This window comes from Elgaria multicarinata, chromosome 11 (genome assembly GCF_023053635.1).
Source record: "Elgaria multicarinata webbii isolate HBS135686 ecotype San Diego chromosome 11, rElgMul1.1.pri, whole genome shotgun sequence".
NCBI classification, from domain to species: Eukaryota; Metazoa; Chordata; class Lepidosauria; order Squamata; family Anguidae; genus Elgaria; species Elgaria multicarinata.
Genome location: NC_086181.1, coordinates 44,346,183 through 44,417,642, shown reverse-complemented (window position 1 = coordinate 44,417,642; position 71,460 = coordinate 44,346,183). Strand labels below are relative to the sequence as shown.

Below are 71,460 nucleotides of genomic sequence, written 5' to 3'. Positions count from 1 at the left end.
TCACTGTGAAGAATACTAAGAATGGCATTCTTGCGTAAAACTACATGTGAGCACAGTTGTGGTCTTGATCACTCTTGATTCCTCTACTGAGGATGTGCTCAGGGATGCCCGATTCCTAAATTCTTAGTGTAACTCTATTGACATCCTATTGGAAATCCCACGAGCCCTTAAAGGACTGGATTTCCTGATAACGCACATCCCTAGCCAGGAAGTGTACATCTAACAAGGGGATGTACGGCTGGGTCCAGGCATTTGAAAATGCCTGAGAGAAGGGTGGGTCACACTTGGGTCGACCTGTGCCAGGAGGAGGACAGAGGACCTGCAAGCCCGTGGGCTCCCTTGGACCTCTCATGCCACCCTTCTGGGAAGGCTGCCTTGAGTCGGGATGTGAAGCCATTATTGCGATGGTCCCGCTCCTGCCGAGAATCCTGAAGGTGGTGGTGTTCGGGGATGATGGGTCTGTCCTGCGGCAGTCTTACTACAGGGTGCCTCAGGGCTTGAGTTGACCCCCAAGCTTCTCAACATCTACAAGAAGCCGCCTGGGAGACGTTTACCAGGGGTGCGGGCTGAGGCATCACCCATGACACCCAGCTTCACCTCCCCTTCTCAGCTAACAGAGGTGGGGCAGTTGGAGCTCTGAACCAGCGTGCGGGCAGGAGAATGGACTGGATGAGGACCCAATAAACTGAGATACAATCCAGACGAGACAGACATACTGTTTGCGGGTGGTTCATCATTCCAGTTTAGTGACATTCACCCTGTTCTGGCGGGGGGTTACAGACTTCCCATTCGGTGACGTTTGTAGTTTGGGGATGGTCATGGATCCGTCATTGCCCGTAGAGGCACAGGCTCCCTCCGTGGCTCAGAGTAGCTTTCCATCAGCTTAGGCCAGGGAGGAACAGCTGCAGTTGTTTTGGCCTAAAACTCCCATGATCCCCTGCCATCAGTGACGCTGGCTGGAACTGATGGGTGTTGTAGTCCAAAACAACTGAGGTCAACGTTTTTTTAATTTCCATTTGTATTTTAGTTGTGTTTTACTTTACTTTAGTTCTTTTTTTTTCTTTACTGCACCCAATCCCGAAGTTCTTCAAGCATTTAAAATAATAAAAAATTAATACAGAATAAAACTAGCCAAGATTCAAACCATAGAAATAAATATACTAAACTGAAAACCAGCAGGATAGAAAATCACTAAAATCACTGAGTGTCTAATATTTAAAATAACTAAAAAGAAGAACTAAAACATCCCCTTAACAGGAGGTACTCTCAGCCCCCGAGGGAGCCTGTGCCTCTACAGACGATGACGGATCCATCGTCATCCCCAACCTGCAGACCTCACCCTTTAGGAAGTCTGTAACCCCCTTCCAGAACAGGGTGACTGACACTTAACCGGATAGATGAGCCACCCACAAACAGTATTTCTGTCTTGTCTCGGTTGAATCTCAGTTTATTGGGCCCTCATCCAGCCCACTCCTCTGCCCCTGCGCTGGTTCAGAGCTTCAACTGCCCCACCTCTGTTTAGCTGAGAAGGAGAGGTGGAGCTAGGTGCCATGGGTCATGCCTCAGCCCACACCCCTGGTTAACGTCTCCTGGTGGTTTCATGTAGATGTTGAAAAGCATGGGGGTCAACTACAGCCCTGAGGCACCCTGTAGCAAGACCGCCATAGGACAGACCCATTATCCCCTGCCACCACCTTCTCCAAGGAGCATTCTAGGCAGGAGCAGAACGGTTGCAATACGCGACTTCACATCCCAACCCAAGGCAGCCTCCCCAGAAGGATAGCCTAAGAGGTCCAAGAGAGTCCATGAGGTTGCAGGTCCTTCTCACAGCAAAGGATGCAAGCAACAAGCAGACAGCAGACTTACACATCCCTCACCTGGCACAGGTCAACCTAATTGTTTCATAGCCTAGTCATGTTTTATTGGGTTGTGCCAGGTGGCACAATTTTGGGGATTGCTTCTGGCAGCAAAATACCTCGGGCCAGACCTGGACTTAGAACTGTGTTACACACAGCCAGGATTCCCTTCATGGGATGTCTGAGGTTAGCCAAGGTGCCCTTCCAAGTGCAAGCACTTAGCTGACTGCTTTGCCCCCTCTTTATGAGGATGGTTGACTTAGAGGGCTGTGTTTCACACAGCCAGCGTCCCCTTTATGGGAATGCCTCAGGTCATCGAACTTGCCCTAGAAAGTATGGCCAGCTCCGCCTTCATGCATTTTGTGGTTTTAACTGTTAAGAATTGCCCAAAGTGCTTTCCTGTAAAGAGTTGGTTTGTGCCCTTTTTTAGGGTTTATCACACAACCCTACGTGTGTTTAATTAGAAGTACATCCCAGTGTGTTTAACGGTGAAATGGAAGGGCACCAGGTTGGAGAAGAGTGGTTTAGAGGAGCAACGGTTGGCAGTGATAGGGTTAACCACTGCTTAACAAGATTCCTTCCTAGCTTCCTGGCTTGCAGATTTTGAGGACCAGGCCCGCTCCCATCAGTCCTGACCAGGTAAGACATGGTGAGTCCTCTTGCTTCTTTACTAGTAATTGTTTCAATATCTAGTCATGCTTTATTGGGTTGTGTGGGGTGGCATATGTCAGCCCGGTGCCCTTCCAAGCCCGGCCAGCCCCTCCTTTATGGAGAACGTTGCTTTCTAAGTGGAGGAAGTTAGCGGACGTCTTTGCCCCCTCTTCATGAGGACGGCTGACTTAGAGGGCTGTATTACACAGAGCCAGCATCCCCTTTATGGGAATGCCTCAGGTCAGTGAAGGTGCCCTAGCAAACATGGCCAGCTCTTCCTTCATGCATTATGAGGGTTTTAAATGATGACTCACTGTGAAGAATACTAAGAATGGCATTCTTGCATAAAACTACATGTGAGCACAGTTGTGGTCTTGATCACTCTTGATTCCTCTACTGAGGATGTGCTCAGGGATGCCCGATTCCTAAATTCTTAGTGTAACTCTATTGACATCCTATTGGAAATCCCACGAGCCCTTAAAGGCCTGGATTTCCTGATAATGCACATCCCTAGCCAGGAAGCGTACATCTAACAAGGGGATGTACGGCTGGGTCCAGGCATTTGAAAATGCCTGAGAGAAGGGTGGGTCACACTTGGGTCGACCTGTGCCAGGAGGAGGACAGAGGACCTGCAACCCCGTGGGCTCCCTTGGACCTCTCATGCCACCCTTCTGGGAAGGCTGCCTTGAGTCGGGATGTGAAGCCATTATTGCGATGGTCCCGCTCCTGCCGAGAATCCTGAAGGTGGTGGTGTTCGGGGATGATGGGTCTGTCCTACGGCAGTCTTACTACAGGGTGCCTCAGGGCTTGAGTTGACCCCCAAGCTTCTCAACATCTACAAGAAGCCGCCTGGGAGACGTTTACCAGGGGTGCGGGCTGAGGCATCACCCATGACACCCAGCTTCACCTCCCCTTCTCAGCTAACAGAGGTGGGGCAGTTGGAGCTCTGAACCAGCGTGCGGGCAGGAGAATGGACTGGATGAGGACCCAATAAACTGAGATACAATCCAGACGAGACAGACATACTGTTTGCGGGTGGTTCATCATTCCAGTTTAGTGACATTCACCCTGTTCTGGCGGGGGGTTACAGACTTCCCATTCGGTGACGTTTGTAGTTTGGGGATGGTCATGGATCCGTCATTGCCCGTAGAGGCACAGGCTCCCTCCGTGGCTCAGAGTAGCTTTCCATCAGCTTAGGCCAGGGAGGAACAGCTGCAGTTGTTTTGGCCTAAAACTCCCATGATCCCCTGCCATCAGTGACGCTGGCTGGAACTGATGGGTGTTGTAGTCCAAAACAACTGAGGTCAACTTTTTTTTAATTTCCATTTGTATTTTAGTTGTGTTTTGTTTTACTTTAGTTCATTATTTTTCTTTATTGCACCCAATCCCAAAGTTCTTCAAGCATTTAAAATAATAAAAAATTAATACAGAATAAAACTAGCCAAGATTCAAGCCATAGAAATAAATATACTAAACTGAAAACCAGCAGGATAGAAAATCACTAAAATCACTGAGTCTCTAATAATATTTAAAGTAACTAAAAAGAAGAACTAAAACATCCCTTTAACAGGAGGTGCTCTCAGCCCCCGAGGGAGCCTGTGTCTCTACGGACGATGACGGATCCATCATCATCCCCAACCTGCAGACCTCACCCTTTAGGAAGTCTGTAACCCCCTTCCAGAACAGGGTGACTGACACTTAACCGGATAGATGAGCCACCCACAAACAGTATTTCTGTCTTGTCTCGGTTGAATCTCAGTTTATTGGGCCCTCATCCAGCCCACTCCTCTGCCCCTGCGCTGGTTCAGAGCTCCCACTGCCTCACCTCTGTTTAGCTGAGAAAGAGAGGTGGAGCTAGGTGCCATGGGTCATGCCTCAGCCCACGCTCCTGGTTAACATCTCTCGGCAGTTTCCTGCAGATGTTGAGAAGCTTGGGGGTCAACTACAGCCCTGAGGCACCCTGTAGCAAGACCGCCATAGGACAGACCCATTATCCCCTGCCACCACCTTCTCTAAGGAACATTCTAGGCCGGAGTGGAACGGTTGCAATACGCGACTTCACATCTCAACCCAAGGCAGCCTTCCCAGAAGGATAGCCTAAGAGGTCCAAGAGAGTCCACGGGGTTGCAGGTCCTTCTCCCAGCAAAGGACACAAGCAACAAGCAGGCTTGCACGTCCCTCACCTGGCACAAGTCAACCTAATTGTTTCATAGCCTAGTCATGTTTTATTGGGTTGTGCCAGGTGGCACAATTTTGGGGATTGCTTCAGGCAGCAAAACACCTTGGGCCAGACCTGGATTTAGAACTGTGTTACACACAGCCTGCATCCCCTTTATGGGATACCTCAGGTTAGCCATGGTGCCCTTCCAAGCACGGGCGGTCCCTCCTTTATGGAGAACGTTATGGTCTAAGTGCTGTAACTTAGCGGACTTCTTTGCCTCCTCTTCACGAGGACCGCTGACTTGGGACTGTGTTACACACAGGCAGCGTTCCCTTCATCGGAATGTCTCAGGTTGGTGAAGATGCCCTAGCAGGCATGGCCAGCTCCTACTTCATGGAGAATGCTACACTTGAAGTTCAGGGATTTAGCTGTCTGGCCTACCCCTTCATGGGGATTGCTGACTTAACTGACAGGCATGTTCACAAACATGTTATTTGGAATTAACAGTACACAGGCTTCTAATATGGAAGGCTGAGTTCAGAATGTATTTAAATAGTTCTCACAGAAAAGAGACATTTGCACAGAGATTGTTTACTTGGCGGTATAAAAAGGCTGCGGTAACTGTTCTCTGGGCCTTCCCTCTCCTGTTGGGGTCCAGCCCACCGCTGTGCTAACTCTCTTTTGCTGTGGGAAATAATTCTGTTGCTAGTGTCTCACTGGTCTCTTTGTCCATGTCTTTCAAATCCACAATACCTGGGGGAGCCTTGTCTGGGATTTGACAGCGCTTGTCAGAACCACACCGGCAGAAGCTCTCTGGGGACCACCATTCCAGCACGCACCCAAGGTAAGAGACCTTTTGAAATCCCTATTGGCTTAGCCTCCTGTTTCAGGTGACAGCGTGGGTCTGGACACCACTGGACTCCCAGCCCAAGACTTCTGTGAGACCCAGCAAAACAGACTTAGAAAAGTGGGCCTGGTCCATTGGAGGGGCAGATGAGGTTTGACATGGCTGGGCCCAGCGCAAAAGACAGGTCAGTAAAACAAGTACCTGAGGAAGCAAGTGAGCAGAGCTGTTGCTGACACCCATAGTGTATATGTACAAAACTTATGGGCCAGGACCTGCAAATTCCAGAATGTTTAAAATGTTCAGATTCTGTTTAAGATAACTAGGAAGAAGTTGAATGATTTGTGGCTTAGAGACAGGTAGAAGAAGAGTTTAAATCTGGCACATAGCAAAAGGTGTTGTGGAGCCTAGAGACAAGAACTGCGAAAGAAAGGGGAAGGAGTTTTCTCCTGCCAAAGAAAGAATTTTTAGGATGTTGTATATTTAAGCTTCCAACATGATTATTTTTAATGCATCACTAGTATTGCATTGTAGAAGGAGTAGAAATGTCCGTCTCTGAAGAGTTAAATTGCATTTAAAGTTCAAGCAATTAAGAAAGAATCTCATTTTTTAAAAAGCCCACAAAGCAATAACAATGCAGAATCCATGGTAGATTCAAGGGCAGAGGCAATGGATGAGAACATGGTGTGAGCAAAAAGCAAAATCACCCTAGAATATGCCACTATTGTGGTCAAATTGGTCACTAGAAAATGAGTGTCCTAATAAGCCTGGCCAGCTTATGCAGACACCTCATAAAGCTAGCTGATCTAGACTAAAGTTTCAAGATTTTCTTACAGCTACACTGTCTGCTAAAAAAATTACAACTGTTGTAGGCATGTTTCTTAACTAACTGCCTCACTATCCAGACCAACATGCTTTGGTTAAGTCCTTCCTCTTTAAGCAGAAAGCTATTTGTAATAAAGATTTACTCACCACATGAAGCATTTCTTGATGCCCTAAATACGTTGTGACCTTGCTGCAAAGCATGGTGTGTGTGTTCTCCTGATTCCTCTTCATGAAATCCAAACTTCCAGCCTGATCACCTGGGGGTCTTGGAATTTGATGAAATCCCTTTTTTGCAATTAAGAAAAGGGAGTATCAAGGATATCAGGGCACACCATGTTTCCAAGGAAGGGCAAGCTCATACCTTGTGTATGGTCTGAGCTATATGCAGTTGATAATGCATAATTACTCTAGTTGGCAATCTTCAAGATGTGTGGCCAGCCTCTGGCACTTATGAACAAGAGTTTAGTCCTTATGGAACCCTCACGGGTAAACCAGTGACTCTCCCCTTAATAAAATTCAGGCCACCAAACTCCAACTAACAGATGATCAAGTGTTAAGACTATGGTCGTGCATTAATGCGGTAGTTTATTTATTATTTATTTATTTATCATATTTATACCCCGCTCCTCAGCCAAAAAAGGCTCTCAGAGCGGCTTACACTTAGCAAAAAAGACAGTCCCTGCCCTCAGGCTTACAGTCTAATAAAAACATGGCACATAAGGAACAGGAGTTCAGGAGGGAGGAGAGAGAGAGAGAGAGAGAGAGTCCAACAGGAGCAGGCCATGATGTTTCTTCAGTTTAAGGTTCTCATTCACAGATTAAAGACACCCAGACGAGCCCTGCCGCGACCACCGGCCGAAGTCTGCATCTGCATCAAGGTTCTTCAGTGGACAAGAGGACCCTGGCGCCCAGGTGGAAAGGTCCCTTCCAGATCTTCCCGGATCCACACATCACGCTGCAAGAGGGCCGTTGACCCAGACTTCGCCAGTCAAGGGCAGACAGCAACCGAGGCGGCGCTCTCAAGGACAACGCAGGCGATTTCTCCCCGAAGCCGCCAACAGCAGGTGTTGACTGCTTCTCCCAAGACCCAGCGGATCATGCCCCTCTACAAATATTTAAGGGCCATAATAATGCCTAGCCACTCACCAAAAACCAAAACGGTTTCATCCTACTGGTAGAGTTGGCAAAAGTCCAGCAAGAGCCAAATGCCAGCTGCACGAAGACAGACTTAGCCAGGCAGCCAATGATGACTGAGATGGCCGCCCTGTTCCAGTACGGTGGTCTTGTTCTTTTTGAGCTGTGCTCTATGGGAAATAAAGGAGGGTATAGTACAACTAAGTTTAACTGTAGCAGAAATAGATAAACTTACCAAACTGTTAGATATGTGCTTTAATTGTTTTAAACGTTAGCTGTTTTTATGCTGCACCCCCAGAACTCACCCCTTGCACCCCTGTTACACCTCTGCAACCCTAACACACACCCATTCTGGCCCCAGAACCTGTTTTCAACCCCAGTAAACGTGTGGTGTAGAAGTAATGATGAGAGTGCCTCTGAGCGTCTGCAGAGTGCTTTCAACACCCGCCCTGTATACGCTTGGGAAGCGGCATTCTTCGGCGGACTTCACTTCTCAGTACCTTTGCAGGGGACTGAGCGGCTCCCTTCCTCAACTATAGGCAGCCTTAGCTCAGCTGCAGAGCATAACCTTTGTCCGCACAAGATCCCAAGTTCGATTCCTGTCCGGTCCAATTCAAAGGGTCTAGTAGCAAGCCAGAGGAAAGATGAGAACTTGCCAGTCAAAACAGATGGCACTGTACTAAAGTGGATGGACTAAAAAGGCGGTTTCATATGCCTGCATGTTCATTTATTTAGGGTGACCATCTGAAAAGGAGGACAGGGCTCCTGTAGCTTTAACAGCTGTATTGAAAAGGAAATTTCAGCAGGTGTCATTTGTATGTATGGGGAACCTGGAGAAATTCCCTCTTCATCACAACAGTTAAAGCTGCAGGTGCCCTGCCTGCTTTTAAATCTAGTATAGCTCCTGCACCTTTAACTGTGGTGATGAAGAGGGAATCTCACCAGGTCCTCCTTTTCATATGGTCACCCTAAAATAGTACATAATCATAGAATCATAGAATAGCAGAGTTGGAAGGGGCCTACAAGGCCATCGAGTCCAACCCCCCCTGCTCAATGCAGGAATCCACCCTAAAGCATCCCTGACAGAGGGTTGTCCAGCTGGTTATTTTAGGGTGACCACATGCTACGGGGTTTGGCAGTGCTAAATGATATTACCCCCATATCCCTGGGTTAAGCCAGGAAATGGGTCACTTTATGAATCCTAAACAAGGCATTATTAAAAGAAAACCTTTTACATTATTATGGACAAAAGAACAGTGGAAAAAATCGGGTTCACTTTGAATACAACAGCAATGGTTGAGTTAGTTGGTTGTAGGGTTATACTGCTGGTTGATAACTTATATTTTTACATTATTGTAATTATTAGTTTACCTTTATTGTTACATTGTCAGTGTTTTTATTTATTGAGATATCAAGATGTATTCTATTCAAATAATGTGACCAGGCCCCAGTGAAAACTGTTCTAATCTCACCACTAAGGCCATATTGTGGGTGCTCTCCAAATAGTGTACACATAAAAATCTGCAAACGGCTATGCCCGGAGTAAGACCTTCAATAGAAATTGACTTGTGAAAATCTAGTTTTATTTATTTATTTATTGCATTTCTATACCGCCCAATAGCCGAAGCTCTCTGGGCGGTTTACAAATTTAAGGCAATTCAAAACAAAACAATAGTATAAAACCATAATATAAAATACAATATAAAAGCACAACCAAGATAAAAACAGCAGCAATGCAAAAATACAAATTTAAAAGAGCAAAGTTAAAATTAATTTATAGACTTGTTAAAATACCGGTAGAATAAAGAGGTCTTCACCTGGCACCTAAAAGAATATAATGTAGGTGCCAAGCGAACCTCCTTAGGGAGCTCATTCCACAGCCGGGGTGCCACAGCAGAGAAGGCCCTGCTCCTGGTAGCCACCTTATATTACATCTCAAGTGTTACAATGTTTTAAAGAGAGCTGCATTTTCTTGCTTAATATTAAATCACACTGAATAGGCCTGAGAAAAGATTGCTTCAATAACCCAATCATTCCTCTCTTCTTTCTCCACCCTTACCTGGGAGTAACTCCTATTATTAAAAGATGCCTTTTTTAATGGTCCCTCCTCCTCCTTCCCAATCCCCTTTCCTTTTGTGTCGTGTCTTTTAGATTGTAAGCCTGTGGGCAGGGACTGTCAAGAAATACTTCTGTAAGCCGCCATGAGAGCCTTTTTTTGGCTGACTGGCCGCATAAAAATGCTTAAATAAATAAATAATGGTGTGCTGCTTTTAATGATGTACTAGTTTTAAATGTTTGAATTAGTTGAATGTATTTTAATGGTGTTTTTATTTGTGTGGTGCTCCTCCTCGATCCAGAAGGAGAGGCGGGATAATAATAATAATAATAATAATAATAATAATAATAATAATAATAATAATAATAATCATCATCATCATCATCATCATCATCATCTCAGTGAGGCTTGCTTCTGGTTAGGGCACGATCCTATGCTGGCAGTTGTAGGACTTTTTTCTGGCTAGAGAATTGCACCTTTTGCCTCTCTGTCTAATCTTTCTTTACTGCATGTTTCCCATTTTCTGCTTAGTCTAGCACTAAACATTTGGATAGGAGTATTTCCCCTCCTATCCACAGTGTTCTTTAGCTATTTGTTTTAACTGTGTATATATTTATTGTTTTATACTGTATGTTTTTATCTGTACGCCACCCTGACATCTTAGTGATATAGGGCGGAATATAAATATTTTAAATAAATAAATAAATAATAAAATATTTCTTTTTCTATTCCAGGACCTTTTCCTTTTAAAACAATGGAAAAATAATAATTGTCTTTTCTAATGATCTTGTATGAGGACAGCAAAAAGAACTACCATAAAGAAATTTGTACAGCAACTAAAAATACATGTTGATTTCAGATATATTGAATGTCTCACTTGTTCTTTATTTCAGCGATTTTAACATTAATGTATTTTGTAGAACAGGTTGGTGTTACTTGTGAGCTGTAGAACCAGACATGTGACCAAGGCCATGCCCCCTTGGGGGGCAGATGGGCCCACCCCTTTGGGGGCGGGGTATGGTGTTGGGGTGGGCAGGTCTACTTGAGAGCAGCTGTATCGTCCTCCTTTTTGGTTTCCAAAATATGGTCAGCCTAATCCAGGGTTCGCCCCTGCCTGAGCACTGGATCCCCTGTGTGTCACTTAGATGAACAGGTTTGATCCCTGGATGATCCAGGGATCAACCTGAGGTCTAGCTATGGCCATAGAATCATATAATAGCAGAGTTGGAAGGGGCCTACAAGGCCATCGAGTCCAACCCCCTGCTCAATGCAGCAATCCACCCTAAAGCATCCCTGACAGATGGTTGTCCAGCTGCCTCTTGAAGGCCTCTAGGGTGGGAGAGCCCACAACCTCCCTAGGTAACTGATTCCATTGTCATACTGCTCTAACAGTCAGGAAGTTTTTCCTGATGTCCAGCTGGAATCTGGCTTCCTTTAACTTGAGCCCGTTATTCCGTGTCCTGCACTCTGGGAGGATCGAGAAGAGATCCTGGCCCTCCTCTGTGTGACAACCTTTTAAGTATTTGAAGAGTGCTATCATGTCTCCCCTCCATCTTCTCTTCTCCAGGCTAAACATGCCCAGTTCTTTCAGTCTCTCTTCATAGGGCTTTGTTTCCAGACCCCTGATCATCCTGGTTGCCCTCCTCTGAACACGCAGAGGAGTCTTTAACTTTAACCTGATTCTCCCCACCACCACCAGAGCCTTCTGTATGATTTGCAGAGTTTGTTAAACCGGCATGCATCATTCTAGTCAAACAACTGAGCTTGAAGATTCTGACTTCCAAGCTGCTGAAAAGAGAAGTGGCTGTGTGATCCCTTTTTCTACTGCCCTTGCGTTTAAGAATTAAGAACGGCCAGAACAGCTTCTGCAGAGCAGCTCAGTGCTGCAAAGCATGCTGGGGACACTTGTGGCCTTTCTGGTGGTCATCATCACACCCATGATGCACGTCTGTGACGATCACTGTCACCACTAGCTCCCTGTACTTCCTCCCCACGTGGTTGGAAAGAAACAAGAGGCTTGCAGCAGCTCAAGGCTGGTATCACTGCTTTTCAACTCAGCCTCTGAAGCATGGAGCAACTTGGCTGCCTTCCTGTGCTCCTGGGTAAGGCTCCATCCTTCTTCCCCCACCCCCGGCTCTCTTCCTCCTTCTGCAGCCTCCTTGTCTACCCTCTTCTTCCCTCTTTTGCACTTGCCTGTCTGCATTCGCTCTGCAGACAGACAAGGGCTTTCCAAAGATTTGAAGCTGGCATTTTGCACCTCTTGTCATTCGTTTCCTTTTAAAATTCCGCCCGTGGTCCCTGGTCAGAGCACTTTAATCTTTTGTTAACAAGGACTTGCTATGATGTCCAAAAGGATTACCTTCCAATACTGGAAGTCCCCTATTTGTCTCTTGGTCAACCTGCAAGTTAGCGATAGGCATGTGGGCATCTGCTCATAGATAGGGTGACCCTATGAAAAGGAGGACAGGGCTCCTGTATCTTTAACAGTTGCATAGAAAAGGGAATTTCAGCAGGTGTCATTTGTATATATGGGGAACCTGGTGAAATTCCCTCTTCATCACAGCAGTTAAAGGTGCAGGAGCTATACTAGAGTGACCAGATTTAAAAGAGGGCAGGGCACCTGCAGCTTTAATGGTTCTGATGAAGAGGGAATTTCACCAGGTTCCCCATATATACAAATGACACCTGCTGAAATTCCCTTTTCAATACAACTGTTAAAGATACAGGAGCCCTGTCGTCCTTTTCATAGGGTCACCATACTCAAGTCTGTACATTGTTGGTGCAATATTAATAATAATAATAATAATAATAATAATAATAATAATAATAATAATGAGCCATTGGGGAGCAGATCCTCGTAAGCAAAGAAGGAGTAGAAGCAGCAGCATGGAGCCAGGCTCCTCCATGCCAAAGTAGCTCCATTCCGAGAGCGGCAACAGCATCTTGTGCTGCCCATGAGCTATCTGCTATCGGACAATATGGAAACGAGGACAGGGCTCCTGTACCTTTGTTGCATTAAAAATGGAATTTCAGAAGGCGTCATTTGTAGGCATGCAGCACCTGGTGAAATCCCCTCTTCATCACAACAGTTAAAGCTGCAGGAGCCCTGCCCTCTTGACCAGATACAAAAGGAAGCAGGACTCCTGCAGCTTTAACTGTTGTGATGAAGAGAGGATTTCACCAGGTGCTGCATGCCTACAAATGATGCCTTCTGAAATTCCCTTTTCAAGACAAGTGTTAAAAGATACGGGAGCCCTGTCCTCCTTTCCATACGGTCACGCTACCCACCAGTGGAGGTCGGTAAATTAAACCTTTGGCTCGGGGTTCGGGATTGCATCAAGCTCAACTGAGGGTGGCTGCAAAGCAAATGGTAGACTGTGGACAGGAAGAGGCAGTGAGACCAGTTTTCTTGCAGTCCCAGCGAGGCAGCACCATGATATTTATTTATTTATTTATTTAATTAATTACATTTATATACCGCCCCACAGCCGAAGCTCTCTGGGCGGTTTACAACATTTAAAAATAGTAAACATTAAAAGTATACAATTTAAGTATACAATTTAAAAACACACACACACACACACACACACACACACACACATAAAAACAGTATAAAAACAACAGTATCCATTTAAAAACAACAATACCTAAATGATGTTAGGTTGGGTGGCCCTATGGAAAGGAGGACTGGGCTTCTGTACCTTTAACAGTTGTATTGAAAAGGGAATTTCAGCCAGTGTCATTTGTATGCATGCAGCACCTGGTGAAATCCCCTCTTCATCACAACAGTGAAAGCTGCAGGAGCCCTGCCCTCTTGACCAGATACAAAAGAGGGCAGTTGCCCTAGATGATTTCAGGAGACAAATTTTTTGCTAAAGGAAATTCTGCAGACACAAGCTTCTAGCAACCCCCTGAGGAAGGCCTTTGAATAAAATACAGGCCGAAACGTGTCGGGTTTTGTGAAAATAAACATTTTTCATCCTGAGAACCCATTTCTCACTTTTTCTGACCTATGTCGGATGCTTTCCTTCTTTTGCATTTGTTTGTTTTCTTCTGCTTTTTCTACATATATGCTTTTCTTATTTTGTAATATATCTCTACATACTGTACATCTTACTACATATCTTAATTGCGACAAAGATAGGCCATGTCTACACATAGAAGTCAGGCAGATCTGTTTCTTCTGGGAGCCTACAGATTTGCGTGTGTTTCTGCACTTTCGTTCTGTTGGGTGAGCTGAGGTGAAGAGGAGGTGGAGCCGGGGAGGTTATGTGGTCCATTGCTGTTTCTATCTGACAGACTTATTAAAAATAGAAACAAATGAAAATAATAATTTAAAAAGACCATTAATCATGACCAACAGAGCTGCTGCAATAGCCCTGTGCTCATTTTTTCTGTGAATATAATGGGCAGCAGTTGGAACGCCTCTAGCAAGCAACGGTTCCCCATTGAAGTCAACTTGACGAAAGCTACTTAAGGTGTTGTTTGATCCATCTCTCATATCTATTTTAAAGCCTTTAGAATTAATCGGAGCAGTTCAAGTTGGGTGTTTGTGCGGGGGGGGGGGAGAACTTCCCCCCACCCAAAAGACACACCCACCTACATTTATATTTCTCCAATTAACAAGCCAGTCTTGGGGGCTGTCTTGACGAGGGCGTATTGGCACCTCGAGCCAAAACCCCACACTTGCGCCCCTGTGGGTTGTCCCCATGCTAAGGAGCGAATGCAGGGCTTGCCTGGAAGGAGGAGTGGCTGTCTGGTGCACCAGCGCCTCTGCACAGCCCTATATATATATATCTTTCTCCCTGCCAAGCTCCACCATCCCTGTTTGTCCATTGTTGGGGACATGGAAGCCCTCCCACTCCTCCTTGTCCCAGCCAATGGCGACCAATCAGGGTTCGCCATTGGCTGGGACAAGCCTACACTGTGACACCGGAGCAAGGCAACAGACGGCAAATGTGCGTCGGCACCTGGCTTACAAGAAAAAGTCCCCGACTGTTTTAAACCAGAGCTTCAGGGGAACGGTCTGGGACAGTTCTGCAATAGCTGCTACATCATATAAATGACCTAGCGCCACTGCGGTGCCAGCCCGGGCTTTCCCCTCATCAAGACTTTGTCCAGCGGGGATAAAGAAGAAGTTACTCCTAGGTTTTTGCAGCAGTAATGGCCTATGCAGACGACTTGTGACATTTTTCTCTGCATTTCAGGCTTTCCTATTCAGCTTGTCAATTTCTCACTGCTTCATGTCTTCCTTTCCTTCACTTTTCTTTTCAATTGGCACTTCCTTCTATGTGTTCATTGTTCATTTTCCTTCTCAAAATGTCTTTCCCTCTTTGCTTTGTCTTCCTTCCTTCCCTCCTTGTCTCAGCGCGCAGGAAATTTAGGAGAACAGATTATGAGACTTGAAACTGGATGGTCCAAGTTTTACACCTGTCAGATTTGAGACTGCTATTTATCTTTTCTCTTTCAGCCTCATTCTCGATTCTCTCCTGGCCGGTCACCCTTGCAGGTAACAAAGATAACTAATTAATCTAATCCCAGGCAGGCACTGAGGAGGGAGACAGTGGCCATGTTCACACAACGCCCCCAGTTGACACAAGGCCCCCGTCTTGATGGCGACGCTTTGGCACGGCAAGGTCTCCGGCTCCCACAGTTGCATTCCTTCCCAGCATCTGCATGGGAAGGATCGCAAGTGTGGAATTTCTGCTGCAGCTATTGCTATGCTGAGCACCGGGAGAATGAGGAAAGGGATGCAGGATGCCCGAACCACCACTTCTCCCTCTGACCTCCCTTTGGCTGCCCTTTCCTTCCCCCACCTATTATTATTATTGTTATTGTTATTGTTATTTGTATCTGCACAGCTTTGCAGATACAGATAAAAAAATTGGGGGAGAAATGGGCCCATTCCTCTCTGTCCATCCCCTTTTATTTATTTTTATTTACAGAGGAATGGGGCCCATTCCTCTCCTCCTCCCCCCATTTGTATTTAACATTGGGCTCTCCTGAGCTCCTACAGGTTCGCCCCCTTCCCTGTCCAGCTGATGGCAACCAATCAGGGGGCGCCATCGGCTGTGACACGCCTCCGCAGACAAAAAAGTTGGGGTAAGTGCCCAACTTTTTTTCAGCAGAGTTTAAGAGGTTTGCCCCTGGATGGCTTCACAACGGCGTCTACGTCATGTTGATGACCTGGCTCCACTCCGTATCCACCCTGAGGCCAACCCTTTGTCGAAACAAGCCTAAGGAAGTGAAATATTATAGAGGCTGGTGTGTTCTTCACTTCAGAGGGGTGTCTCTACTTCCCCTTGTCTTTTTGAGCCTGGATGGCCAATTCCTTATTTTGAAGTCTGGGAGTGGAAGGCTCTGAGGGCCCTGGTGAAAGATGCTGTTATCTAACAGTAGACCAATATTAAAAGAAGAGTTCCAGAAAAGAAGGGGGAGAGAGAGTTTTATTTAATCCAACTGAGAGATGGGCAGAAGAAAGACAGCTGTCTTGGGTCTGCAAAAGATAGCCCCACTGCCAGAAACAAAGTCCAGACCAATATTACAATATTGCAGGAGGTTGAATGAGAAAAAACAAATAGATTCCATACCCACTGCAAAATGTGGGTTCCTGACGGAGATTATGGGGAAATGGCATTCTTACTGCATCCTCTTCCCTTTCTCAGATTCCCAGGTGACTTCTGTAGTTCCACCTCCTTCAGAACCCAGGCTGTTTGTTTGGCCTCCACACAGCATCTTTACTCAAAGAGAAAAGATTTCATTGATCTGCTCCCTCCCAAAAGGACAGAGGGCAACGGGGTTCCATTTCCATGAAAAGAAGGCAGAAGGCAGATGGGCCCTGTATACGCAACAGGCAGAAAATACCTTGGAGCTCTTCACAACAAGCCTGGGGACAAAGCAAGCCGTTGCCTGCTCGTACTGGGGGGTCAAGAGTGCAGGAGAACCGTTTCTATCTCCACTAAGTAATGAGGTTGTGATCTCCATCACTGGTGAGAAACTGAGGAGTCTCAATGCATGGATGAGATGGTGGTGCAGAGAGGAGGGGTTCAGATTTGTTAGGCACCAGGGAACATTTTGGGACAAACAAGGCCTGTACGAGAGGGATGGGCTGCGCTTGGAACAAAATGGAACCATATTGCTGGCGCTAAAAAAAGGTGGCAGAATAGGGTGACCATGTGCAAAGGAGGACAGGGCTCCTGTATCTTTAACAGTTGCATAGAAAAGGGAATTTCAACAGGTGTCATTTGTATAGATGGAGAACCTGGTGAAATTCCCTCTTCAACACAACAGTTAAAGCTGCAGGAGCTATTATAGAGTGGCCAGATTAAAAAGAGGGCAGGGCACCTGCAGCTTTAACTGTTGTGATGAAGAGGGAATTTCACCAGGTTCTTCATAGATACAAATGACACCTGCAGAAATTCCCTTTTCAATACAATTGTTAAAGATACAGGAGCCCCGTCCTCCTTTTCATATGGTCACCCTACCTCTATTCTACCCACAATATGCCTCTGTATACAACTGCTGGGGAACATGGGCAGGAGGGTATTGTTTAACTCATGTCCTGCTTGTGGGTTTTCGGTCACCAGCTGGTCAACCACTGTGTGAACAGAATGCTGGACCCTTGGTCTGATCCAGCATGGCTCTTCTTATGTTTTTATGTTAACATAAAATTCAACAACAGAACAAACCTCACAGCACCCTGAAATTAAACACTCAATTTTTAAAAGAGTCTGAAGACCATAAGGAAAGAAAGGAAAGGAACCTCTCGTGCAAGCACTGAGTCATTACTGACTCTTGGAGGGACGCCAACTTTCGCTTTCTTGGCAGGCCTTATAGCGGGGTGGTTTGCCGTTGCCTTCCCCGGCCATGATTACCTTTCCCCCAGCTAACTGGGTACTCATTTTACCGACCTCGGGAGGATGGAAGGCTGAGTCGGGGATTGAACTCAGGCCGTGGGGAGAGTTTCAGCAGCAGAAACTGCTGCTTTACCACTCTGCACCACACGAGGCTCTTGAAGACCATAAGAACTGGCTAAATGGCTGTTTTGTTCCTTGCACCTTTTTCACTTTCTCAGATCCTCAGGCAACTCCTGCAGTTCGACTTCCACCAGCTCCCAGGCTGTCCATGACCACTTCTGGTACCATCCAAGGAGCATGGAACTGGCTGATATGCCACGTCCCAGAAGGACAGAAAGAAACAGGATTCCTTTTCCATGAAAAGAAGGCAGAAGGCGGATGGACCCTGTACACACATCAGGCAGAAAATACTTTGGCGTTCTCCGGAACACACCTGGAAACACGGCAAACCTTTGCCTGCTCATACTGGGAGGAAAATAGTGCAGGAGCGTTAGTTCAGTCTTCACTGAGTAACGAGGTTGTGATCTCCATCACTGGTGAGAAGTGCACTCTTGGTGAATGCATTACACACACAAGGCCTTCCTCATCTTCACGTTAAGACCCCTGCCGGGTGCAAGGAGACTTACCGCCTAGAAAGTGTGCCTAGCATGCAGGCTTCTTTCTATTGATTTTCATTAATTTTGTTAATCCTGCAAATGCGCTTTTGTAAACCAACAGAAACAGAGGGGTTGGAAATTCAATGAAAAAATAGTTGTAGCACTGTGCTGCTGCACACTACCAAGAATGAAGAAAAAACTCTGTTTGAAGTTAATGCTATGGGTGCTGTGCTCCAAGCCAGATTCCAGCTGGACATCAGGAAAAACTTCCTGACTGTTAGAGCAGTACGACAATGGAACCAGTTACCTAGGGAGGTTGTGGGCTCTCCCACACTAGAGGCCTTCAAGAGGCAGCTGGACAAGCATCTGTCGGGGATGCTTTAGGGTGGATTCCAGCATTGAGCAGGGGGTTGGACTCGATGGCCTTGTAGGCCCCTTCCAACTCTGCTATTCTATGATTCTATGTTCTGTTTTATACAAATGTTGTAAGAAAGTAACTGATAAGGGCTCATCTACACCAAGCAGGATATTCCACTATGAAAGCAGTATATAAAAGGCAGGAGCCACACGACTGCTTTATAGCAGTATTGAAGTGCATTGACAACTGCTGGAGCCCATGATATACACAAAGCAGGATATAACACTACGAAAGTGGTATATGGAATAATAATAATAATAATAATAATAATAATAATAATAATAATAATATATTCTTACCCGCCTCTCCACTTGGATCAAGGTGAGGAACAACAGTGAATATAAAACACATTAAAAACTAATTAAAAACATAGCATACATGTTTAAAACATCCTTAAAACATCCTAAAAACATTCTAAAATTTCACTGGATAGTGAAATGGGCCAGCAATTGGCAGTGCACTTCAATACTGCTATAAAGCAGTCGTGTGGCTCCTGCCTTTTATATACTGCTTTCATAGTGGAATATCCTGCTTGGTGTAGATGAGCCCTTATCGGTTACTTTCTTACAACATTTGTATAAAACAGAACATAGAATCATAGAATCATAGAATAGCAGAGTTGGAAGGGGCCTACAAGGCCATCTAGTCCAACCCCCTGCTCAATGCAGGAATCCACCCTAAAGCATCCCTGACAGATGGTTGTCCAGCTGCCTCTTGAATGCCTCTAGTGTGGGAGAGCCCACCACCTCCCTAGGGAACTGATTCCACCGTCGCACTGCTCTAACAGTCAGGAAGTTTTTCCTGATGTCCAGCCGGAATCTGGCTTCCTGTCACTTGAGCCCGTTATTCCGTGTCCTGCACTCTGGGAGGATCGAGAAGACATCCTGGCCCTCCTCTGCTACATAAAAGTAATGTAGCACCCCAAAATTAGACACACGGATTTTAAAACATAGAGGACCTCAATGTGCAGAGAATAAGAAAGTGGCTAAGCGGCTTTTCCTTTCATTGCACTTCTTTCCCTTTCTCAGATTCTCAGACACCGTCTGTAGGTCCACTCCCACCAGCTCCCAGGCTGTTCTTGACCCCTTCAGGAAGCACCTTTATCCGAGGAGAACGGGTCTGCCTGATATGCCACCTCCCAGAAGGACGGAGGGCAACGGACTTCCTTTTCTACGAAATGAACGCCGATGGCGGATGGACGTCATATAAACAGCAGAAGAAGAATACCCTGGAATTCTCCACAGAACATCTCATGCCAGTGAAATCATTTGCCTGCTCTTACAATGAAGAACCACATCAACAGTCTGCACAGAGTAACACAGTTGAGTTTTCTGTCACTGGTGAGAAAAGTTCTGCTTGTAAATTGATGAGGGGGTTGGATTTGATGGTGTTATAGCCCCCTTCCAACTCTACTATTCTGTGATTCTAAATTAATTGCACACATACGCACACTGTCATCCTTATCTAAAGAGTTAAAACAAGTATGAAAAGGATATGGAACTCACTATCACAGGATGTAGTGATGTAGGGTGACCATGTGAAAAGGAGGACAGGGCTCCTGTATCTTTAACAGTTGCATAGAAAAGGGAATTTCAGCAGGGGTCATTTGTATATATGGAGAACCTGGTGAAATTCCCTCTTCATCACAACAGTTAAAGCTGCAGGTGCCGTGCCCTCTTTTAAATCTGGTCACTCTAGTATAGCTCCTGCACCTTTAACTGTTGTGATGAAGAGGGAATTTCACGAGGTTCTCCATATTTACAAATGACACCTAATGAAATTCCCTTTCCTATGCAACTGTTAAAGATATAGAAGCCCTGTCCGCCTTTTCATAGGGTTACCCTAAGTGATGGCCACCCATTTGGATGGCTTTAAAAGGGGGGTGGATAAATTCCTGCAGGTGAAGGCGATCAATGGCTACTAGCTATGATGATTGTGTGCTACTTCCAGTATCTGAGGCAGTAAGCCAGTGTGGATCAGTTGCTGGGGAACATGGGTGGGAGGGTGCTGTTGCACCATGTCCTGCTTTGTTGGCCCCTGGTTGACAGCTGTTTGGCCAATGTGTGAACAGAGTGCAGGACTCGATGGAACTTCTTATGTTCTTATGAGCCAGACATTCCAGAGATGTGTGGTATTTATTTATTTATTTATTACATTTCTATACCGCCCAATAGCTGAAGCTCTCTGGGCGGTTCACAAAAATTAAAACCATAGTAAGACAACCAACAGGTTAAAAGCACAAAGTTTTCAACGAAGTTTATAGCTTTTTAAAAAAAAAATTCCTCTGAAATTTGAGAATCAGGATGACTGAGTTCTGTGCTCAGTTCTCTTCTGTTTTAAGTATGATTTCTGTCCTACTGTACTGTTCTAAACCTGAACCAGTTTTATTGCTATCATTTTCTCACAAGGGAAGCATGACAGTTACATGCTATACTAGAGTGACCAGATTCAAAAGAGGGCAGGGCTCCTGCAGTTTTAACTGTTGTGATGAAGAGGGGATTCCACCAGGTGCTGCATGCATACAAATGACACCAGCTGACATTCCCTTTTCTATACAACTATTAAAGATACAGGCGTCCTGTCCTCCTTTCCATATGGTCACCCTAACTGAAATCCAAGTGCTGTTAACTCCAAACAGAAGAGCACTAATAGAAACACTGTTAATGTTCTAACACACGTATTTCATCGTTTTCTTATGGTCTCGCAACGTTTTCCTTCTTCGGAGTTCTGCTGGCAACCATTAAGCTGAACCGCAGTTCCAAAAGAGGTTCTGACAATTTCCCGTTGAGAACCAGTAGTTGGATGGTCAGTGACTGGGCCGGAGAAACCGGGCCTTCTCTGTAGTGGCACCTGGACTGTAAAATTCCCTCCCTCCCTGGCTCCCTCTTCACTTGCATTTACAGAATCAAAGAATCATATACTTGAAAGGTTGTCACACAGAGGAGGGTCAGGATCTCTTCTCGATCCTCCCAGAGTGCAGGACACGGAATAACGGGCTCAAGTGACAGACAAGTGGACAACCATCTGTCAGGGATGCTTTAGGGTGGATTCCTGCATTGAGCAGGGGGTTGGACTCGATGGCCTTGTAGGCCCCTTCCAACTCTGCTATTCTATGATTCTATGATTCTATGACAGGAAGCCAGATTCCGGCTGGACATCAGGAAAAACTTCCTGACTGTTAGAGCAGTATGACAATGGAACCAGTTACATAGGGAGGTGGTGGGCTCTCCCACACTGGGTGCCTTCAAGTGGCAGCTGGACAGCCATCTGCCAGAGATCCTTTAAGGTGGAATCCTGCACTGAGCAGGGGGTTGGACTAGATGGCCTTATAGACCCCTTCAAACTCTTCTATGATTCTATGAATTCACATCTATTAAAGAAGTTTAATGTTCCACAGTAAACTTACGTGTCATTTTTTTAAGAAAAAAAAAAGAAACAGTATTCATAGAATCATAGAATCATAGAATAGCAGAGTTGGAAGGGGCCTACAAGGCCATCTAGTCCAACCCCCTGCTCAATGCAGAAGTCCAGGAGGGAATAAAGGAGGGAAATGAAACATTTCTCTTTGCAAAACCGTTCAGGATAATTGCATTATTTTATACGTAATGTCTTTTTTCCTGAATTGTACACCGTGCCTTGTAAACATGGTTTTGGGGTTTATTCCCTATGTGATTGGATTCTTCTCTCCCTCTTCTTGCTTTGGATTTCCAGAGTTCCCACTTGCAACCCTTTCAGTGGTTCCCTGGAAGCCAATTTATATCCAAGGAGAACCGGTAACACTGGAATGTTCAGCTCCTCAGAGCCTCGACGTGGCAGGATACAAATTCTACAAGAAGAGACAAGGCCAGGGCTTCAAGAAGCTGCCCAGTAAAGGGACGAGGCAGTATGAACTATTGAGAGTGGCCCAAAACACTGCTGGGCAGTACAGCTGCCTGTATTGGATGCTGTTATCAGGGCAAGAGATCCAGTCACCACGAAGCAGCCCCGTCTCTGTAGCCATGACAGGTGAGTCAGTCCCCATGCGCTCCTGGAGGGTGTCACTGATTGCATGGGGAGCATAGAGGACGGCAGGCTGGTTATTTTAGAGCAGCGTTCCTCAACCTGGGGCGCTCCAGATGTGTTGGACTGCATCTCCCAGAATGCCCCAGCCAGCTGGCTGGGACATTCTGGGAGTTGTAGTCCAACACATCTGGAGTGCCCCAGGTTGAGGAAGGCTGTTTTAGAGATTGGAAACCAACAGCTTACTGACTAAAAGAAGAGGTGTCAGAGGGAGTCACAGCTAGGGTGACCCTGTGAAAAGGAGGACCGGGCTCCTGTATCTTTAACAGTTGCATAGAAAAGGGAATTTCAGCTGGTGTCATTCGTATGCATGCAGCACCTGGTGGAATTCCCTCTTCATCACAATTTATTTATTTATTTATTTATTTATTACATTTTTACACCGCCCAATAGCCGAAGCTCTCTGGGCGGTTCACAAAAATTAAAACCACAATAAAACAGCCAACAGGTTAAAAGCACAATTACAAAATACAGTATAAAAAGCACAACCAGGATAAAACCACGCAGCAAAATTGATATGAGATTAAAATACAGAGTTAAAACAGTAAAATTTAAGTTAAAATTAAGTGTTAAAATACTGAGAGAATAAAAAGGTCTTCAGCTGGCGACGAAAGCAGTACTGTGTAGGCACCAGGCGGACCTCTCTGGGGAGCTCATTCCACAACCGGGGTGCCACAGCGGAGAAGGCCCTGCTCCTAGTAGCCACCTGCCTCACTTCCTTTGGCAGGGGCTCATGGAGAAGGGCCCCTGTAGATGATCTTAAGGTCCGGGCAGGTAGATGGAAAATTGCCCGTGCCCTATCAGCCATGTAAGCTTATGTCACTTTGATACTACCTTAACTGTCATGGTTTCCCACAAGAAACTGGGAAATGTAGTTTGCTGAGATGTCGGGAATGACAGATCCCAGGATTTCCAGAGAAGAGTGAATATTGTTCCTACAATGTAAATCCGTAATATGGGTGTGCTCAAAGTTTCTGGGGGATGGATGTGCTGGCGCTAGCCAACAAAAATGTATATTCCTTTCTCTATGCCCCTTGTTTCTCAGATCGTCCTCGTCCTCCGCTTGTCTCCATGTTCCCTCAGCAAAAAGTCTACGAAAGAGGGGAATCTGTAAACCTCACGTGTTCGCCTCCTCCTGGAAACCATCGCTTCTCAAGGGTCCAGTTTTTCAAAGATGGAGGGCAATTACATCTCATCACGCCATCACCTTCTTCAGTCATCTTCACACACTCCCTGCGCCTACTTCCGCAAGATGGTGGACAGTATTCCTGCGTGTACCATGTTATGAAATCCGGAAGGGAGATCCCATCTCAGGAAAGCAACCCCATTAGGATTTCAGTGATGGGTGAGGCCTCCTTTCTCGATGCACGTCTCTTGGCAGGGCAGGTGGGAGGCTGAGCTGAGTTTGGGTCATTTGGCCAGAGAACGAGCAGGGCGAGAATATGCCAACAGAATTCAAATATGTACGGAAAAGCAACGTTTGTCGTCTGCAGTTTCAGATAAGAAGTAGCCTTTCCAAATTCCTATTTTCTTTTGTTATTGGATTGTTTCTTTAGCACCGTCAAAATATATGGCACCTTCCAGAACAACCTATTATAGTCACTGCACCAAGGAGCAAAGGAGGCACATTTTAACTATAAGGAAGAGGACAAAGTTAGAAAGAAGGGAAAGAAGCGTGAGGTGTACGGGTAGCACAAGGCGATTGTGAGCTAATGTACTTGCACAGGGCCGGTGCCAGACTATATTGCACCCTAGGCAGGCACGTTCTGAAGCCTCCACCCTGCCCCGCTCGCCCGCTCACCGCCCCCCTCGCTCACCCGCTCACCCCTCGCTCGCCCGCTCATTGCCCGCTCCCTCCCGCTCCCAGCTTTGAAGCCAGGACGCTGGGGTTGGGGGCGGGGCGGAGGCTTCGAAGCGGCGCGCCCGGAAGTGGCTTCCAGGTGCGCTATACTGAAGCCTTCGCCCCGCCCCCTCCACGCCCGCTCCTGGCTTTGAAGCCAGGATGCTGGGGTTGGGGCGTGGGGCAGAGGCTTTGAAGCGGCGCGCCTGGAAGTGGCTTCTTGGCGCGTCGTACTGAAGCCTCCGCCTGCAACCCTAGCGTCCTGGCTTTGAAGGAGCCAGGACGCTGGGGTTGGGCGGCAGCTTTGGAACAGCGCGCCCGGAAGCTGCTCTAGGAGAGTAGCTTCCGGGTGCGCTGTTCAGCGCCCTTGTTTGCTTGGCGCTCTAGGCCGCCGCCTGAGTTGCCTCTATGGCAGCGCCAGGCCTGTACTTGCACGTATAAGTGCTTTTCACCCTCAAGCCCTGTGGTGGGGAGTGCAGTTGGCAATATTGTCACACTCCGCCCCACAGGGCTTGAGGGTGACTCTTTACCATTCTGATCCTTTCATTTGACTTACCTAAAGCTTAAAGGTGTTGGTCATGATGTTTAAAGCCCTAAACGGCTTGGGACCTCGATACTTGAGAGAGCGCCTCTCCTTATATATGCCTGCCCGAGGCCTTAGACCTGTCGGAGGAGCCCTTCTCCGCATCCCACCAATGCAACGTATATGTTATGATGGGACAATGGAGAGGGCTTTCTCTGTGGTGGCACCCCGACTGTGGAATGCCCTCCCCTTGGAGGCCCGATTGGTGCCAACATTGACTGCATTTTGACGCCAAGTAAAAACATGGCTTTTTAACAAAGCCTTTGATGGTTAAACTCACTGGCACATTGCTTTAACTGTTTTAACTGCTCTTATTGCTTTTAAATTATATATTGTTTTAACTTGGATCATGGTTTAATTTGTTTTTAACTGTGTATATTTATTGTTTTATACCATATGTTTTTATCTGTATGCCGCTCTGAGATCTTAATGATATAGGGCAGGATATAAATGTTTTAAATAAATTAATTAAAGGGGTGGGATCGATTTAACAAAATGTGACAGGGAGAGAAGAATCAAGAGGATCATAGAGGATATGGAAGGGATTGTGTCAATCAGGCCCTACAGACTCCTCTCCATGTTATCATCACAACAACAACCCTGTGAGGTAGGTTGGGCTGAGAGTCTTATTAATATTATTATTATTATTATTATTATTATTATTATTATTATTATTAATAATAATAATAATAATAATAATAATAATATAGCACCATCAATGTACATGGTGCTGTACAGAGTCTGTGACTGAGAGTCACCCAAGTGGGTTTCCATGGCTGAGTGGAGACTAGAACCCAGATCTCCCAACTCCCAGTCAAGCACTTTAGCCACTACACCACACTGTTAGAGCAGTACGACAATGGAACCAGTTACCTAGGGAGGTTGTGGGCTCTCCCACACTAGAGTCCTTCAAGAGGCAGCTGGACAACCATTGAAGTCCCCTTCCAACTCTGCTATTCTATGATTCTATGATGCTCATGAAGTGAACGGTGAGGGATGTCCACAGATGAGATCTTTTCTAGCCCTGAAATAATTCTATGATTCTCACTGCAGCCAGCTACCCCTTTACTACATGGCCAACGTTCTCCAACGCTGCCCAGGCTCCTCTCGGTACTGCAGTCACAAAGGGAGCTACCGACACCTCTACAAGGCCAACCTCAGAAGCTTCGCTACCCAGCTCTTCCCAGCCTGCTGCCATCAACACCACCAAAACATACCCAGAACGACACATTGAGCCTCCTGGATCAACTACCGCCAGCTCTCCCCAGTCCAGTTTGCATCACAGCGCCGCAAGCAGCCCTCCTCCTCAGGAAGCCACAAAGTCATCCACCAGCTGTAACGCCACGAACAGCCCTTATTCCAGATTGCAAACCAGCCCTTCCTCAAAGCCAACACAAGGTACCCACCCTCCAGTGGTCTTGACGTAATTAATGCATTGGAAATAATTATCGGTCTGCTACCCAGGCCACTTCACCGCGCCCTATTTTATGACAGTTTCCCAGCTTTGAAGCCGTTGCATAGGAGTAAGCGTCACCTAGATTGCATAATGGGCCACGGAATTATCTAGTGGTTTTCTGCATTCCATGCAAAATGTGATATTTTGAACAGCATGGAATTTTTAATTTCTGGTTTCACTTTGCATAGCGTGACCCTATGAAAAGGAGGACAGGGCTCCTATATCTTTAACTAGGGTGACCCTATGAAGAGGAGGACAGGGCTCCTGTATCTTTAAGTAGGGTGACCCTATGAAAAGGAAGACAGGGCTCCTGTATCTTTAAGTAGGGTGACCCTATGAAAAGGAGGACAGGGCTCCTGCATCTTTTACTGGGGTGACCCTATGAAAAGGAGGACAGGGCTCCTGTATCTTTAACTAGGGTGACCTTATGAAAAGGAGGACAGGGCTCCTGTATCTTTAACAGTTATATTGAAAAGGAAATTTCCTCTTCATCACAACAGTTAAAGCTGCAGGTGCCCTGCCCTCTTTTAAATCCGGTCACTCTAATATAGCTCCTGCAGCTTTAACTGTTGTGGTGAAGAGGGAATTTCACCAGGTTCTCCATATATACAAATGACACTTGCTGAAATTCTCTTTTCTATGCAACTGTTAAAGATACAGGAACCCTGTCCTTTTCATAGGGTCACCCTAATTTAACAGTTGTATAGAAAAGCGTATTTCAGCAGGGGTCCTTTGTATGCATGCAGCACCTGCTGAAATCCCCTCTTCATCACAGCAGTTAAAGCTGCAGGAGCTATACTAGATTGACCAGACACAAAGGAGGGCAGGGCTCCTGCAGATTTAACTGTTGTGATGAAGAGGGAATTTCACCAGGTGCTGCATGCCTACAAATGATCCCTGCTGAAATTCCCTTTTCCATGCATCTGTTAAGGATACAGGGACCCTGTCCTCCTTTCCATATGGCCACCCTGCCCTTGGAGACCCTGGGGACTGTAGGCCAAGGAGAGAAGGCAAGCAAGTGAATGCCAGAACTGGGAAGGCATGTGAAGCAGAGGACACCAAATTCCCCAAAACCTGTCTTTTGTTTTTACAGTAATTAATCGGTTCTGTCATTAATCTCAGCTCTCTTGTGCAGGTTCATCGTCTCTTTTTCTCTGGCTGGCAAGTGGATGTGGTGCTGGAGGAGGCCTTTTGCTCCTGGCTTTCCTGGTAGCCGTTTGTAGGAGGAAGTACAAAGGTATTTGGGGGAAGAGAGATACTGGGCAGTGGGGGGGGGGCATGGCAGAGGGGAGCTCCCCACCCCACCCCACCAGCATAGATAGGGTGACCCTATGAAAAGGAGGACAGGGCTCCTGTATCTTTAACAGTTGCATAGAAAAGGGAATTGCAGCAGGTGTCATTTGTATGCATGCAGCACCTGGTGAAATTCCCTCTTCAGCACAACAGTTAAAGCTGCAGGAGCTATACTAGAGTGACCAAATTTAAAAGAGGACAGGGCTCCTGCAGTTTTAACTGTTGTGATGAAGAGGAAATTTCACCAGGTTCCCCATATATACAAATGACCCCTTTCTGAACTTCCCTTTTCAATACAACTGTTAAAGATACAGGAGCCCTGTCCTCCTTTTCATAGGGTCACCCTAGCATAGACACGCAGTGCTTTCTGCCACTTGGCTTGGAGGGAACCAGTGCAACATGAAAAGCAGTGGGAAACAGAGTGCCTTGCTCAGGAGAAGATGCCGGCAGCAGTGACCTTTCCTGGGAAGGGCCCCTCACTTTTATTTTTCTTAAAACGGCTCAGAAAAGGGCTTCCGCAATGCATTGCTGAGTAGCAGAAAACAAAGCAGGGAGCGTGTGTGCCTGTGCGCGCATGCGCAAGCATTCATAATGCACCTCTTGCAGGCCCCTGTAAGGAAGGATGCCATGAGCGACACGTCTAGTCTGGCCCCATGTTAAGGCCACAGTTTATTTTATTTATTACACTTATATACCGCCCCCATAGTCAGAGCTCTCTGGGCGGTTTACAGAAATTCTAAAATTGAGATAAAAACAAGTATACAAAATTTAAAATTTTAAAACACAGAACATACACACATAAAGCATTAAAAACCGTTAAAAAAATAATAAACATGTGGGTGATTAAGATGTGCTGCCATATGCCTGGGCAAAGAGGAAAGTCTTAACCTGGTGCCGGAAAGATAGCAGCGTTGGCGCCAGGCTAGCCTCGTCAGGGAGATTGTTCCATAGTCTGGGGGCCACCACCAAAAAGGCCCTGTCCCTCGTTGCCACACTCCGAGCCTCTCTCGGAGTAGGCACCCGGAGGAGGACCTTAGATGTTGAACGTAGTGACTGGTTATATTCACGTCGGGAGAGGCGTTCTGTCAGGTATTGTGGTCCCAAGCCTTGGTCTTCTAAGAGCATCATCAGACAAACATTTTATCGCATGCTCGCTACTGCCCACTTACGGATGTTCGCACGTCCTTTAGATGACGACGTCCGCCTCCTGCTCCTTCCACTTGTTTTTCCATTGCAAAATATACCCCTTTTAATCTTTTTTTTTTTCAAAAAAAAAGAGGTGCCACCATTTCCAGCTGTGTGCAGGGAAAGCGGCACAATAAAAACGCCCCCTAAATTGGCCACGTGGTCATTGCTGCTTCCTCTTTCTCTCCCCGCATAAAGAGACTGTTGCTATTGTGGGACAGCAGCAGGAGGCCATAGTGACGGTGGGGAAATGCAAAATCCACCCATCTGATGACACTCTAAGTGTTGGACTGGGACTCGTGAGAGCTGGGTTCTAATCCCCACTTGGCCATGAAGCTCAGTGGGTGACTTTGGGCCAGCCACTGATTCTCAGCCTAACCCACCTCACAAGGTTGTTGTGAGGATAAAATGGAGCTGAGGAGGACCATGCAAGCTAGCTTGGGGTCCTTGCAACAAGAAAAAAAAAGGCAGGCTATAAATGTAATAAATATATAAGTAAAACCAAGCCCTCCATCACAAACTTTTTTTCCTCTTCTCTTCCCAGAGAACAGACAGACCTCAACCAGGTGAGTGAGAGTACAAACCATGAGCTAGTAATAGCCTACTGGTATTAAAAGCAGGTTCCTCTAAGTCATCCTTTGTCAGCTTGGTGCCCTCCGGATCTGTTAGACTACAATTCCCAGTATGCCTGGCTGAGGCATGATAGTAGTTGTAGTCCAAAACATCTGGAAAGCACCAAGCCAGGGAAAGCTGCTCTCTGTTGCATATGACAGCATGGCTAGTGTGACCCAGTGCAATGCAATGCGAAGCAAGGCCCCTGTGCCCATCAAAGCAGAAGAGGGGATTTGCACGGACAGAGCTTTTCACATCAGAGGGCTGCACAGGTGGGAGAAGCGGTAGCTGCCAAAATTCCCTTTTAATAACGTAAAAACAGCTCTGTTGGATCAGACTAAGAGGCTCCGTCCAGCCCAACCAGATTTATTTATTTAGAATATTTATATACCGCTCGCCATTGAAAAATTTCGGAGCGGTGTACAAGGTAAAATGAAAATAGAAACAGAATAAAACAGTTAAAACAAAATTTAAAAGAAGCAAAAACAGAAATCCAAGGCTGCATGTTAAAGAAAGGCTTCTTGGAATAAAGATGTTTTCAGGAGGCGCCGAAAGGAGTACAAGGTTGGCACCTGCCTGACCTCCAGAGGCAGGGAATTCCATAGGAGGGGGGCCACCACGCTGAAGGCTCTTCCCCTGGTGGACTCCAATTGGAGGATGGATCTAGGTGGAACCACCAGGAGCGGGCCCTCGGATGACCTCAGTGACCAGGCAGGTTGGTAAGGGAGAAGGCGCTCTCTCAGGTATCCTGGTCCCAAGTTGTTTAGGGCTTTGTACACAAGTACAAGAACCTTAAACCTGGCCCGGTAGCTAATAGGCAGCCAGTGCAGCTCCCTCAGCAGAGGAGTTACATGCTGGAAAGGGGCAGCTCCAGACAACAGCCGAGCTGCAGCATTCTGCACTAGCTCCAGCTTCTGGAGCAGCTTCAAGGGCAGCCCCACATAGAGCGCGTTGCAGTAATCCAATCTTGAGGTTACCAATGCCTGTACCACCGTGGCCAAGCTATCCCTGTCCAAGACAGGCCGTAGTTGGCGAACCAACCGAAGATGGTAAAAGGCACTCCGAGCCGTGGCAGCTACTTGAGCCTCCAACGACAGAAATGGGTCTAAGAGTACCCCCAAACTACGAACCTGTTCTTTCAGAGGCAGAGCAACCCCATCCAGAACAGGCAATGAGCCTGTCTCCCGTACTCGGGAACCACTCACCCACAGGGCTTCCGTCTTGCCAGGATTCAGTTTATTGGCCCTCATCCAGCCCATTACTGAGTCTAGGCACTGGTCCAGGACCTGCACAGCCAAACCTGATTCAGTTGTCACAGGGAAATAGAGCTGCGTGTCATCAGCATATTGATGGCATTTAGCTCCAAATCCCCTAATGACCGCTCCCAACAGCTTCATATAGATGCCCCCTGAGAAGCTCAGGAGCGGAGCACGAAAAGCCCACAGCCCTTCCTCAGCTTGCTCCACAACAACTGGTAGACACAGGCAGACTGAGTCTGAAAATATCATTCAAAAATTCATTATATCAGGAAAAGTGTCTGCTAAGAATGTGTATATTGGGGGGGGGGGGGGAATGGTCTATATTTAGAAAAATGTGCACAAAAATGCTTATAAATTTTCGTGTAAACTTTTTTTAAAAAAAGCTCAAAGTTTGGGACAAACCAAACATAAGATTGGAAAAATCAGAAACTGAGAAAATGAAGTAGACATAGTTGTCCATCCCTATCTGCTGCTAAGCTATGGCCTCTTCCCAAATTTTTTGCTTCTAGGAAAGACCATATATTAGGGTGACCCTATGAAAGGGAGGACAGGGCTCCTGTATCTTTAACAGTTGCATAGAAAAAAGAATTTCAGCAGGTGTTGTTTGTATATATGGAGAACCTGGTGGAATTTCCTCTTCATCACAATAGATAAAGCTGCAGGAGCTATACTAGAGTGACCAGATTTAAAAGAGGGCAGGGCGCCTGCAGCTTTAACTGTTGTGATGAAGAGGGAATTTCACCAGGTTCTCCATATATACAAATGACACCTGCTGAAATTTCCTTTTCAATACAACTGTTAAAGATACAGGAGCCCTGTCCTCCTTTTCATATGGTCACCCTACCATATACGCCAAGATTATTCTTCTGCTGCTAGCTTTTCTGTGCTTCACTGCTTCCTCTCCAAATTCCTTCCCAGGAACCACTGGAGATCACTGAATTTCCAAACGTCAGTTAAGAGGAGACGGTAAGGAGGCTTGAGTGTGCCTTTTTTGCAAGCCCCTTTTGTAAGCCAACCCCACCTCCAGGGAAAATGAAATAGGGGCTATTACTAGCAAAGCAACCCTTTTTGCAGCTTTCGGCTAACTGGGGCTCAGTTCAGAGTAGGCTGACCCTATGGAAAGGAGGACGGGGCTCCTGTATCTTTAACAGTTGTATTGAAAAGGGAATTGCAGCAGAAGTCAGTTGTATATATGGAGAACATGGTGAAATTCCCTCTTCACCACAACCGTTAAAGGTGCAGGAGCTATACTAGAGTGGCCAGATTTAAAAGAGGGCAGGGCATCTGCAGCTTTAACTGGTGTGATGAAGAGGGAATTTCATCAGGTTCTCCAAATATACAAATGAAACTTGCTGAAATTCCCTTTTCAATACAACTGTTAAAGATACAGGAGCCCTGTCCTCCTTTTCATAGGGTCATCCTAGTTAAAGATACAGGAGTCCCGTCCTCCTTTTCATAGGGTCACCCTAGTTAAAGATACAGGAGCCCCGTCCTCCTTTTCATAGGGTCACCCTAGTTAAAGATACAAAAGCCCTGTCCTCCTTTTCATAGGGTCACCCTAGTTCAGAGAAGACATTTCTCAACAGTGGTTTTAGAACTCCACAGCGGAGTTTTTACACCACCGTTGAGAAATGTGTTGTCTGGCGAGAAAACGTTGCAAGGTGGCAACCCCTAGAGCAGGGGTCCCCATGTACTGGTCCATGGCCTGTTAGGAACTGGGCCGCGCAGGTGAGCTGCTTTCACCCACCCACACCCACCCCAGTGTACCTGGGCGCGGGGCGCCATCTCGCCCACCCAGCCGAAGCGAAGCCAGGATGCTGGAGTGGGGGGGACGGGCATGGCTTCCCAAAACCATCCCCTCAGCCCCCCCCCCCGGGTCCGTGGAAAAATTGTCTTCCATGAAACCGGTCCCTGGTGCCAAAAAGGTTGGGGACCGCTGCCCTAGAGGATCTGAAGGACTGCCCACTAGTTGCAGGCAAAGCTAACATACTTATAGGGTCAGTTCCCCTTAGAGACAATGGCAGAACCTTCCCACCAATCATAATACAGTTTTGCAATACAATAACCAATGATAAACAAGACATTTATGCATGCGCAGAGTGCAGATAATCCTAGGAGTAGAAAAACAATACATAGATGGGTATTGCAATCAATTAGGCAACCAAACCTCCTACCTGTTTCCTTTCTGCGGTTAGCTTGCTTTGAAAGTACCTCACTCTACACTCTAACTGCTGTGGTTCAGACGCAGTCCTGTGACATGGATTTCAATATAGACTGTTAGTTGTGAAAGCGGTTGCAGTCTTAAGATATTTTAGTTACGCTGAAAGCATCCATCTTATGATTTATAATGAAAAGGCCAAAGCATTTTATTTTCTTATACCTGTGACCATAGGTAAACAGACCACCTGTCTTGATTTCCTCCACACATGCATAGGATTTGTAGCCTCAGTCTAGGAACTAAAATTACCTAGCTGCACCACTGTTTCTTCCAGCTTTCCTTCTCTGCCCTCTGCTCCCATCAACTGCTAATAGCTTTGTTCTCTCTTTCAGTTGCAATGAGGACCCCATTGGAGTCTTTATAAGTAAGTAAGAAGTTGGACTCTCCCTTTCCCATTATGGCACCAGAGGCTAGGGGGGCACTGGGGTTCAGCACCTTGCAGATCTCCTTTAGAGTTCTGACTGGTTCTCACCAAAACCCAGAGTGGATTCACTGCCCCACTGACATCGGAGCCACCAGCCTCCACTGCTGCCAGCAGTTAACCTTTGGCAGCTTGAAGTGTTGTTGTTATTGTTATTATCATTATCGTCTATTTATAAAGTGCCATAACTGTACATGTACAGAGAGCAAAACAATAAAACAACGCCCTGCCCAAATGGCTTACAATCTAGAAATGTCAACATAAAATTTTAATACAATTTTAAAAGGTAATAATTGAGACATACCCTGCTTGGTGTGCCCTGACACGCCGGCTGCAAAACAGAGGAGTTTGCTCTCTTTTCCCTTCCTCCCTCAACAAGCCTGTGGCGGGTGCTTCCCATTTAAAGAGGCCACACGTAGCACAGCCCCTTTTTCATTCTCAGCTCAGCTTCTCCGCCCGGCTGCCACTGTCGCTGCTCAGCCTGGGCACCCAGACCAGCAGGATCAAGATCCCTTTAAATGGGAAGCACCCGCCCCAGGCTTGCCGAGGGAGGGAGGGAAAAGAGAGCGAATGAATCTGTTTGCAGCCGGCATGGCAGGGCACACCAATCAGCATATGTCTCTTTATTAGTGTTTTGGTGCTTTTCAAACATTTCAATTCACCGTTAAAAGGACTTTTCTTAAACGGTATTAATACATGTGTGGATTGAGGAGGGGGCACTGGGCATGAGTTTGTGGAACCAAGGGGGTGGTTACCTGAAAAAGTTTGGGAACCACTGGTCTAGTGACTAGAATGGAAATACACCATTGATGTTACCCGAGGTTGTTCTGCCATTAGATCTCCAAGAAGGGAGCCAGAATGGGCAGTTGCAGCCCATGAGCCGAGACTGGGGCATTCTACCCAAAACTAAATCCCCAGCACCAAAACGTGAGAATCCATACCAGGAGAAGAAGAGAAATGAGGACACCGATTCCGGAGCTGATGTCAGATTCCCTGTGAGTTTCAAATCCACAGCGTGCTCAGACTCAGTGGGTGTCTAACCCCGGTCCCCGATTACCGTTTCACTGTCTTATTTTTTTTCTCCCCCAGGACATCGATCCAACTTACACGCTTCTTGGCTTCTCGTGCTCCACGTTCTTCCAGGAAAGAAATGACGGAAGCACAGAAAGGACACACATCCGTGGAGAACCTTTCATTTAGTTGTCCCACATTCGCCTTTCTTCCTATCCCCGCAGAGATAAGAGGGACATCAGACACCTTTCCTGTACACTGTACGCCCTTCCTCTCTCTGAGATCGGATTCTAAAAACCAAAGCAGCAAGGCACAAAATGAGGCAGCAAATGTTAGCTGTCCATAAGGATGGGAAAGTGGGCCTATAACCCGGGGGGGGGGGGGAAGCCAGCCTATGGGCTGAATGTGCCCTCAAAGACCCCACAGGACCCCTGCCTCCAAAAATGCAGCAGTACAAGGGCCAGAAGGGGGGAACCTAAAAAAAAAACACTCAAATGCACTTACCAAATGCAAAATAGCCTAAGTAGAGAGCAATTTTGGATAGGATGTAAAAAGTGGGATAAAATGAAAGAATGCATAAAGTGTAAATAAAGTGGTGGGAGAGTGAACCAAATAGAATCATGGAGTTAAAAAGGGGCCATTGAGGCCATCGAGTCCAACCCCCTGCTCAGTGCAGGAATCCATTTTAAAGCATCCATGACAGATGGTTGGAATACCTCCAGAGATGGAGAGCTCACCGCCTCCCCTGGCAAATGGTTCCATTGAGCTTCTTTAAACGAGCGATTTATAGCACACTCATTACTGGCTACTCACGGATGTTTGCGGGTCCTTTTGATGACGCAGTCAGCCTCCTGCACGTCTCCCGCTCCTTTTCTCAATTTCAGTGTGACAAAATAAACCTCAGAAAACCTGACTCTTCTGAGCTTGCTCTATAAAATGTCCACTAGCGGGCGCTGTCCCATTGAAACGTACAGCTCACATGGTCGCCGCTCTCTTCTCTGTGTAATTGTGCTCGTTTCAAACACGGAAGAGAGCAATGATAGGGAAATGTGATCTCCCCCCTCCCCCCAGTCTGAAGAGAGCCATTGTCTGACTACGCTGACCGCTAGGAGGCTTTTTCCTGATGTTCCAGTAGATTGAGCTGCAATGGCCCAGAGCTCTGGATTGGGCCTCCATAAATTTAATCTGATACAAAGAAGGGGAATAGAAGATTGGAAGAAATGCATCAACTATGCATGTGCACGTATGTGTGTAATGCATGCATACATGTGCAGCCCCATGGCCTTGAGTCCAAAAGTATCATCCTCCCCTAGCCTATAGAGATATGCTGGACCAATCCAATGGAATAATGCATTCCCTTTTTGCATTCCGTATTAGTCATGACGTCCACCAGGAATACTAGTTTCTTAGGGACAAACAATAAGGAAAGACTGTTTCCTTCATATCATACTTAGAATCATAGAATAGCAGAGTTGGAAGGGGCCTATAAGGCCATCAAGTCCAACCCCCCACTCAATGCAGGAATCCACCCTAAAGCATCCCTGACAGATGGTTGTCCAGCTGCCTCTTTTCGGCTGGTTTGGCCACTGTTGGAAACAGTATACTGGACTAGTGAGCCACTGGACTGATCCAGTAGGTCTCTTTATATGTTTGTATGACTTACAATGTGATCCTACGCATGTCTACTCAGGAGTGTGTTCAATGGGACTTACTCCCAAATAAGTGTGCATAGGATTACAGCCTTAGTCAATGAGGAGGAAAAGGCACTCCTCACATGCTCAGAAGGTTTCCTCCACCCCTCCTACAAGGGTTTTTGGTGGTAGAGTTTCAGCTAATATACAATACGGAATATATAAGCCTAATGTAAAAGGGAAACTAGGGTACTGGAATTGAACTAGGCAGTTTGGTATTTCCTAGAGATATAGGAAGCTGCCTTTTACCCTAGTCAGACCCTTGGTCTATGTAGCCCAGTATTGTTGACAGTGGGCCCATTCAGAAGTCACCTTAAACCATGGCTTTAACTGCGGTGGTTAAGCCAGAAAGCCAGGCTGTGTTCAGAAGGCACCTTAAACCACAGCATTAACCATGGTGAATAAAGCAAAAAGCCTTATTCACTGTGGTTAAAGCGTCTTCTAAACACGGCCTGGCTTTCTGGCTTAACCACCATGGTTATGGCCATGGTTTAAGGTGACTTCTGAACAGGCCCACTGACTGGCAGCGATTCTCCAGGATTTCTGACAGAAGTTTTTTCACCCTCCCTGGAAACACCAGGGACTTTCTGCAAGCAAAGCAGCGGTTTCTACCACCGAGCTACACGTAGTGTGATCATATGGAAAAGAGGACCGGGCTCCTGAATCTTTAACAGTTGTATTGAAAAGGGAATTTCAGCAGGTGTCCTTTGTACGCACGCAGCACCTGGCGAAATTCCCTCTTCATCACAACAGTTAAATCTGTAAGAACCCTGTCCTTTTGTATCTGGTCACTAGTATAGCTCCTGCAGCGTTAACTGTTGTGATGAAGAGGGAATTTCACCAGGTGCTGCATGCATAAAAAGGACACCTGCTGAAATTCTCTTTTCAATACAACTGTTAAAAATACAGGAGCCCGGTCCTCCTTTTCATCCTAGCTACAGCCCTTCCAGTATGGCTCCATATTTATGAACCTTATTTATGAGCTGCACTATAACTGTAAGAGACAAGTTTTAAATTGACACATTACAAGGACGATATATTTCAAGAAACACTGTTAATGTTCCAGCACACGTATTTCATCGTTTTCTTATGGTCTCGCAACGTTTTCCTTCTTCAGAGTTCCACTGGCAACCTTTAAGCTGAACCCCAGTTCCAAAAGAGTTTCGGACAATTTCCCGTTGAGAACCAGTAGTTGGATGGTCAGTGACCGGGCCGGAGAAACCAGGCCTTCTCTGTAGTGGCACCTGGACTGTAAAATGCCCTCTGTCCCTGTCTCCCTCTTTACCTGCATTTGAATGCATCATCCAGACATTTTTGTTCCAGCAGGCCTCCCATGTGCCCTCTAAATTGGCAAACATTAATGCTGACCGATGACTGTCTCATACCGTCCTGCTGCTGTGATTTTGTTTCAATGTTATTGTGGCCTTTTACTCCTTATCTTAAATGACATTTGATGCATTCTGTAGATTTTACTGAACCGTTTTGGCAATAATGTTATTAAAAAAAAGTAGGCTATAACATAATAAAAGTGCAAAAAGGGGAGAAACGAGTTCTCAAGACGCTGAACTTTTTATTTACTTTATATTAGGTTGAAAACCCTGACACATTTTGGCCTGTATTTTTGCTAGGCCTTCCTCAAGGGGCTATAAGCAATTAAAATGCATATTGTAAATACATATTATAAAACATGAAAGGAACAGCACATAGTAAAAATATATTCTTATTGTAAAATTAACGTATGGCCACAGGGGGGCTCTGTACATATGAAATAAGTTTAAAACATTTTTAAATTTAATAAATGAGGACAAAGCACTCTATATTTCAATATGTACATACACAACTTATTTTAACAAAAGAATATATGGTTACCTTACTTGTACTCCTCCCGTTTTTGCTTTTTATAACATATGGTAATAAACGTAGTAAATAATCACAATTTCTTTTCATTCCTAATATACAAGCTTCTTGAGCTCTTGCAATACATATGTGCGTGCCTGTCATCTGATGAAAGAAACCCTGCATGCAGTAGGGTGGATAAAAATCAATGGTTTTTTTTAAAAAAAAAAAGATTTTTTTTAAATTTAAAGTGGATTTTTTTAATTTAAATTGGATATTTTTAATAAAATTATTTTGAGGAAAATCTATGTAAAGATAGTTTTCTAATTATTATTATTATTATTATTATTATTATTATTATTATTATTATTATTTCTTACCCGCTTCTCCCTTTGGATCGAGGCAGGGAACAACATTAGTACAGGAATCAATACATCATAAAAATTATTGATTTTACATTAATCTGGGTAGACCTGCCGGAAAAGGCTAGTCTTCAAAGCTGCCTTAAAATCACAGAGAGAGTTAACTTTACAAATCTCCTCCGGCAGGCTGTTCCATAATCCAGGGGCGACAGAAGAAAAGGTCCTTAATGTATTTAAGATACGTTGTAGCCCAAAGGTTATTCATCATGAAATAAGGATTAGTTTTTAATTATGTAGCATGAGGCTGTATATTCGTGCAATGTTTGAATTTTTTGGTAAATGAATTCCATTAATCCATTTATTTATTTATTTATTACATTTATATACCGCCCCACAGCCGAAGCTCTCTGGGCGGTTCACAAAAGTTAAAAATAGTAAATGTGATGGTCTTCCACAGGCTTCTGTAAGATTATTGGGCAATTTTTCTGTCTAGAAGATACTATCACAGCTGCTTGGTTTTACAGTTCTCAAAACTGTGAATTTGTGTCTGCAGAGATCACAATCCCATTGTTCCTTTGCAAATCTATGTACACAGAAAGCCTCTTAGGTGCTTTCAAAAAACTCAATGAATTTAGAATGCACTTTTGAGGGGCGAGTCACATGATTAAATCGAGTCTTTTTAGTAGTGATTTAAATCGTGATTTAAATCAAATCTGCCCTGCGGTAAGCCGGAAAGTTCAGCCGACAGCCCCTAAGTTACCCACACCGTTATCTGGCCCTGCCTCCAACTCCTCACCTTGGAATTTGCCCCCTAACACCCCCCACCCTATGACTCCTTGCGCATGAGCTGTACAGTCCAGAGTCCAGGTAGACAAAACAATCCAGGTTGCCCCTTTACAACTGAGCTAAAGGAACCGAAGGAGGAAGAAAGAAAGAGAATCCTCTTCAGGGAAGAACCTACCAGTTCCTCCCTTGACACCATGGAGTACATAAATGCCTTGGCACCATCGACTTTGCTAAAGTGAGTACTGGAGGTGGGGGGGGGGCTGTGGAGAGGGACAGGCCGTAGGGGCTGGCTAGAGGCTTCTGGATACCTCCTGGGCACAAGGGATCACCTACCCACGTTTCCCACTCCTTGGCAGCCCTTTAGCAAAACCCACTTGCCTTCTCTTAACCATTAACTCACTCCCTCTAATAGCGAACACAGCTAGTGAGTGCCAACAAGATCAGTGGAGGCTGGTGGCTCCGATGTCAGTGGGGTGGTAAATCCGCTCCAGGTTTCAGACAGAATTCTAAAGGAGGTATCCGAGGTGTGAAGCATGATGCCGTGCTTCTGCACCTTGGATTTCCTTTGGAATTTTGACTGGTTCTGACTGAAACCCGGAGCGGATTCACTGCCCCGCGGACATCGGAGCCACCAGCCTTCACTGGACAGGATTATAACCAATATGGGGATACCAGGAAACAAAGAAGGCTATCAGCAAGCTTGGCAGGAGGACAAAAGATCTTGTAAGGGGAAAATGTAAGGGGCGAAACTCCCTAAAAACCTCTTCGTGGGCCACAGAATGCCAGCTGACTCTTGGTGGTGTGTGGTATGGTGGGGAGACCAGGGGGAGGGAGGAGGAATGGGATGGAATGGCGGAGTATCCTGGGAAAGGAATGGCTGGCTGGCCTCCTGAAAAGAAGCACTACGTGCTGCAACATTCTGTTGCAGGTGTCACTTGCATGCATGCATACATACGTGCATTATTCACAGAACACGAGGAATCCAATCCCAAATTTGAATTCACAGCCCTTTTACCTCATGAGGGATGTGAAGATAAAAAAAAAATCAGTTCACCCCATACTGAAATTGGAATGTTGTATGGCTGGTGGGTTGATTTGTAGGGACTAGCACCTTTATTCTCAAGCAACCCCCATGAATCCATCGTCAGACTCGTTTTGCCACCTCCTTCAGGTGGCAGGAGCCTGGAACTTGGACCCTGACATCAGCCGCCAGGGACCAGAAGAGGCTGCGATAAACACCTCCACGTAGCCCTGACACACCGTGCCTCTTTGAGGAATTCAGTTGTATGCCGCTTTAGGAACCAATCTTGGTTAGAAAGCAGAGTATAAATGCGACGCACAGGTGGAGAAAGTGCTAGATTAGTGGCAAAAGCTCTGTTTCTTGAGTGGGATAGTGGCCCTTTTCGCTGGATGTTTACACATGCTCTGGTGTGAGCAGGGCCGGTGCCAGACTGTTTTGCGCCCTAGGCAGGGGAGCTGCTTTCACCCCCCACCCCCACCCCAGCGTACCTAGGCACAGGGCACCATCTCGCCCACCCAGCCAAAGCGAAGCCAGGATGCTGCGGGGGGGGGGGGGCTTCGGAATGGTGCGCCCGGCCGGAAGCCACTCTGGGAGAGCGACTTCCAGGAGCGCCGTTCCGAAGCCGCCGTCCCCACCGCAGCATCCTGGCTTTGCTTTGGCTGGGCACCCACCCAGCTGAAGCAAAGCCAGGATGCTGGAGTGGGCAGGCGTGGCTTCGCTTCGGCTGGGTGGGCACCCAGCTGAAGTGAAGCCAGGACACGGGCGGGCGGGCGGGCGGCTTCGGAATGGCGTGCCTGGAAGCCGCCCTCTCAGAGCCGCTGTGGGAGAGCGGTTGCCGGGTGCGGCGTTCGGTGCCCCCTTACCTTGGCACTCTAGGCGGCTGCCTGAGTGGCCTCTATGGTAGCACCGGCCCTGGGTGTGAGCTATGTCACCCAGTTCAGGATCAGCCAAACGATCTCGCTCTGTCCTGCAGGTCAGTATCAAGTGCGGGCTCGGAACTCACCCGGCGGGTCTGGGCTCCGAGCCCCCCACCTCAGAGGCCGTTTCGAGTCTGCGACCACAAGCACAACATCCGCAAGGGAGTGACGGCAGGGACCTTGAAGGAGCTGCTGGTCAAGGTGAGCATTATCGCCTCCTGACAACTTCCCAAGCTCCTCCCGCTCCGGAGAACCAGAGCCGCTGCGTTGCACTTGGCTGGGCTCAAGACCCATAAGTAATCGTCTCAGCCTCAGTTTTCTCATCTGCGAAATGGGAACAGTGACCTAACTCACAGTGCGTTTGTGAGAGAAGCGCACCAGTTGAGGATGCAGGCCGTTGCAAATTATAGAGGGGTGGGTGGATTTATGCCACAATTTCATAGAAGTGCAGAAAAACAGCCCAGGAGAACTCTCATTTCCCCAAGAACCTCTGCTTCCACTGCAAATAAAAGCAAGTTTCTAGCCCCTTATGAATGCAAAGTAGTGCTTGGAAGAGTGTGAGACGAAAAGGATGGCTGAACAAGATTTCCAGTCAGCTAGAGCAGGTAGGGTTCCTTACCTGCTCCTCGTGATTAGCTAAACGATAATTAATTCTGAAAAATATAATAGCAGAGTACATTATGCATGAAGAGAGGCTAGTGAACCTGGTATGCTTCTGAACCTGGAAGCCCTATTGGTAAACTTCTCCTCCAAGTTGGTAGACTTCTCAGAGTTGGTAGCTGGACAACCATCTGTCAGGGATGCTTTCGAGTGGATTCCTGCACTGAGTTGGGGGTTGGACCCGATGGACATATAGGCCCCTTCCAACTCTACTATTCTATGATTCTTTCTTCTCCTCCATGAACTTGTCCAGTCTGAGCCAGTGGCTAGTGGGTAACCATGGGAGACGGCTGTGGCCTTCGTGTCCCTACTGATGGGCTTTTTCCCAGAAAGCATCTGGCTGACCACCTATGGGAAGCAGGCCACTTGACGAGATAGAACGTTGGTCAGATTATTATTATTATTATTATTATTATTATTATTATTATTAATTTATTTATATAGCACCATCAATGTACATGGTGCTGTACAGAGTAAAACAATAAATAGCAGGACCTGCCGCATAGGCTTACATTCTAATAAAATCATAATAAAACAATAAGAAGGGGAAGAGAATGCACCAAACAGGCACTGGGTAGGGTAAAACTAACAGTATAAAGTCAGAACAAAATCAAGTTTTATAAGCTTTAGGAAAAAGAAAAGTTTTTAGCTGAGCTGCGGTTGAATTTGTAGTTCTCAAATGTTCTGGAAGAGCGTTCCAGGCATAAGGGGCAGCAGAAGAAAATGGACGAAGCCGAGCAAGGGAAGTAGAGACCCTTGGGCAGGCGAGAAACATGGCATCAGAGGAGCGAAGAGCACGAGCGGGGCAATAGTGTGAGATGAGAGAGGAGAGATAGGAAGGAGCTAGACAGTGAAAAGCTTTGTAGGTCAACAGGAGAAGTTTATATTGGATTCTGAAGTGAATTGGAAGCCAATGAAGAGATTTCAGAAGTGGAGTTACATGGTCAGAGCGGCGAGCCAAGAAGATGATCTTAGCAGCAGAGTGGTGAACAGAAACCAATGAACTGATGTGAGAAGAAGGAAGGCCAGAGAGAAGAAGGTTGCAGTAGTCCAACCGAGAAATAACCAGTGCATGAACAAGAGTCTTGGCAGAAGAGACAGACAAAAATGATCGAATCTTGGCAATATTATACAGGAAAAAACGACAGGATTTAGCTACTGCCTCAATATGAGGAATAAAGGAGAGCGAGGAGTCAAATATAAAGCCAAGACTATGAGCTTCCTTGACTGGAGTAAGCGTAACATCATTGACAGTAAGAGAGAATGAGAGATGAGGAGAAGGTTTAGGAGGGAAAACAAGCAATTCAGTCTTTGCTATATTAAGTTTCAAACGACGATGAAGCAACCAAGCTGAGATATCTGAAAGACATGCCGAGATACGATCGTGAACATCAGGAGAAAGATCTGGAGATGAAAGATATAATTGTGTATCATCGGCATACAGATGATATTGGAGGCCATGAGATTGAATAAGATTACCCAAGGGCAACATGTATAAAGAAAACAAAAGCGGACCAAGCACCGAGCCTTGCGGAACTCCTACAGAAAGGGGAAAAGAAGAAGACGAGCTGCCATTAGCCAACACGCTGAAAGAGCGACCCGCTAGATAGGAGGCAAACCAGTTATAGACAGAGCCACAAAATCCAAGGTCATGAAGGGAATCTAAAAGAAGATCATGATCAACCGTGTCAAAGGCTGCAGTTAGATCAAGGAGAATAAAAACGGAATAATGGCCTTTAGACTTGGCAGTAAGAAGATCATTGGTAATGATCTAGCAAAAGATCCAACAAACATGTAAACTTTGGTCCATTTTCAGAGTTCACAACATTGAGCTTTTTAGGGTACAAAATACATAATTACCTTGGTGGTGACTTTAAAACACAGTCGGTCCTTAGCAGACAGAGACCCTGTTCAGACGGCACGCTAAGCCACGGTGGTGAAGCATTCTGAGCTAAACATTATGGCTTAGCGCAGCCTTCCTCAACCTGGGGCGCTCCAGATGTGTTGGACTGCATCTCCCAGAATGCCCCGGCTGGGGCATTCTGGGAGTTGTAGTCCAACACATCTGGAGCACCCCAGGTTGAGGAAGGCTGGCTAGCGTGTCATGTGAACCCTGCCTTCGGCTGCCATTCCTAACCATGGCGGCTACCTAACCACGATTTAAACATGCTCACTAACCATTTGCTGCAAAAGGGTTAGCGGCCTCACCCTGGCTTAGCGTGTTGTCTGAACAGTGTTCCTGACCCCCAAAACCTCCACTGATCCCTTTTCTTCTTACCCAGGCAAGGGAAACACTGCTCGTCTCCAGCATCATTTCCTTGGTTTTGGAGGAAGACGGCACCCTGGTGGAGACGGAGGAGTTCTTCGAGGTCCTGGACGATAACACAGCCCTGATGGTGCTAGAGAAAGGGCAGAAGTGGAGCCATGGCAAGGTGAGGAAGGGGGGGAGAAGGCAGGCCAGAAACGCAGCACCCAGGTTCCTCTGATGCGAAAGGTCAAGTAGGCCAGGTGTCTGAATGAAACATTAGCGGCTGCCCTTATACAGCATCAATGCAGCTCACTATTGCCTACAGCAGGAATGGGGGGGGGGGGTCCCTTCCCATTGAGCCACGAGAAAAGTCCATTGAAGATGGCAGTCAATGGTGGGTGGTGCCAGAGTCAAAAGCGGGTGGAGCACCTAGAGGTGCCGGGAATCGGACCCTGAATGCAAAGCTGGTGCTCTGCCATTTATTTATTTATTACATTTATATCCCGCCTTTTTTCCTCCAAGGAACCCAAGGCAGCGTACATAATCAAAATCCTCTCCATGTTATCCTGTGAGGTAGGTTGGGCTGAAAGTCTGTGAAAGGCCCAAAGTCACCCAGTGGGTTTCCATGGCCAAGTGGGGATTAGAACCCGGTTCTCCCGACTCCCAGGCCAACACCTTAGCCTCAGCCCTTCAGCCCTAAAACAGGGGTCAAGGGGGCAACTTGCAGCCCTCCAGATGTTTGGGCCTCCGGCCCCCATCATCCCTCACCTTGCTGATGGGAGTTGTAGGCTGAAACATCTGTAGGGGGTTCTCTGCTACAAGCAACTAACCGCTATATCAGCCTTCCTCAACCTGGGGCGCTCCAGAGGTGTTGGACTGCATCTCCCAGAATGCCCCAGCCAGCTGGCTGGGGCATTCTGGGAGTTGTAGTCCAACACCTCTGGAGCGCCCCAGGTTGAGGAAGGCTGTGCTATATGGTCCGAAGGCTTGCTTCTTCTGCAACGAAGGCTGCTAAATGCAGGGAAATGTATGTAGATTCCACTGCTGTGACTTGCCTGGGAGATTTGAAAATATGAGAAATGCATTCTTCTCTATGTTTACAATACCATGTATTTTATATGTAAAGCTTGCTATTGCAAGAATATGTTTCAGTTTCAATCTTTTGATTAATAATGGGAAGGGGCTGTAGCTCAGTGTGACAGAGCACATGCTTGGCATGCAGAAGGTTGCAGGTTCAATACCCGGCTTCTCCAGGTAGGGCTGAGGGGAAAACCCACCTGAAACCCTGGAAATCTGTTGCTGCCAGCCAGAGTTGACAATACTGGGCTACATGGACGAAGGCTCTGACTCCATATAAGGCAGCTTCCTATGCGCCTATTGTCACCTGGTTTTGTGTTGCTGTGGTCTAAGGACTGATGAATGAACGAATGACATTTGTGACATTCACCTGGAGGACCACAAGTTGCCCACCTCTGCCCTAGGAGTTGGAGAACAGTGTGTTGGGTCCATAAAAACATAAGGAGAGCCCTGATGCTGGATCAGACCAAGGGTCCATCTGGTCCGGCACTCACACAACGGCTGAGCAGCTGTTGACCAGGGACCCACAAGCAGGACATGGGTGCAACAGCACTCTCCCACCCATGTTCCCCAGCAATTGGTGCACACAGGCTTACTGCCTCTAGCACATAACCATGAGAGCTAGTAGCCATTGACAGCCTTCTCCTCCAGGACTTTATCCAAACCCCTTTTAAAGCCATCCAAACTCGATGGCCTTATAGGCCCCTTCCAACTCTACTGTTCTCTGATTCTATGGTAGCCATCACTACATCTTGTGGTAATGAATTCCCTAGTCTAACTCTGAGCTGTGTGAAGAAGTCCTTCCTTGGACCTGTCCTGAATCTCCCACCCATCAGCTTCATGGGAGGACCCCTTTGGGTTCTAGTATTAAGAGAGAGGGAGAAAAATGTCTCCCTATCCACATTCTCCAGCCCATGCATGATTTTGTACCCCTCCATCACGTCTCCCTGACCCTGAATCCAATATCAATCCACAACTACAGAGGCCTTCTTTGTGGACAACTGATTAGACACTAAATAAGAATTGCAAAAGGGAAGACCGAGGATGAGGATTGGGTAACGGATCAGAGCTCTGTAGGCCTTTCAGTGCCATGAAGTTTGTGGTTTATTTGTTCAGTCGCTTCCGACTCTTCGTGACTTCATGGACCAGCCAGTACTCATTTGTGTGGTCCAGATCCTGCATGTACAGGTTAACCAGGGGTGAGGAACAGGATTGCAGGTTTGACGGAAGCACCCCATTTGGACAATCAGGGCCGGTGCCAGACTATTTTGTGCCCTAGGCAAGGCGAGCTACTTGCACACACACCCAAATTGCGCGGAAGTCCGAACGTGTGCGCCGACTGGAGAGCTGGGACTGGCTCACTTCGATTTGGGACTGAGCCGTCTGGAATTCACCAGGACTTACTTCTGTGCGAACGCAACCCGCTATGCACCCTGGCGTCCCGATCCCCTCCGCACGTTTACTCGGGGGAATAAGGCTTCCGAGTAAGGAGGCATAGGCGGATCGGGCCGCACTGGTGCCTCCCGGCACAACGCTTTCTCGGATGCAAGTCCCGTTGATCCACGCGGGCAGGATCCGGAAGAGGGAGAGTTTGCCTTGCGAGGAGTCCACAAGTCTCTAGCTTTCCTGTGGAAAGGAAGAGGGAGTCCCACTTGCCCGCCTGCCTGGACATCACGGCCTGTTTGAGGAGAGAGGCGAGGCGACCCGGTGCCCTTTCCTCGGGAGTAAGGCAGAGGCTGGCTTGAGCCAGGGTCGAGCTCGCCACGTGCTTTTTCTTCTTCTGGCAGCAGCGGCCTCCCAGCTCTGGAAGGGCGGCTTCCGGGTGGCTAGAGCAGCTCTGGGAGGGCGGCTTCCAGGTGGAAGTCCGAACGTGGAGCCGCCCCACCTCCACCCCAGTGTCCCTGGCTTCGCTTCGGCTGGGTGGGCACGGAGCGCCATCTCGCCCGCCCAGGCCCAGCTGAATCCTTGGGCCAAGCCAGCCAGGCTCACAGTCAACAACGCACGTGAGTGCTGCGCTGCACGGCGCCCCTCTTAGCTTGGCACTCTAGGCGGCCACCGGAGTGGCCTCTATGGTAGCACCGGCCCTGTGAGCAATGAATACACATCTCCTTCATCGTCTGCTGTCTTTGATTCTCTCCCCACCCCACCCACACCCACCTGGCCTCTTCACCAGTTTTTTTACCACACTACTTGCAAATGATTGTTGGAAAAAGGCAGGACAGAAGAAGAACAAAGCCTCAAGGTGACTTTCAATTAAAATGATAACAACCCTAAAATACAATTTAAAACAAACCCTATGAAAAGCAGCAGATAAAACAGTAAAAACCAGCAATTAAAAGCTAAATTAGGAAGCAGGCAAAAGGCCACTTAAAAAAAGAACTTCAGCGGCATTAAAGGCACATGAAAACAGGACAGACTGCCCGGCACCAGAAAGATCATCACAAAGCCGTCTCTGGTCACTGCAGCACAAGCTGGTGGCCAACAGTGAGCAGCAAGGGCCAAGAAGCAGTGGCAAGGAAGGGGGGTGGATTTCACGCACTGGACCGAGCCCAGACTTTGTCTGGGGGCTCCTGGAAGATTCAGGAAGTGGAGGCTGGTGGCTCCGATGACAGTGGGGCGATGCATCTGCTCTGGATTTCAGTCAGAGCTGCATAGACGCTATCGGATAGCTTGTTTAGAGTTCTGCCTGAAACCCAGAGTGGATTCACCCCATCCCATTGATACTGGAGCCACCAGATCTACTAGGTCCAGGGCTTCACTTAAAGCTTGATCCCACTCTCTCTCTCTCTCTCTCACACACACACACACACAATCTCTATGGCTTCATTCAGAAGACACCTTAAACCATGGTTTAAACTATGGTGAATAAGGCTCATCTGCCCCTTGCATCCTTCCTTTCTCTGAGAGCTCTTGCAAAATGTTCTGCTCCTCCAATACACTGGGTCCTCCTCTCCCTCTCTCTCTCTCCCCATCCGACCCCTTCAGATGAGTGCTTAGACTCCACCTATTCCCATCCAACACATCTGGCATTTGGGAAGGCTGCATCAAGCCCTCTCCCCCTCCTCTTCCAGGTCCCAATCCTTTCACAACAGAAAATTAGAATCATCAGCTTTCAGAACGCCACACAGCTATTATCATCTCGTAATCCTTACAACAACCCTGCAAAGCAGATCAGCGTTACTCTGGACATATTGCTGACGGAGTAGGAGGCAGGGGAGAACCGAGGCTCAGAAAGAGCAGCTTGCCTGAACTTATCTTAGTGGATTTATTGCACAGGAAAGATCTGAACTGGAGACTTCTCAATTTACCTCTCAGCCTCTTCACCACAGCCTCCCAACACTCCTTTAGTTCATCTCTGAACAGCTCCCCGCCGTTTTCTAGAACTGAACAAAGACTGAGCCCTCAACCTCTCTTATCTGCATAACCCTAACCTTTTCCTTGCCTTCCAACACAGGGCGGCAGCCGGTCGTACGCACTCAGCCGGGACAAGCCCCGAAACAGCCGAGACATCGCCCGCATCACCTTCGACGTCTACAAACTCAACCCCCGTGACCTCTTCGGCAGCCTCAACGTGTCTGCCACTTTCTACGGCCTCTACTCCATGAGCTGCGACTTCAAGTGCCTGGGACCCAAGAAGGTGCTGAGGTGAGCCCTCACTACCGCTCCCATGTGCCCCCCTCCCCCCAGGAGAAGAGGCACAAAGACACCCTTGGGAGAAAGTTGAGGGGAAAGACAGGCCAAAGGAATATCATAGAATCATAGAATAGCAGAGTTGGAAGGGGCCTACAAGGCCATCGAGTCCAACCCCCTGCTCAATGCAGGAATCCACCCTAAAGCATCCCCGACAGATGGCTGCCCAGCTGCCTCTTGAAGGCCTCTAGGGTGAGAGAGCCCACAACCTCCCTAGGTAACGGATTCCATTGTCCTACTGCTCTAACAGTCAGGAAGTTTTTCCTGATGTCCAGCTGGCGATCATCTTATCTCATCTTTCTTAGACAGAAAAGCAACTCATAAAACACTAATATAAACCAGTAGCAGGGAAAGTATGACCCCCCCCTCCAGATGTGGACTGCAACTCCCATCACCCTAGCCAGCACAGCCAATGAAGGGTGAGGTTGGGAGCCGAATCCAACATCATCTGGAAGACGGCACGTTCCTTGTCCCTGTAGTAAATGAACTAAACTCTTCTCCGTTTCCTTGCTCTAAGGGAGATCCTGCGAGTGGTGTCCTCCATCATGCAAGGCGTCGGGCACATCCTCCTGGGCACCTCCCACTACATCCGCCGCCTTTTGGAGGGTGGCGACAGCTGGCACCCGCACGCCAGGGTGAGAAGCTACGAAGACTGACACCGCCCTCCCCTGCAGGACCGGGGCAAGGAGATTCCTTTCCGCATCCTGTGTCCCGCCCACCCTTCCGCTGCCGAACAAATCTCAGGGCCGTAATATGACTTGGGACACTGATTAAAAACGGTATTTAAAACAAACAAATGTGGAGGACCTTGAACCAGGAGTGGCTTCTTCTCCCCTGCTGAGCCACAGAAGGGGCTAAGGAGTGTTGAGATGGAGGCGGCGCACGCGGGTTTAGCCGGGTTAACATGTCCTTGTCGCGATAGAAAAGGAGCCAAATTACTGAGCTGCACCGTAGGTCTGCCTAGCTCAGCACTATCATGACTGCCAGGGGCTCAGTCTCCATGGCCTTGAGAACACAAGATGAGCGTGGCTATGTCAGGTCAGGCCTCCTGTTTCGCAAGGTGGAGATCCCTGGCATCTCCACCTCGTTAAATAGAGATGCTAGGGGTTGAACCTGGGACCTTCAAGCAGGAGGCCCTAATGTTGCGGTACTACAGAGCTGCAATCTTCCCTGTCGTGCGATTGGTCTGTCTAGTTTATTATTGGGCCTGTTCAGAAGACATCTTAAGCCCTGCGGGTTAAGGCCTTTGGTTAAGCAGCAGGGGTTCAGGTGTCTAGCACGATGCGTTTTGCAAAACCCTGCTCACTCACTAACCCGTCGGACCGTCTGCAGCAGGGTTAGGGGCTCTAACCGTGGCTTAAAGGGTTGTGTGCAACTGCGTGGCTTGTGGTTAGTGCTAACCCCAGAGAACCAGAGTTTCGCTAACTCCAGAGTCTGAACAGGCCCAGAGTCTAGTGAGCCAGAAGAGCAGGACAGCAAGGATGTTAGCTCAGTAGCGCAGCACCGTTATGGCATGCAAGTCGGCCCATGGTTCTCCCTCCTCCTTCAACTTCATTTCCTAGGAAGGTCTCCGAGCCCTGTCATGTAGCCCAGATGCCTTCGAAGAGGGCGATAGCTGAAGGCACCTTGTCAAGCACCAAAAGAAGCATCCAAGGAGATTGCTGCTCAGACTGACAAGCTGGTATTTCCTCCAGTCCTGCTACTCAAGGTCCTTTAACCCAGGAGTGGGGAATGCATGGCTCTCCAGCTGTTTTGGCTGACCCTTCATCCCTCAACACTGGCTAGGCCAGCTAGGCCTGAGGGGTAATGAGAACTGAAGGAAAGACACGCTAGAAGCGTATAAAATGATGCCTGGTGTGGAGAATGTGGAAAGGGAGACATTTTTCTCCCGCTCTCATAATACTAAAAACCCAGTAGGGTCATCCCATGAAGCTGATGGGTGGGAGATTCAGGACAGATCAAAGGAAGGACTTCTTCACACAGCGCATAGTTCAACTAGGGAACTCACTACCACAGGATGTAGTAATGGCCACCAATTTGGATGGCTTTAAAAGGGGGTTGGATAAATTCCTGGGGGCGGAGATGATCCATGGCTACTAGCCCTGATGGTTGTGTGCTAATTCCAGTATCAGAGGCAGTTAAGCCTATGTGCACCAGTTGTTGGGGAACATGGGTGGGAGGGTGCCGTTGCACCATGTCCTGGTTGACAGCTGGTTGGCTGCTGTTGGAACAGAGTGCTGGACTAGATGGACCCTTGGTCTGATCCAGCATCAGGGCTCTTCTGATGTTCTTATGAACTTGGGACAACCTGCAAGCAAAAACCAGCACTCCCCCACTGAGCGGTGGCTCTTGTCCTAAGCCTAAAGGGGTGTTACACCTCCCCAACCACGCCACTGCCTCTTCCACACCCCTCTCCCTTGTAGTACAGCTGGCACAAACAGCCAACAGCCCCTTCGCGAAGTTTCACTGCCAGGATAACCTCTCTAAAGGAAGAACACCACTCTATGTGTAAAGAAATAGTCTTCTTAATAGCTGCAAAAACGATATCCATTTGACAGGAGCAGGAAAGGGTGCCCACAGCATCTCCTGGTACGCAGTCCTCTAGAGCCCAAGGAACTCAGGATGGGCACAAAGATACATCCCTGGCTTTCAGCCCTGCGCACAATGCCGCAGTTTCAGTCTTTTGCCAAGGACGTCCTCCCCCACCGCCCAGGTCCGATTCAATCCTCCAAGATCTCAGCAAAAAGCTCCCGCCGTTTCTTCTGCGCCTCCTGGTGGCGGTCCCAGTCTCGGCGGCGTTTCAGGAAATGGGTCAAGGCGAAGTTCCGGACCAGGTGATGGCCAAAGGGGTCGTGGCGTAGCTGAGCCTCATGCTCCGCTAGAAGGGGGAAAGGGAAGGAGAGGAGAGACGGGCTTAAAGGCCATGGCAGGAGCGAAGGGCAAACCCTGCGCCTTTCTGAACGTGAAGCCAGGAAACAGCCGATGAGGAAGGCCCTCCTCTGCCCAAGACTCTGCCGCTAGTCAGAGCAGATCAGGGGTGGGGAACCTTGTTCAGTCCAAGGGCCAAATTCCATCTAGGGGAAGCTCTCAGGGGGGCTGGATTCACGTGGTGGGCGGGGTCAAATGCAAAGGAGGCGTGGCCAAAACCGCCAGCCTATTTTGGCTTAAAAAGTTCTGGCTGCCAGTAACTAAGCCGTAAGATATCAAGGGCGACTAGCCCTGATGGTTGTGTGTTATCTCCAATATTCGAGGCAATAAGCCTGTGTGCCCCAGTTGCTGGGGAACATGGATGGGAGGGTGCTGTTGCACCAGGTCCTGCTTGTTCATCCCTGGCCGATGGCTGGTTGGCCACTGTGTGAACAGAGCGCTGGACTAGAATCATAGAATAGCAGAGTTGGAAGGGGCCTACAAGGCCGTCGAGTCCAACCCCCAGCTCAATGCAGGAATCCACCCTAAAGCATCCCTGACAGATGGTTGTTCAGCTGCCTCTTGAAGGACTCTAGTGTGGGAGAAGAGCCCACAACCTCACCAGGCAACTGATTCCATTGTTGTACTGCTCTAACACTCTGGTCACTCAGATCTCTCTGGTCTGAATCATAGAATCATGGAGTTGGAAGGGGCCTGTAAAGCCATCGAGTCCAACCCCCTGCTCGATGCAGGAATCCACCCTAAAGCTTCCCTGACAGAGGGTTGTCCAGCTGCCTCTTGAAGGCCTCTAGTGTGGGAGAAGAGCCCACAACCTCACCAGGCAACTGATTCCATTGTCGTACTGCTTTGTCGACTAGATGGACTCTTGGTCTGATCCAGCATCAGGGCACTTCTTATGTTCTGATATTCTTAAAGGCATTTCAACCTTTTAGAACAGAGGATGGGCGGAAGGTAGATCTTCAGACATTTTGGACTTCAGCTCCCAGAAGTCCCCGCCAGCACGGCCAGTGGACAGGAATGCTGGGAGTTGAAGTCCAAAACACCTGGAGACCTACTTTCTGCCCACACCTGCTTTAGAATGGGGGGGGGAGGGGAATTGCATGAAAGACAGGAAGCCACCAATTGATCAGTGGCTGGGAGAAAGGGGGCGTGGCCACCAGGGGAACTCTGGAGGGCTGTCCCAGGACTCTGGGCAGGCTGGATTTGGCCCCTGGGATGGAAATCCCCCACCCCTGGAGTCAACAATACTGGGCTTTTTGGACCCCGGTATAAAGGCAGTTTCACGCATTCATAAGGACAGGGTAGTAGCTGATGCTAGAGGCCCTTCCTCAGTGCTGCTTCACCCATCAGAAAAGCAGGTGCACAAACACCTCCTGCGCTGTCTGGGAAGGGCTCCTGCCAATAGAGGTGCAGAAGCTCGACAGGGGGAGAAGCTCACACATTTTGCAAAGAGAGCCTCAGGGGCCAGGATACTGTGTTGTGAGCCGCCCTGGTCACATTTTACAGGCAGGCGGCACGGAAGTTCAAATGATGAGGGCGCTGCTATCTCCTGAGGTGGGTGGTGGCAGGTGGGAGAAGGAAACAGAACCACCTACGTTACGACTGCACCGTAAAACTGCGGAGCTGTTTGCAGAGCGGGCTGCAAGGTCATGTGGCCCTCAGTGAATGAACGGCTTTATGGCTGTCCAAATCCCCCTGTGGCTTGTGGGACCCTCCCCCTGGGATCAAGGAGATGGGATGAAGGAAGAAGGGACACCTACCTAGCTCCTGGGCCATCTCCTGTTTGGCCGGCAGGGTGGCCTTGCTCCAAATGGCATCCAGGACACGGCTCCCGTGCTTGCTGCAAGCCACAGACACGTAACAGCCCTGGTGATTAAAAAAAAAACAGGGGGGGGGGGGAGAAGGAGGGAGGAAGGACAGAGAGGTTTGTTGTACATCACATACAAGTTTGTTGATTCTATGTAACTCAATCTGCTATCCATGGTCACTCCTGACTGTGAAATCCAAATCAATAACTCTTCCAGGATTTCACCATTTTATGTAAACTGTCCAGAGAGAGCTTTGCAATAAATAATAAATGCACTAAATAAATAAATGCAATAAATAATACCTTGCAACCGACCAGACATAACGGCCATAGACAAAAAAGAAAACACACATACCTCATCAACATGGCAATACCAAATGACAAAAACGGTGTTGAAACGGAAGAGGAAAAGAGAGGAAAATATACACCACTGGCCACAGAACTCAAAGAACCATGGCAAAAGGAAAAGGTCACAGTTATTCCATTAGTCACATGAGTCGCTGGCATCACATCAAAAAACTATACAGAAAATCTTTCGAAACTGGGCCTACCAAAATACTTCCACACCAACATCCAGAAGGCACTCATAATTAAAACGTGCTCAATTGTCAGGAAATTCCTGAATCTGTAAATGACAGCATGACTTGGCAATGCCAAGAAAAACCACCATGAGCGAGAAAGAAAGAAAGAAAGAAAGAAAGAAAGAAAGAAAGAAAGAAAGAAAGAAGAGGAGGAGGAGGAGGAGGAGGAGGAGGAGGAGGAGGAGGAGGAGGAGGAGGAGGAGGAGGAGAAGAAGAAGAAGAAGAAGAAGAAGAAGAAGAAGAGAGGAGAGAGGAGAGAGGAGAGAGGAGAGAGGAGAGAGGAGAGAGGAGAGAGGAGGAGGAGGAGAAGAAGAAGAAGGAGAGAGGAGGAGGAGGAGGAGGAGGAGGAGAGAGGAGGAGGAGGAGAAGAAGAAGAAGGAGAGAGGAGGAGGAGGAGGAGGAGGAGGAGGAGAGAGGAGAGAGGAGGAGGAGAAGAAGGAGAAGGAGAAGAAGAAGGAGAGAGGAGGAGGAGGAGGAGGAGGAGAGAGGAGGAGAATAAGGAGAAGAAGAAGAAGAAGAAGAAATTGGCTGACTTTTATTTATTTATTATTTATTTATTTAAGTATTTTTATGTCGCCATTCAGCCAAAAAAGGCTCTCATGGCGGCTTACAAAAGTATTTCTTGACAGTCCCTGCCCACAGGCTTACAATCTAAAAGACATGACACAAAAGGAAAGGGGATTGGGAGGGAGGAGGAGGAGGGGGAAAAGGAAAGCAAATTCAGGCACTACAATCTTAGTTGGAAAGTTCAGCAGTTACAGTTGGTAGCAGGAGTGAGGGGGCTCTCAGGTGGTGCTGGACCCAGGCACGGTGGAGAGATGCCTGGCTGCTGCTTCCTCCCTCATGGTGGCCTCTGCAGTTACAGTTGGTAGCAGGAGGGAGGGGGCTCTCAGCTGGAGCTGGACCCAGGCAAGGTGGAGAGATGCCTGGCTGCTGCTTCCTCCCTCATGGTGGCCTCTGCAGTTACAGTTGGTAGCAGGAGTGAGGGGGCTCTCAGGTGGTGCTGGACCCAGGCACGGTGGAGAGATGCCTGGCTGCTGCTTCCTCCCTCATGACTTTTGCACCCAGTCCCAAATTCTGCACTGGTGCCGCAGCCTTGGGTGTCAGGCAGCTCCTCCCGTTATGACGTTTGTCCAATTTACGCCGATTGTGGACTGGGTGCGGCACACTCCGTCCCCGACGCTCACCTTGAACCGACGCAACACTTTGCGCCTCTGCTTCTCGGGTACGGAGTTGCTGGCCAGGAGGGCGTCAAAGACGTGGCTTCCCGCTGGGTCGCAGGCCAGCGTGACCAGATCCCCGGGGGGCCGCGGCAGCCAAGCTGCGCAGGACGACGGAGGGGTCAGCAAAGTGCAGCAAGTGCTGGAGCATGAGGGAGCCGTGGTAGGAGACAGAGCTCAAGGCACGGGATGGACTAGCCTGGAGGAAGAGGCAAAAGCAAACATACGTACACAGACAGATGGGAAGAGGCACGGTTAACAAGAGCGAATCAAAGCGGGTATTCTCCATCCACTTCACTCCCATTGCTCCTCAGAGGATAGTGTATACTTCTAAAGTACCCTGTGGCCCTAAGCACCTTTCCCTGTGTATGGAGAACAAGGAGACATTTCCACTTCCATCTTTAAAAAAAGAAAAAGGCTCTAGTCCTCATGAGAAGTACAGAAATCTTGAGCAGGAGGTGAGGGCGGGGGAGTTTGGACAAAACAAACACTGCATTGACTCTAGAGGACCACTGGCCTTCATGAGCAAGCATGAAAAACACAACTGAGGCTACGGGTTTCTGCAAAAGGCTAAACTCAAGCCCTACTTTGACTGTGCATGTGAGAGAATTTCAATTATTTAAAGCGTTTTTACCCAGCTCTTGCGCCAGAAAGGCTCCCAGAGCGGCTTACATAACATCAACAGAACAGTCCCCACTTGCAGGCTTGCAATCAAAAGGACACGTCACAAAAGGAAGAAGGGGTGGGGAGGGTAGAGGAAAACAAGCAAACTCAGGCACCAATTCCTTAAGCAGCGCAGATGAGGTCTTAGGAAAAAGCCGCTTGTGTGGAAACAGCTGAGAGAGCAGATTCTGTCGTCCTCTCTCCTTCCCCCCCCCCCACTAGCTTACCTGGCTCTGTGAGGGATGTTCATCTTCCTCCTCACCGTAGTACACCTCATAAGCCAACACAGAAGCAAGGAGAGTCACGCACGCCAGTTGCCGGGGCGGAGGCTCCCAGCAGTGGAACGCCTGAGGGAGGCAGAAGAGGAAAGAGCAGCAAGGTGAGACCAAGCAGAACCACGGGGGTTACGGACACGGGGCAGGAAGGGAGGACTCTTTACCTCCAGGAGGATCTGAACCACCTCCTGCTGGTGAGCTCCGCGTTTCCTGCAGGCCCCCAGGAGCGCCGTGACCACGCCCAGGTGCTCGTGGGCCATGATCTCTTCCACACCCGGGCTCAGCTCCTCAAAGAGTTGTCCCAGCTAGAAAAGAGAAGGGGAGAACTGACAGGCGCCGTCTGGAAGAGCAGAACTCAAATCCCCTCTCCCTTAGCTTGGGAAAAAGGAGGCTAAGGGGAGACATGAAAGACGTGTACAAAATCATGCCCGGTGGGGAGAATGTGGATAGAGAGGCATTTTTCTCCCTCTCTCAAAATACTAGAACCCAACGGGGTCATTCTCCCATGAAGCTGACTGGTGGGAGATCCAGGACAAATAAAAGGAAGGACTTCTTCACACAGCGCAGAGTTCAACTATGGAACTCGCTACCACAAGATGTAGTGATGGCCACCCATTTGGATGGCTTTAAAAAGGGGTTGGATAAATTCCTGGAGAAGGCGATCCATGGCTACTAGCCCTGATGGCGATGTGCTACCTCTGATATCAGAGGCAGTACGCCTATGTACAAAGAGCCTCATGTGGCACAGAGCAGTAAAGCAGCAGTTTCTGCAGCTGAAACTCTCCCCACGGCCTGAGTTCGATCCCAGCGGAAGCTGGTTTCAGGCAGCCGGCTCGGGTCGACTCAGTCTTCCATCCTCCCGAGGTCGGTAAAATGAGTACCCAGTTAGCTGGGGGAAAGGGAATAACGGCCGGGGAAGGCAACGGCAAACCACCCCGCTATAAGGCCTGCCAAGAAAACATCAGTGAAAGCTGGCGTCCCTGCAAGAGTCAGTAATGACTCAGTGCTTGCACGAGAGAGACGCCTATGTACAGCAGTTGCTGGGGAACATGGGTGGGAGAGTGCTGTTGCACCATGTCCTGCTTGTGGTCGATAGCTGGTCAGCCCCTGTGTGAACAGAGTGCTGGACTAGATGGACCCTCAGTCTGATCCAGCAGGGCTCTTCTTATATCCCTATGTCTCCTCCTGTATATACTGTATGTGCCTGGGCTCTAGGATCACCTTCAACGGTCCTTCTCCGGAAGCCCCTGCCTAAGGAAGTACGGCAGATAACTACCAGTAGCAGGGCCTTTTCTGCTGTGGCACCCCGTTTGTAGAATGAGTCCTGCTTGTTGGTCCCTGGTCGACGGCTGGTTGGCCACTGTGTGAACGGAGTGCTGGACTAGATGGACCCTTGGTCTGACCAAGCATCAGGGCTCTTCTGTTCTTATTTCTACCTACTCATTCCTGGGTCATCAGTTACAGGTTTTATTAAGCCAACATACACAATGAGCTAAGTGAATGTCAATACACGCTACCACATTCACCAATGGGTACCTAAACCCTAACAGTCGTGACTTGCACACTTATCAGCATCTTTTACACAGGGGAGACGCAATTTATTCTTTTCTGGTGGGCCACACTCCCACTGCATTCCCCAGTTCTGCTTTCACAACTAGTCAGTTTCACCTTTATTTCCCTAAGCAGTAACTGAATATTGATTACAAATTAGTAACGGAGTTAACTAATTTGAAGCAAGCTTTTCTTTTCTCTAAGAAATGGCTCCTGCCTGCCAGACAACACTCCATTCCTCTTCCAGACGTCATCACATCTGCAAGTCAAGCCAATAACTCTACAATACTTCAGTGGCTCAGATGGTGCAGGTGTAACATCATAAGCAGACCTTAACTGAGAGGTATCCGACAGTTACCTTGAAAGGAGGGGAAAGTGTGCCTGCTCAAAATGGAAGTCATCTCCCTATTCGTCCAACATCACAGGTGGGCAACTTGTGGCCTACAGCTCCCACAGTCCCTCACCATTGGCGATGCTGACTAGGGCTGATAGAAGTTGTAAGCCAAAACACGCTAATGGGAGTCACAGCCAGGCCTCCATCATCCTATACACACAGGACTGGTGAATAAGGCCCTTTTAAAATAGCTCCACCTTGCTGCTGTCACCGTCGCTCAGCACAACTTACTGGAAGCCACCACGGATAACCCAAACGAAAGGCCTACAGGGGAACAGTGATCAGCAGGCCCACATGGCCGCCCCAAAGTCCGCATGACGACAGGGTCCATGATGTAGGAGCAGGAGTGGGCGGTACATAGATCTCCCATGTTTTGGGCTTCCACCATAGTATCATAGAATAGGGTGCTCTTTTTCCCTAGTCTAAAGAGTCGAAATGCCTCCCATAAGGCTTTAGTTCATAGAATCATAGAATAGCAGAGTTGGAAGGGGCCTACAAGGCCATCGAGTCCAACCCCCTGCTCAATGCAGGAATCCTCCCTAAAACATCCCTGACAGAGGGTTGTCCAGCTGCCTCTTGAAGGCCTCTAGTGTGGGAGAGCCCACAACCTCCCTAGGTAACTGATTCCATTGTCGTACTGCTCTTAACAGTCAGGAAGTTTTTCCTGATGTCCAGCTGGAATCTGGCTTCCTTTAACTTGACCCCGTTTTTCCGTGTCCTGCACTCTAGGAGGATCGAGAAAAGATCCTGGCCCTCCTCTGGGTGACAACCTTTCAAGTATTTGAAGAGTGCTCTCATGTCTCCCCTCAACCTTCTCTTCTCCAGGCTAAACATGACCAGTTCTTTCAGTCTCTCTTTATTGGGCTTTGTTTCTAGACCCCTGATCATCCTGGCTGCCCTCCTTTGAACACGCTCCAGCTTGTCTGCGTCCTTCTTGAATTGTGGAGCCCAGAACTGGACGCAATACTCTAGATGAGGCCTAACCAGGGCCGAATAGAGAGGAACCAGTACCTCATGTGATTTGGAAGCTATGCTATTATAGCTCAGCACTGGTCCTGTGGCAGGGACTTCTGGGAGCTGACATCTAAACTGCCTCCCTTCCAACCCCCCTGGCTTTAGAGCTCCCTCCAGCGGCAGCCACGAGGGCGCTCACTCACCAGCTTGCGGGAGGCCGCCTGGATGAGGCGCTGCAAGGTGAAGTTGGCCACCTCATGTGCTGCCAACACCTGCAGCTGCCCCTTCACGTGAGCCTTGTAGAAGGAGCGCAAGGCCTTCGGCTCCGACACCTCCAGGACCTTGTCCAGCACCCGGCTGCAAGTCGCGTCCTTCAGAAACACCAGGAGGGTGCTGAGGAGAGAGAGAACACGGCAGTCAGAGAAGATCCAGGAGAGAGACCGCTTGTGCTCCACCATGGAGAAGAGAAGGCGGAGGGGAGACACAATAATAATGATAATAATAACAACAACAACAACAACAACAACAACAACAATGATTTTATTTCTTACCCACCTCTCCATTTTGATTGAGGCAGGGAACAGAAGTATAAAATACATAAAATCCCTTACCAATCTGCCCGGTCACTGAGGTCATCCGAGGGCCTGCTCCTGATGATTCCACATAGATCCATCCTCCTATTGGAATCCACCAGGGGAAGAGCCTTCAGCGTGGTGGCCCCCCTCCTGTGGAATTCCCTGCCTCTGGAGGTCAGCCAGGCGCTAATCTTGTACTCCAGTGGTTCCCAAAGTGGGCGGGTACTGTCCCCTTGGGAGCGGTGGGATTGCATAGGGAGGGCGTTAAGAGGCAAGGTGGCGGCAGGGGGGCACTCGAGGTGGTCTTTTCCGAGAAGCGCCTCTCCAGAAGGTCTTAAAACCCAGGGACATTTTTATGGGAGAAGGTAGTTTGGTCCCAAGCCATATAGGGGAAGAATCCACACATGTATTAATACCATTTAAGAAGAGTCCTTTTAACGGTGAATTGAAATGTTTAAAAAGCACCAAAATGCTAATGAAGAGACATGCCCTGGATGCGCCTCTGCTTCTTTGGATTTTGAATAATTATTCAATTAATTGTTACCGTTTTGAATTTTATTGTTATCTTTCTTAGTGGGTCGTTGAAAACAGCTGTTCTGAATAATGATTTTTATAAGGTAGGGTAGGGGGCACTGGGCATGAGTTTGTGGAACCAAGGGGACAGTGACATGAAAAAGTTTGGGAACCACTGTTGTACTCCTTTCGGCGCCTCCTGAAAACATCTTTCTTCCAAGAAGCCTTTCTTTAACATGCAGCCTTGGATTTCTGTTTTTGCTTCTTTTAAATTTAGTTTTAACTGTTTTATTCTGTTTTTATTTTCATTATATCTTGTACACCGCTCCGAAATTTTTCAATGGGGAGCGGTATATAAATATTCTAAATAAATAAAATACAATAGCACTCATGAAGTACCTGAAAGGTTGTCACACAGAGGAGGGCCAGGATAATTAATAAATAAATAAACAAATAAATAAACAAACAAACAAATAATACCTTTGCCCAGCAGCTGGGTTGCAGTTGCTCAAGTAGCCAATCACCGAGCGGCACAGCTCTGAGCAATCTTCCGGCAGCTTCCGGTGCAAGACCTCCAGCGCCACCTGGAGGCAGAGGCTGAAAAATTTGTTGGTGATGAAATCTGGGGAGAGAGGTTGCAAAGAGGATTACTGGAGGGTGTCCGTCTGTCCCTACCCTAGATCCTAGGTTTTTAGGGTTTGCCTCATTACATCTGCAACATCCCTGATTCTCATTATGCGGCCGTACCTAACGAGAAAGAGGCTTTCCACATGGGTGGAAGTTTGTGTCTGCAGCCACCCAGAAAACAGATAGGAAAACAAGACCTGTGAAGCAAACGAAGACGAGCTTTTATCACTCCTAATAGCAAACGTCGGGGATAAGCAACAACAGGGCTGTAGCCAAAACTGGTCCAGGAACAAGAAGAAGGTACCAGCTGTTGGATCCTGGAATGGATCTGGTTTTACTTCATTCCATTGTTTTAGAAGTGCCTAGTGGCATGAAGAAATATGAAGAGGTGTGTTTTCTAAATGTCAAGGCCACAGCTGGACAATTATTGAATTATTGGCTTGAGATGATTTTTCAATTAGTCAATTAGTGGCTGGGATGACTGTACAGTTTTTGCCCTATATAGGTGACTGTGTTTTGTGCATGTTAGATTACCCCCTCCATCTTTACCTCATCTGTAATGCTGCTGCTGTGTAACTAATATGATCGTTGTGAGTATACTTGTGATGCTGTAACAAAGTTATTAAGCTGAACTTTCTATGCCAGTAAAGGCTTTATTTTATCATAAACAAAGAATCCTGAGCCTTATTTGTGTCTTTGCTGTATTCATGCTGAGAGACGCTTCTAACTCTGCTTATAGAATCATAGAATAGCAGAGTTGGAAGGGGCCTACAAGGCCATCGAGTCCAACCCCCTGCTCAATGCAGGAATCCACCCTAAAGCATCCCTGACGGATGGTTGTCCAGCTGCCCATATCAAACCCACAACCAGGACATGTGCCAGAGCACCCTCTCCCACCCATGTTCCCCAGCAATTGGTGTATGTAGGCATATTGCCCCCGATACTAGAGGTAGCATTTATTTATTTATTACATTTTTATACCGCCCAATAGCCAAAGCTCTCTGAGCAGTTCGCAGGACTAGTAACAATTGGTAGTCTTCAATGGTTCCATATATAATAAGTATTCCAAAGAAGGTCAGTTCCTACAATAGTGAATTTACTGTAAAAGTTTCTTAACGCTGATGTGTTTATCTATTACAGTCTCTCGGAAGAGAGTTTAACTTCCAGTACCAGCATGTTCTGGAGAGCCGCAGTGTTTATTGTCAGTTGAAGAAGGTAACTGGAAACCAAGGGAAAGGGGGGAAAAATGGGTATAGTCTACAGTTGAGAGAGCATGACTGGAACCTCGGACAGCAGCCAGACCTAACGGGGTTAAAAACAACAGGAGCGGCCTGAAATTCTGGCTCAACAGCCCAGTAAAGACAAGGGGTTAAGAAGATAAGAAGAGCCCTGCTGGATCAGACCGAGGGTCCGTCTAGTCCAGCACTCTGTTCACACCGTGGCCAACCAGCTGCTGACCAGGGACTCACAAGCAAGACACAGATGCAATAACGCCAACCAACCATGGTTCCAGCAACTGGAGAGAGCACATAGCCATCAGGACTTGTGGCCATGGAGAGCCTTCTCCTCCAGGAATTTATCCAACCCCCTTTTAAAGCCATCCAAATGGGTGACCATCACTGCATCTTGTGGTAGTGAGTGCCATAATTTAACTAGGCACTGTGTGAAGAAGTCCTTCCTCTTATTTGTCCTGGATCTCCCACCCTTCAGCTTCATGGGATAATGACCCCATTGGGTTCTAGTATTTTGAGAGAGGGGGAAAATGCCTCCCTACCCACATTCTCGACACCGGACATGATAAAACAACCAACAGTTTAAAAGCACAAATACAAAATACAGTATAACAAGCACAACCAGGATAAAACCACGCAGCAAAATTGATATAAGATTCAAATACAAAGTTATCTTCCTTCCCTTTAATACAGTTACTACTTTTTTCTTAGTTATTTATCATTTAAGAACATAAGTGCCATGCTGGATCAGACCAAGGGCCCATCTTGTCCAGCACTCTGTTCACACAGTGGCCAACCAGCCATCGGCCAGGGATGAACAAGCAGGACAGGGTGCAACAGCACCCTCCCTCCCATGTTCCCCAGCAACTGGTGCACACAGGCTTACTGCCTCGAATACTGGAGGTAGCACACAACCATCAGGGCTAGTAGCCATGGATAGCCTTCTCCTCCAGGAATTTATCCAACCCCCTTTTAAAGCCATCCAAATGGGTGGCCATGACTACATCTTGTGGTAGTGAGTGCCATAATTTAACTATGCACTGTGTGAAGAAGTCCTTCCTTTTATTTGTCCTGAATCTCCCACCCATCAGCTTTATGGGATGGCCTGGGTGAGCAAATGTGTTTTCCAGAGGCGTCTGAAACACACTTCTGAACTGCACCAGGGAAGGTTTTCCAGAGGGTGGAATCCTCCTACCACAGAGACAGACAACCTGGTAAGCCCCAGCTGATTGGGACTACAGCCCCCATAATCCCCAACCATTGGCTACAGTGGTTGGGGCAAATGGGAGCTTGGTTATCCGTGTCCTACCACTTCATTCTGCTGCATGTGTAGACCGGATAGGATCACCCCTTCGTCGAAAGGATTCCAAAGGCTTTACACGTCGACTCACCTGAAATGTGCACCTGAAAGCAGCCGCTGAATTCACGGAGGAGAGAGAGAAAGGTGTCCGGGACCTCAAACTCCATGGGTCCATCACTCCCCAGTTTAGCTCGTTTGGCTCTGGAGCGAGGCGTCCCTGTGGGGGAACAGAAAATTTGCATGAAAGGAAAAGAAAGAAGGCAGAAAGGAACTTAGCTGAATTAGAACCACAACTGAACCCTACAACGGATAAACGATTCCGCGTCCGTTACAGATACGGTACTTAAATCAGAGAGGGCTTCATATAAAGGCATGCTGGCATTTCCTTTCCAGTATTTCTAAATGATTGTATATACACTGCTGGGGCCTAAACGGGTTACAGCCACCCAGAAAAGAGACCGGCGACATCACCAATAAAGCAAACAAAAGATGAGCTTTTATCACTCCTTTTAATAGCAAACACCGGTGGTACGTGCCAACAGAATTGTAGCCAAAATGGGGCCACTACTAAGAGACAAGAAGGAGACAGCATCCTCAAAAGAACCGTAATGTTGGCTGCCCGTTGAAGATGAAAATTAGAAAACCACTGGAAGGAAAATGGGACCGTCTACTGCAGCCTTCCTCAACCTGGGGCGCTCCAGATGTGTTGAACTACAACTCCCAGAATGCCCCAGCCAGCTCTGCTGGCTGGGGCATTCTGGGAGATGCAGTTCAACACATCTGGAGCGCCCCAGGTTGAGGAAGGCTGGTCTACTGGGAGACAACATGGTCGGATCCCTGAACCCTAACCCTAATTCTTGCTTGGAGGATACTTTGCACCACTTTGCTGCAGTTTCCTCCTTAATATAACAATATTTACACCCGTCTTACGAGTCACAACTGGGTCCCAAAGCGTCTTAAAATTAAGACCCGTAGAACATTGCAATATGACTAGGAATATATTTGTGGGGGAAGGAAAATCTCCTCCATCCAGTGACGGTTGGCAGTGAAGCTCAGGCTCTTGCATAGAAACACAGGAAGCTGCCTTGTGCCTGATCCTTCTAAGCCTGGAACCTGCTGCATGCAAAGCGCAGAGGCTCTATGGCAGAAGGAGCTCCAGACGGACTGATGGTAAAGCAACCCTTCCATTGAGCTGGGTCTCCTGGCTACAGCCACCCAGAAAAGAGACAGGGAACATCACCAGTAAAGCAAACAAAAAGATGAGCTTTTGTCACTCCTTTTAATAGCAAACACCACTGGTACGTGCCAACAGGATTGTAAAGAACAGAAGGAGCTAGAAGGCAGGCGTGTAGGTGGTGGGGAACGCAGGACCAACAGCGATGTGCACAACCAGCACGTGGTACAGCTACGAGACCGGACTACTTCAACGTGCAGGCCGAGGGGATTTGCATCTCTGAACGACCTTCCATGTAACCAGCCCCGTAGCTCGTGGGCAGTTAGCATGTCAAGAGTATTTCTAGTCCAGCATTCTCTTTGAATATTTGGCTCTTGGAAGGGGGGGATTTGCATTCACACCCTGGATTCTTAAGTGGTACAGTCTCAGCAGGCTGTCCAATAAAACTTTCCGAACATACAGATCAGCTCGCTCAGCTTTAAAAAACATGCTCCAAAATTTAGCCGCTGACACCCTCTCCCTTCCTGTTTCAAAGTGGGTTTATCCCCACACAAACACACACACTGCCCCACAGCCTTGTAAATGGTACGATCCCAACAGTGGGGTGTTGGACTGGAGCTCAGAAAATCCGAGTTCTAGTTCCCACTTGGTCATGAAGCTCACTGGGTGACAGGGTCAGTCGCCGATTCCCTGCCTAACCTACCTCGCAGGGTTGTTGTGAAGATGAGAAGGGAAAGAAGAAAGCTCACGTTCGCTGCCTTGGAGGGAAAAAGGTGGGATATAAATGGAACAAATAGAAGGATAAATAATCCTCACTCACCTAAACCCGGCAGCCCCCGGCCTCCGTCTGATCCGACGCGGACCCCTCCGAGCGCCTGCAGCAGGGTCCGCACCACGAAGCTGGCGTGGGCGTCCAACGCGAAGGCCGACAGCTCTTCCTGCACGGCCCTCCCCAGCTCCAGCACCAGCGCCTCCAGCGTCCCGGCCTCCTCCGCTCCATCCGCGACCAGCAACGGGGCCCTCAGCAGGACAGCCTCCAGGATGTGGGCGCCACAGGGGTGGCAAGCCGCCGGGCGCAGGGAAGGCGTCAAGGCCCGCAGCAGGCGGCACAAGCTGGGCGACGAAGCGGACGGGACCAGGGCCTGGAGGAGCAGAGAGCCGGCGGTATCCAGGGCTAACGGAAGAGCCACCCCTTCTGCCTCCTCCAAGACGTTGCTGATAAACAGGCCTGGGGGACGAAAAGCAGGAGAAAGTTAGATGCCCTCGGGACGGCAGGAGAACCGAGGACCCAAGGATGATTTAGCTTGGAAAAAAAGGAGGCTAAGAGAAGAAATGATAAGAGGTGTACAAAGTTGTACATGGTGTGGAGAATGTGGATACTAGAACCCAATGGAGTCATTCTCCCATGAAGCTGATTGGTGGGAGATTCAGGACGAATAAAAGGAAGGACTTCTTCACACAGCACCTAGTTAAACTATGGAACTTACTACCACAAGATGTAGTGATGGCTACCAATTAAAAGAAGGGTGGATAAGTTCCTGGAGGAGAAGGCTATCAAGGGCTACTAGCCCTGATGGCTATGTGCTACGTCCTGGGTGCACCAGTCGCTGGGGAAGATGGGTGGGGGAGTGGTGTTGCACCTGTGTCCTGCTTGTGGGTCCCTGGTTGGCCCCTGTGTGAACAGAGTGCTGGACTAGATGGACCCTTGGTCTGATCCAGCATCCGGGCTCTTATGATGTTCTTATAACAAGCACGCTCTCGGGCTGGGTCTGCTCCAGAGCCCAGATTTATGCTGCAATGCAAGTGTGGAGAACCATATAGGTCAAATCCAGCCATCCCATTCCAGCCCTATGGCGTTCCCCAAATGTCCACGCCTCCTTCCGCTGGCCCCACACACTTTTACCCAACCACTGATCTTTTTGAGATTGAAATCCGGTAGACCCGAGTTCTAAAAGGAGAGCAGGTGGTGCGAAAGTCCCTCTCCGCTCAAAAACCTGGAAAATCTGAGCCAGGAAGGGTGAAGAAGACGGACAAGAACCCAGAATGGCGACCAGGTAGCTTCTGCTGAGCCCAACGCAGCCTTCCACCAACTGGGGGCCCTCCAGATGAATTGGACTGCAACTCCCATCGTTGCCAAGGAATGCTGGCTGGGGACGATGGATGCTGCAGTCCAACACAACAGGAGGGCACGTGAAGCTGAGAAACCCTCCAGCAAGCACGAATCCCCAGGCCCACCTCTTTGCTCCGCTTCGCTTGACCCAACTGTCTTTGGCTACTCCTCTCCCTCAATGCTAGTCGCGGCCCCCAGCCGCAAGGCAGCAAGATCAGAGAGAGAACCAATGAGGCCTCTGTGGCGTTACACCCCACAAGTCAGTTCCCAAATGTATGTCTGCAGTTTGTAAGTCTGGGGTGAGTTGAGAATGTGGGCCTGAGTGGGCGGAGTTAGAATGTCTGGGGAGGGGGAGGAGGGATATATAAGGGGAGGACTGAGGGAATTGGGGGGGACTTTTTAGATCCTCTTAGAGCAGCCTTCCTCAACCTGGGGCGCTCCAGATGTGTTGGACTGCATCTCCCAGAATGCCCCAGCCAGCTGGCTGGGGCATTCTGGGAGTTGTAGTCCAACACATCTGGAGCGCCCCAGGTTGAGGAAGTCTGTCTTAGAGTCTTCAGTGCTCTCTGTGTTTAGAGTACTTAAGTTCTGGGAAATTTGAGGTTCAGGGTAGAGAGTGGTGACTTTGGAGTGTGGAGTGCACATAGTTGACGTATATTAATCAATAGATAATAAAGAAAGCTCAAGAGTGATTGTGTGAGAGAAAGGAAAGCGTGTATGTGAATGAGGGAAAGGATTGGATGAAAGGTTTCAAAAAGGTTTTAAAGGTTTTATTTGAAACAAAGCTTGTGAACTTTTAAAATAAATTTCAATTATTTTGTTTTGAACTACCACAAAAATCCCACGTGTCTGTTTGGCATTTATCATCTGAAGTTTACACATTTAGCACCCGCTCTGACAATCATTCACCTCAGCACATATAACTCACAGTGTTTTATTTTATATATAGAAATCCTTCTCCATTTAACCCCTTTCTCCACATAGTTTGGAGGAAGGTGGTTTTTATCCCTGGCCTCAGGCGTGTCAAGCGGTGGTGCTTGGCTTGAGCAGGGAGTAGCCGCGGCCGGGCTTGGTGTTCAGAGCCTGTGTCATGGCCAAACCTTTCTACCTGGCCGTCCTCACATCCTCAAGGCACACTTGCAGTTTGGGGGGTTCTAGTTCAGCACACACACACACTGAGAACAGCATCTTTCCACATTCCCTCCCAGCCCTGTGCACTTCTTCTGGCAAGTCTTACCCTTCTCCTCATCAGAGTCAAACCCGGATTTCAAGGTCTCATGAGCCCGACGGAAATATTCAGCTGCCGCAGGCTCCAATCTGGGGAGAGGCGCCCCTTTGCTCTCTGTGGCACCTCCTTCCTGGGGCGAGGGGGCAGGCTGGTCCCGTTTCCTCCGTTCTTTCTTGCTTTTAGCTCCTTTCTGGCGATGGGAAGGCACCCCCATTGCTTGGGAGGGGTGTGCGTACGTCTCCCGATTCGCAAATCAACCTACAGTTAAGAAATCCATAGTTATTGGAGGTCAAGATGAAGAGAACCCATCCAGGAGGGAAAGGAGAGAGGAGAAGTAGATAAGTTTTTTTAAAAAAAGGTGTGTGTGAAAGTTTGATACAGAGAGTTAGCATGTGAGGTCAGAATCAGCTAAGGCTCAGATTCAAATCCCCCCAATCAGCTGCAAAGCTCACCAAGTGACATTGGACCAGTCACCCCCTCTCAACTTATAGAATCATAGAATAGTAGAGTTTGAAGCGGTTTGGGACCACAATACCTGATGGAATGCCTCTCCCAACATGGACCTCCCCATACACTGCACTCAATATCTAAGGTCCTCCTCCGAGTGCCTACTCCGAGGGAAGCTCAGAGGATGGCAACAAGGGAGAGGGCCTTCTCGGTGGTGGCTCCCCGACTGTGGAATGATCTCCCCGATAAGGCTCGCCTGGTGCCAACATTGTTATCTTTTCAGCGCCAGGTCAAGACTTTCCTCTTCTCCCAGGCATTTTAACAGCATTTAACAACATTAAGTTTGTTTTTAATGGACCCCAGAATTGTTGTTTTTAAATGGATACTGTTGTTTTTATGTTTCTGATGGTTTTTAAAATATTGTATACTTTTTAATGTTTACCATTTTAAACTGTTGTAAACCGCCCAGAGAGCTTCAGCTGTGGGGCGGTATATAAATGTAATAAATAAATAAATATAAGGCCATCGAGTCCAATCCCTTGCTCAGTGCAGGAATCCACCCTAAAGCATCCCTGACAGATGGTTGTCCAGCTGCCTCTTGAAGGCCTCTAGTGTAGGAGAGCCCACAACCTCCCTAGGTCACTGGTTCCATTGTCGTGCTGCTCTAACAGTCAGGAATTTTTTCCTGATGTCCAGCTGGAATCTGGCTTCCTATAGAATAGCAGATTTGGAAGGGGCCTACAAAGCCATGGAGTCCAACCCCCTGCTCAATGCAGGAATCCACCCTAAAGCATCCCTGACAGATGGTTGTCCAGCTGCCTCTTGAAGGCCTCCAGTGTGGGAGGGTCCACAACCTCCCTAGGGAACTGGTTCCATTGTTGTGCTGCTCCAACAGTCAGGAAATTTTTCCTGATGTCCAGCTGGAATCTGGCTTCCTGTAGAATCATAGAATAGCAGAGTTGGAGGGGGCCTACAAGGCCATCGAGTCCAACCCCCTGCTCAGTGCAGGAATCCACCCTAATGCATCCCTGACAGATGGTTGTCCAGCTGCCTCTTGAATGCCTCCAGTGTGGGAGAGCCCACAACCTCCCTAGTCTAGTCTACCTCACAGGGTTGCTGTGAGAATAAAATGAACAGCACAGAGAGGCACAGACCCTGCTGCGTGCTCCTTGGCAAAAGCGCAGGATTAAGAACATAACAACAACATGGGCATCAGATGGGGGGCGGGGTGGCTCCTTTCAAAGGATCCTGGTGCCTTAAAGAGTCATTACACATATGCAACCTGGTACTTATTTATTTTGAAGCTTTGAATCCCGCTTCATCACCGGAGGCAATCCCAGGCTAGTATATTTAAAATTATAAAAGCAGCATTACAGCAAAAAAACCAGAGATAAGTTAGCCTAACTTAAATCTCACTCATTTCAACAGATTTACTCTAAGTAGGATAAACACTAGATGCAGTGTGGTGTGGTGATTAGCGTTGGATTCGGACCCAGGAGAGCCGAGTTCTAATCCCCACTCAGCCATGAAGCTTTCTGGCTGACTTTGGACCCAGAGAGCCTGGAGGAGAAGGCTCTCGGTGGCTACTAGTCCTGATGGCTAGGTGCTACCTCCAGTACCAGAGGCAGTAAGCCTGGGTGCACCAGTCGCTGGGGAAGATGGGCGGGAGGGTGCTGTTGCACTCAGGTCCTGCTTCTGAGACAGCCGGTCGGCCCCTGTGTGAACAGAATGATGGAAAAGATGGACCCTTGGTCTGCTCCAGCCTCAGGGCTCTTCTGATTGTCTTAGGATCAGTGACTGACTCTCAGCCTAACCTGCCTCCCAGGTTGTTGTGAGGATGAAATGGAGAGAACCATTCAAACTGCCTTGGAGGGGGGGGAAAGCAGGACACAAATGCAAAATACAGACAGACACGCCATCACGCACTGCTCCCAATGATAACACACCTCTCAGTGCTTCACCTGTTGAACTTCTGGCTGCGCGGCAAATGTTATAAGCACAGAAACCTCAAACTAAAACAAAAATAGGAAGTTGCAGCCGGAGAGCTCTGCATGCTTACTCAGAAGTAAACCCTCCTCTGCTCCACGAGGCTTAGAAATGCAGCCCCAGCCGGAGGTGGCGATTTAGAGAGGGGAAGAATCAGGCGAGCCCTGAAAAATCAGGACATGCAACGGACTGCAGGACTCACCCAGGAGGTTTCACATGCAGCTGATTCTAGTTTTACCGGATCTTAAACAACCACGGTGGAGATGGAGCTCGCCTGGCTCTTCCCAGGAAGCATGGCTGGAGTCCTGCAACCTGCACCCCATCATGCACCGCGCGCCCAGCACGCCACACTCCCGGCAGCCCACAATGCACTGCGAGCGAAGAAAGCTCCTTGCCACGCTGCATCCCGGCGTACACCGCGCGATGACGTTTGCCTCCTAGCCCAGCATGCATTGCGCCTAGCACGCGTTCTTTCCTTAACTCTTTCCAACCCGTTGCCCTCCTAATGAACTGGATTGCCGTCAGTCATCATGACTGTGGGGGATGATGGGAACTGCAGTCCAACAAGTCTAGAGGGCACCAGGCTGAGGCAGGCAATATGCAACTGCGAAATACAGCTTTTATTAATGAACTATGGAGGACGTCAGTGTGATTTGGTAATCCAGCATTTTTGGACTACAACTCCCATTAGCCCCAGCCACAATGGCTAAAGGGCAGGGATTATGACAGTTGAAGCTTTTCCCCAATTTTATTATATATATAATATATATATAATATATATATATGGATGGTTTCAGGCATGTTCAGAGCCCAAAATAGTTCAGAGCCAAATGAAAACAGTAATTTTGTTGCATGGTTTATTATTATTTATTTATTTATATAGCACCATCGAATTAATTAAATTGGTTTAATTAACTTCAGTCAATTTTTTATTTATTTATTTATTGCATTTTTATACCGCCCAATAGCCGAAGCTCCCTGGGTGATTCACAAAAACTAAAACCATTCAAAGTATAAAACAAACAGTATAAAAACATGATATAAAATACACATTAAAACGGATTAAAACATACCATACATGATTAAAACATCCTGAAAACATTCTATAATTCCACTGGATGGGCTTGCCGGAATAGATCAGTCCTTATTGCTTTTTTAAATTCTAAAAGTCTGTCAAGTTGACGAATCTCCTCCGGCAGGCCATTCCACAGTCTGAGAGCAGCAGAAGAAAAGGTCCTCTGGGTAACAGTTGTTAATCTAGTTTTTGCTAGCT

General features: G+C 47.9%; 2 protein-coding genes across 2 annotated transcripts; one reads left to right on the top strand and one right to left on the bottom strand.

Moving 5' to 3' along the window:
- Window positions 1-39,068: 39,068 nt before the first annotated feature.
- On the top strand, window positions 39,069-49,419 carry CIDEB (cell death inducing DFFA like effector b). The gene is made up of 5 exons (XM_063137323.1): window positions 39,069-39,244; window positions 41,004-41,148; window positions 43,890-44,039; window positions 48,387-48,577; window positions 49,140-49,419. Exons 1-5 carry the CDS (start codon window positions 39,204-39,206, stop codon window positions 49,276-49,278), a joined length of 666 nt encoding a protein of 221 aa, XP_062993393.1. The 5' UTR covers window positions 39,069-39,203; the 3' UTR covers window positions 49,279-49,419.
- An 87-nt stretch (window positions 49,420-49,506) lies between these two features.
- NOP9 (NOP9 nucleolar protein) lies at window positions 49,507-70,518 on the bottom strand. Its single transcript, XM_063137321.1, is given in 12 exon segments — window positions 49,507-51,500; window positions 53,311-53,416; window positions 55,126-55,242; window positions 55,244-55,357; window positions 56,049-56,168; window positions 56,261-56,401; window positions 59,199-59,388; window positions 60,564-60,705; window positions 63,334-63,459; window positions 65,237-65,644; window positions 67,764-68,012; window positions 70,390-70,518. Coding segments are annotated over 11 exon segments (1,827 nt in total). The 5' UTR covers window positions 67,969-68,012; window positions 70,390-70,518; the 3' UTR covers window positions 49,507-51,342.
- Between the last annotated feature and the right edge of the window lie 942 nt (window positions 70,519-71,460).

Excerpts from the sequence above, each read along its gene's own strand:
- CIDEB (XM_063137323.1), top strand. The coding sequence starts at position 39,204 with ATGGAGTACATAAATGCCTTGGCACCATCGACTTTGCTAAA. Across the intron at positions 39,245-41,003 it reads GCACCATCGACTTTGCTAAA|GTCAGTATCAAGTGCGGGCT; the intron begins GTGAGTACTGGA and ends TCTGTCCTGCAG. Across the intron at positions 48,578-49,139 it reads GGACCCAAGAAGGTGCTGAG|GGAGATCCTGCGAGTGGTGT; the intron begins GTGAGCCCTCAC and ends CCTTGCTCTAAG.